The following is a 63,418-nucleotide window of genomic DNA, read 5'->3' as shown; positions in this document are numbered from 1 at the left end:
GACTCCTTCCAGCTCGCCGACACACATCCAGACTCGGAATACAAAGAGCAAAGTCAACAGATGAATCATGGAGAGTACATTCAACATTTAATCACACAAAACCTCCGAACAAAGAAAAAAGTCGTACGAGTGAGAGGTTGACTGTTTCATGCAGGTCGTGTTCAGCTGCACGAAAAGCTGCAATGTTCAGCATCAGTTACTGAAAATGAACAGCGAGCAGTGTGAACGTACGGCTCCTTTCATCCGAACCAGACGCTCGTCATCCAGAAAGGAACCTGGATCTCTGCTGGATCTGTATAAAGTGCAAAAACCAGCCGTAGCTCGATGAAACTGGTCAGACTGGGGTAAAAACGAAGTCCAGTCAGGCTTAACATGAGGTTTATATGAGCTCCCTTCAAGAGACGCTGTGCTAACTGGTGTGTTAGCATGCTAGCATTAGCAATGCAAGGATGGGCTAATCTCTGCAAGTTGCACAGCTAATGCTAGCATGCTAACTGGTGTGTTAGCATGCTAGATTAGCAATGCAAGGACAGGCTAATCTCTGCAAGTTGCACAGCTAACGCTGGCATGCTAACTGGTGTGTTAGCATTGTAGATTAGCAATGCAAGGACGGGCTAATCTCTGCATGTTGCACAGCTAATGCTGGCATGCTAACTGGTGTGTTAGCATGCTAGATTAGCAATGCAAGGACAGGCTAATCTCTGCAAGTTGCACAGCTAACGCTGGCATGCTAACTGGTGTGTTAGCATGCTAGATTAGCAATGCAAGGACAGGCTAATCTCTGCATGTTGCACAGCTAATGCTGGCATGCTAACTGGTGTGTTAGCATGCTAGATTAGCAATGCAAGGACAGGCTAATCTCTGCAAGTTGCACAGCTAACGCTGGCATGCTAACTGGTGTGTTAGCATGCTAGATTAGTAATGCAAGGACGGGCTAATCTCTGCAAGTTGCACAGCTAACGCTGGCATGCTAACTGGTGTGTTAGCATGCTAGATTAGCAATGCAAGGACAGGCTAATCTCTGAAAGTTGCACAGCTAATGCTAGCGGCGTTTCTGACACATCGACGGAGCAATAAACGCATCTTGCTACGAGCCAACAGTTCAAGAAAAGCCTTGTTTTTACAGATACGTTTTAAAAATTCAAGCAGCTTAAAGTCTGTTTGTGCTCTTAAATATGTACGGTGGCATGGCGCTTAGCACCGTGGCGCTTAGCGCCGTGACAGGAAGAAGGTTGCATCTCGCCTGCGACCTGCTGGAACAGACGCCAACTTCCCTGCAACCCTGACGTGGACTAACCGTCACTTGTGAAGACTTTTCCTGTAAACCATCTGTGTGCCGTCACATTGTTAGGCCTCCATGTTGGGAAGCAATGAGCTGCAGAACTAAAAGCTTCTGCTTGGAGGTTTATTCAAGTCTGCTGGCAGAATGGGAATCAGACCTCCAGCTGGAGAAAGTTCCCCAAACAAACTGTTTCCTCTTCATGTCCAAGTAAAAACCAGCAGATGCAGAAAACGTTAAAGTGATGTAGAAATGAGGGACAGTTTTATTTAGGAGTTGTTAGTGTGAGGAAACATTGATAATTTACGGCTGTTTATTAATTTCATTAACACTGAAACCCTCGTCTCCATATCTGCCTTTCCAACATGGTGAAGGTTAAATCTGTCAGATATCCAACCATCTTCATCACGTTTCCACTGAGAGAAACTTCATTTGCTGCTAAACAGCAACAAAGTGCTGCTATTATAGGCTATTTCTCATGCAGAAACACATTTATCCCATCGTTCAGGGTCAGCAGGTGATCGAGCCGCTAGCAGCTGGCTAGCTGTAGCAGTCCAGCCGCTAGCAGCTAGCCAGCTGTAGCAGTCCAGCTGCTAGCAGCTAGCCTAGTTAGTTTATGTGAAGGTGGTCAGTGTGCAGGTCATGTGATCAGTGACGAAAGCTGAGAATGTTTTATAAACGTTGCGACAGCATGTTCAGCTCCAGCTTGCGTCGCTTACTGACAGATTTAAGTTGGTCACCAGCTTCTTCTTCTCTCTTTCACACCTTTTATCCTCTCTGCTGTTTAATATCTACTGGACTTAAACTGCTTGAATTATCTGCTCAAATCCTGAATAAGAAATATCTCGTCTGAAAACTGTTCAGCTGTTCTGTGAAGAGGTTTAAGACGAGTTGAACGACAGGAGCAGCAGCGGCTGAAAGGAGCGTTTAACGTTTTTCAGGTTCCTGTTAAACCGATCGGCGTGATGCAGAAGCTGTGGAACTGCCACGACGACACAGCGAGCTTTAATAAGTTACGTGACATCGGCAGCAGCATAAATTCAGCTCAGGCCAGCAGAAGCTAACTCTTCTCCTCCTGAAGATAATCTGCTGTGCTTGCCGAGGTCGGAGCGAGTCGTGCGGCGAGCAACCGGCTTACACTTCCTGTCTTCATTCCAAGACGAGTCCATCCGAGCGGCTGCTGGAAAAACGCTCCTCAAATCCCCAAAATAATCCAGCTGTCTTCTCATGACGGCTGTAGCCTCCAAAAAGAAGCTTCCAGAATCAATCTGTGGCCCAACATCAGATTAAGTCTCCAGCTTTCAGCCACTGAGGAGGAAGATGAAGATGATGATGGACTTACTGAGCACAGCATGGAGGAGGAAACATAGATCCAGGATGGCGGATTAATACGCCGACACGTGTTGGGAGGAGCAAGTCTTCCACCGGCATCTGGCAGTCTTTAATACTCCCTGTTCTGATCCTGGTTCTGGTTCTGGTTCTGGTCATGGTACTGGGAGAGGGGCAGCAGACGCGCCACGTGGCCGATGCCTTTGGTGACCCCCTCCCTGAACAGCAGCTTGGCACCCACACGCAGGTACTCGGGGTGTTTAATGAAGCAGAAGCGGACAACAGCCCGCTCCCCAGTGCGCAGCTCGTCCTTTCCCTGAAGGCACTCCACGGTGGCCGTCTGCCGCACGTTTCCCACGTGCACGGTGACCTGCGACCCCCGCCGGAAAGTCTTGGCGTGGAAGAGAAGGACGATGGCGGCTTCAAACTGACAGCAGATGGTCGGGTTCATCTTGGGACTGACCATCACCATGCCCTGCAGAGGAGAGGCCAGCAGTTACCTAGGTTACCACGTTCCACAGTTACCAAGGTTACCACGTCCCCAAAGTTACCTAGGTTACCACGTCCCCAAAGTTACCAAGGTTACCACGTCCCCAAAGTTACCTAGGTTACCACGTCCCACATTTACCTAGGTTACCACGTCCCCAAAGTTACCTAGGTTACCACGTCCCCAAAGTTACCTTGGTTACCATGTCCCCAAAGTTACCTAGGTTACCATGTCCCCAAAGTTACCTAGGTTACCACATCCCACAGTTACCTAGGTTACCATGTCCCCAAAGTTACCTAGGTTACCATGTCCCCAAAGTTACCTAGGTTACCATGTCCCCAAAGTTACCTAAGTTACCATGTCCCACAGTTACCAAGGTTACCATGTAAACTTAGAGTTAGGGTTAACCTACAGTCTGGTCTGGTTTTTCCTCCTGGACTCGGTCCACATGTGAAATAAAAGAAAGTTTGCAGCAACAAAAAGATTTAATAAAAACAAATAAAATATTGAAGATGTTTCAGTGAGAAACGACCGACCAGCCGAGCTACACTTTGTTCCAGATGCTTCTGTAGTTTATGAACTGTTTGGCTCGTTACCATGGAAACGGGAGTGCTGCTTTAACACACACTCGGCCCTGATTAAAGGATGGATGGTGTCTCCACCAGCTTGCAGTCACCGCCAACATGAACGTCCTCAGGTGAACCCTGACCTTACGCAGCAGCGACCGGTCGAAGTTTCCCAGAGCCAGCGTGGCGGCCTGTCCGGCCCTCAGAACCCTGCAGGCGGAGCGGTTCCTCTGGATGCTCCCCACCTTCAGACGCAGGAACCGCCCCTCATCTGTCGGACCCACCACCAGCCGCTCGCCCTCCCTGCACACCCCACTGAAACACACACACACACACACACACACACACACAAACACAGCAGCGTAGCTTCAGCACTGAGCTGGTATTTTAGAAACCCCCCCCCCCCCCCCAACTCAATACAATCAGTTTTCTCACCTGTACAGAGTTCCTCCCACCACCGTCCCAACATCAGGAACTGAATAGATCTCGTCCACCTGAGGACACAAAGTTACGACATCAGCATCCGAGTGGTGCGGTGCAGCCCCCCCCAGACGGCTTCCTGTTGCAGGTAGCAGTAGTGAAAGACGCACCCCCCCCCCCCCATCTAGAGGTGGAGTAACTTTACACACCTGGAACTCGGTGAGCTGCTGCATCAGCTCCTCCTGCTCCTTGCCGTTGCTCAGAGGAGGGAGGATGTTGAGGAAAACCTTCAGGAGGTCCAGACTCTCTCCAGACACACTGGACAGGGTGAAGATGGGTGTGACGCTGCACACACACACACACACACACACACACACACACAGTTATTAGACCAAGCTGCTGTCTCCTCCAGCCGGCAGGCGGCAGATCTGCATCAGAGCAGCGGTTCTGCGGCTGAACGACGGGAACTACTTTACGTCTCCGGGAACCTGTAGGTCTGAGCGAGGTTCCACAAGGCTCCATGTTGGCACCACCACTGTTCTACGCCAACACGCTCAAATAACAAGGAACAACAAAATGTGTTTCCATGGTAACGCTGATGATACACAGGTCTACATCACCTGGAGACTCTGATCAGATGCTTTGATTGCATGAAAAACCGGACGCAGACCTGCAGTCCTCAGACCTTCTACATGCTGCTTGTTTCTAGAACTGGTTTAGAACCAGCATTCATTCAGGTTCCACTGGTTTCTTCTAAACCAGATCCCTCGGGTCATCAGGGTCAGATCTACTTCCTGGAACCAGAGTCAGCGTTTCCTCACGCTGTCAGAATAAAGCGAATAAATATTTCTCTGGGTCTACTGAACACGACCAGGTATTCCGCTGCAACACGACCAGGTGTTCCACTGCAACACGACCAGGTGTTCCACTGCAACACGACCAGGTGTTCCACTGCAACACGACCAGATGTTCTACTGCAACACGACCAGATGTTCTACTGCAACACGACCAGGTGTTCCACTGCAACACGACCAGATGTTCTACTGCAACACGACCAGGTGTTCCACTGCAACACGACCAGGTGTTCCACTGCAACACGACCAGATGTTCTACTGCAACACGACCAGATGTTCCACTGCAACACGACCAGATGTTCTACTGCAACACGACCAGGTGTTCCACTGCAACACGACCAGATGTTCTACTGCAACACGACCAGGTGTTCCACTGCAACACGACCAGGTGTTCCACTGCAACACGACCAGATGTTCCACTGCAACACGACCAGATGTTCTACTGCAACACGACCAGGCGTTCCACTGCAACACGACCAGGTGTTTTACTGCAACACGACCAGGTGTTCCACTGCAACACGACCAGGTGTTCCACTGCAACACGACCAGATGTTCTACTGCAACACGACCAGGTGTTCCACTGCAACACGACCAGGTGTTTTACTGCAACACGACCAGGTGTTCCACTGCAACACGACCAGGTGTTCCACTGCAACACGACCAGATGTTCTACTGCAACACGACCAGGTGTTCCACTGCAACACGACCAGATGTTCTACTGCAACACGACCAGATGTTCTACTGCAACACGACCAGATGTTCCACTGCAACACGACCAGGTGTTTTACTGCAACACGACCAGATGTTCTACTGCAACACGACCAGATGTTCTACTGCAACACGACCAGATGTTCCACTGCAACACGACCAGGTGTTTTACTGCAACACGACCAGGTGTTCCACTGCAACACGACCAGATGTTCTACTGGAACACGACCAGATGTTCTACTGCAACACGACCAGGCGTTCCACTGCAACACGACCAGGTGTTCCACTGCAACACGACCAGATGTTCCACTGCAACACGACCAGATGTTCCACTGCAACACGACCAGGCGTTCCACTGCAACACGACCAGATGTTCTACTGCAACACGACCAGATGTTCTACTGCAACACGACCAGGCGTTCCACTGCAACACGACCAGATGTTCTACTGCAACACGACCAGGCGTTCCACTGCAACACGACCAGGCGTTCCACTGCAACACGACCAGGTGTTCCACTGCAACACGACCAGGCGTTCCACTGCAACACGACCAGATGTTCCACTGCAACACGACCAGGTGTTCCACTGCAACACGACCAGGTGTTCCACTGCAACACGACCAGGTGTTCCACTGCAACACGACCAGATGTTCCACTGCAACACGAGCAGGTGTTCCACTGCAACACGACCAGGTGTTCCACTGCAACACGAGCAGGTGTTCCACTGCAACACGAGCAGGTGTTCCACTGCAACACGAGCAGGTGTTTTACTGCAACACGACCAGGTGTTCCACTGCAACACGACCAGGTGTTCCACTGCAACACGACCAGGTGTTCCACTGCAACACGACCAGGTGTTCCACTGCAACACGACCAGGCGTTCCACTGCAACACGACCAGGCGTTCCACTGCAACACGACCAGGTGTTCCACTGCAACACGACCAGGTGTTTTACTGCAACACGACCAGGTGTTTTACTGCAACACGACCAGGTGTTCCACTGCAACACGACCAGGTGTTCCACTGCAACACGACCAGGTGTTTTACTGCAACACGACCAGGTGTTCCACTGCAACACGACCAGATGTTCCACTGCAACACGACCAGATGTTCCACTGCAACACGACCAGGTGTTCCACTGCAACACGACCAGGTGTTTTACTGCAACACGACCAGGTGTTCCACTGCAACACGACCAGATGTTCCACTGCAACACGACCAGATGTTCCACTGCAACACGACCAGGTGTTCCACTGCAACACGACCAGGTGTTCCACTGCAACACGACCAGATGTTCCACTGCAACACGACCAGATGTTCCACTGCAACACGACCAGGCGTTCCACTGCAACACGACCAGATGTTCTACTGCAACACGACCAGATGTTCTACTGCAACACGACCAGGCGTTCCACTGCAACACGACCAGATGTTCTACTGCAACACGACCAGGCGTTCCACTGCAACACGACCAGATGTTCCACTGCAACACGACCAGGCGTTCCACTGCAACACGACCAGGCGTTCCACTGCAACACGACCAGATGTTCCACTGCAACACGACCAGGTGTTCCACTGCAACACGACCAGGTGTTCCACTGCAACACGACCAGGTGTTCCACTGCAACACGACCAGATGTTCCACTGCAACACGACCAGGTGTTCCACTGCAACACGAGCAGGTGTTCCACTGCAACACGAGCAGGTGTTCCACTGCAACACGAGCAGGTGTTCCACTGCAACACGAGCAGGTGTTTTACTGCAACACGACCAGATGTTCCACTGCAACACGACCAGGTGTTCCACTGCAACACGACCAGGTGTTCCACTGCAACACGACCAGGCGTTCCACTGCAACACGACCAGGCGTTCCACTGCAACACGACCAGGTGTTCCACTGCAACACGACCAGGTGTTCCACTGCAATACGAGCAGGTGTTTTACTGCAACACGACCAGGTGTTTTACTGCAACACGACCAGGTGTTCCACTGCAACACGACCAGGTGTTCCACTGCAACACGACCAGGTGTTTTACTGCAACACGACCAGGTGTTCCACTGCAACACGACCAGATGTTCCACTGCAACACGACCAGATGTTCCACTGCAACACGACCAGGTGTTCCACTGCAACACGACCAGGTGTTCCACTGCAACACGACCAGGTGTTCCACTGCAACACGAGCAGGTGTTCCACTGCAACACGAGCAGGTGTTCCACTGCAACACGAGCAGGTGTTTTACTGCAACACGACCAGGTGTTCCACTGCAACACGACCAGATGTTCCACTGCAACACGACCAGGTGTTCCACTGCAACACGACCAGGTGTTTTACTGCAACACGACCAGGTGTTCCACTGCAACACGACCAGGTGTTTTACTGCAACACGACCAGGTGTTCCACTGCAACACGACCAGGTGTTTTACTGCAACACGAGCAGGAGTTCCACTGCAACACGACCAGGTGTTTTACTGCAACACGACCAGATGTTCTACTGCAACACGACCAGGTGTTCCACTGCAACACGACCAGGTGTTCCACTGCAACACGACCAGATGTTCCACTGCAACACGAGCAGGTGTTCCACTGCAACACGACCAGGTGTTTTACTGCAACACGACCAGGTGTTCCACTGCAACACGACCAGGTGTTCCACTGCAACACGAGCAGGTGTTCCACTGCAACACGAGCAGGTGTTCCACTGCAACACGACCAGGTGTTTTACTGCAACACGACCAGGTGTTCCACTGCAACACGACCAGGTGTTTTACTGCAACACGACCAGATGTTCCACTGCAACACGACCAGGTGTTCCACTGCAACACGACCAGGTGTTTTACTGCAACACGACCAGATGTTCCACTGCAACACGACCAGGTGTTCCACTGCAACACGACCAGGTGTTCCACTGCAACACGACCAGGTGTTTTACTGCAACACGAGCAGGTGTTCCACTGCAACACGAGCAGGTGTTCAACTGCAACACGACCAGGTGTTCAACTGCAACACGACCAGGTGTTCCACTGCAACACGACCAGGTGTTCCACTGCAACACGACCAGGTGTTCCACTGCAACACGACCAGGTGTTTTACTGCAACACGACCAGATGTTCTACTGCAACACGACCAGGCGTTCCACTGCAACACGACCAGATGTTCCACTGCAACACGACCAGATGTTCTACTGCAACACGACCAGGCGTTCCACTGCAACACGACCAGGTGTTTTACTGCAACACGACCAGGTGTTCCACTGCAACACGACCAGATGTTCTACTGCAACACGACCAGATGTTCTACTGCAACACGACCAGATGTTCCACTGCAACACGACCAGGTGTTTTACTGCAACACGACCAGATGTTCTACTGCAACACGACCAGATGTTCCACTGCAACACGACCAGGTGTTTTACTGCAACACGACCAGGTGTTCCACTGCAACACGACCAGATGTTCTACTGCAACACGACCAGATGTTCTACTGCAACACGACCAGGCGTTCCACTGCAACACGACCAGGTGTTCCACTGCAACACGACCAGATGTTCCACTGCAACACGACCAGATGTTCCACTGCAACACGACCAGGCGTTCCACTGCAACACGACCAGATGTTCTACTGCAACACGACCAGGCGTTCCACTGCAACACGACCAGGCGTTCCACTGCAACACGACCAGATGTTCTACTGCAACACGACCAGGCGTTCCACTGCAACACGACCAGATGTTCCACTGCAACACGACCAGGTGTTCCACTGCAACACGACCAGGCGTTCCACTGCAACACGACCAGATGTTCCACTGCAACACGACCAGGTGTTCCACTGCAACACGAGCAGGTGTTTTACTGCAACACGACCAGGTGTTCCACTGCAACACGACCAGATGTTCCACTGCAACACGAGCAGGTGTTTTACTGCAACACGACCAGGTGTTCCACTGCAACACGACCAGATGTTCCACTGCAACACGACCAGGTGTTCCACTGCAACACGACCAGGTGTTTTACTGCAACACGACCAGGTGTTCCACTGCAACACGACCAGGTGTTTTACTGCAACACGACCAGGTGTTCCACTGCAACACGACCAGGTGTTTTACTGCAACACGAGCAGGTGTTCCACTGCAACACGACCAGGTGTTTTACTGCAACACGACCAGATGTTCTACTGCAACACGACCAGGTGTTCCACTGCAACACGACCAGGTGTTCCACTGCAACACGACCAGATGTTCCACTGCAACACGAGCAGGTGTTCCACTGCAACACGACCAGGTGTTCCACTGCAACACGACCAGATGTTCTACTGCAACACGACCAGGCGTTCCACTGCAACACGACCAGGTGTTTTACTGCAACACGACCAGGTGTTCCACTGCAACACGACCAGATGTTCTACTGCAACACGACCAGATGTTCTACTGCAACACGACCAGATGTTCCACTGCAACACGACCAGGTGTTTTACTGCAACACGACCAGATGTTCTACTGCAACACGACCAGATGTTCCACTGCAACACGACCAGGTGTTTTACTGCAACACGACCAGGTGTTCCACTGCAACACGACCAGATGTTCTACTGCAACACGACCAGATGTTCTACTGCAACACGACCAGGCGTTCCACTGCAACACGACCAGGTGTTCCACTGCAACACGACCAGATGTTCCACTGCAACACGACCAGATGTTCCACTGCAACACGACCAGGCGTTCCACTGCAACACGACCAGATGTTCTACTGCAACACGACCAGGCGTTCCACTGCAACACGACCAGGTGTTTTACTGCAACACGACCAGGTGTTCCACTGCAACACGACCAGGTGTTTTACTGCAACACGAGCAGGTGTTCCACTGCAACACGACCAGGTGTTTTACTGCAACACGACCAGATGTTCTACTGCAACACGACCAGGTGTTCCACTGCAACACGACCAGGTGTTCCACTGCAACACGACCAGATGTTCCACTGCAACACGAGCAGGTGTTCCACTGCAACACGACCAGGTGTTTTACTGCAACACGACCAGGTGTTCCACTGCAACACGACCAGGTGTTCCACTGCAACACGAGCAGGTGTTCCACTGCAACACGAGCAGGTGTTTTACTGCAACACGACCAGGTGTTCCACTGCAACACGACCAGGTGTTTTACTGCAACACGACCAGATGTTCCACTGCAACACGACCAGGTGTTCCACTGCAACATGACCAGGTGTTTTACTGCAACACGACCAGATGTTCCACTGCAACACGACCAGGTGTTCCACTGCAACACGACCAGGTGTTCCACTGCAACACGACCAGGTGTTTTACTGCAACACGACCAGGTGTTCCACTGCAACACGACCAGGTGTTCTACTGCAACACGAGCAGGTGTTCAACTGCAACACGACCAGGTGTTCAACTGCAACACGACCAGGTGTTCCACTGCAACACGAGCAGGTGTTCCACTGCAACACGACCAGGTGTTTTACTGCAACACGACCAGATGTTCTACTGCAACACGACCAGGTGTTTTACTGCAACACGACCAGGTGTTCCACTGCAACACGACCAGGTGTTCCACTGCAACACGACCAGGTGTTCCACTGCAACACGACCAGATGTTCCACTGCAACACGAGCAGGTGTTCCACTGCAACACGACCAGGTGTTCCACTGCAACACGACCAGATGTTCTACTGCAACACGACCAGGCGTTCCACTGCAACACGACCAGGTGTTTTACTGCAACACGACCAGGTGTTCCACTGCAACACGACCAGATGTTCTACTGCAACACGACCAGATGTTCTACTGCAACACGACCAGATGTTCCACTGCAACACGACCAGGTGTTTTACTGCAACACGACCAGATGTTCTACTGCAACACGACCAGATGTTCCACTGCAACACGACCAGGTGTTTTACTGCAACACGACCAGGTGTTCCACTGCAACACGACCAGATGTTCTACTGCAACACGACCAGATGTTCTACTGCAACACGACCAGGCGTTCCACTGCAACACGACCAGGTGTTCCACTGCAACACGACCAGATGTTCCACTGCAACACGACCAGATGTTCCACTGCAACACGACCAGGCGTTCCACTGCAACACGACCAGATGTTCTACTGCAACACGACCAGGCGTTCCACTGCAACACGACCAGGCGTTCCACTGCAACACGACCAGATGTTCTACTGCAACACGACCAGGCGTTCCACTGCAACACGACCAGATGTTCCACTGCAACACGACCAGGTGTTCCACTGCAACACGACCAGGCGTTCCACTGCAACACGACCAGATGTTCCACTGCAACACGACCAGGTGTTCCACTGCAACACGAGCAGGTGTTTTACTGCAACACGACCAGGTGTTCCACTGCAACACGACCAGATGTTCCACTGCAACACGAGCAGGTGTTTTACTGCAACACGACCAGGTGTTCCACTGCAACACGACCAGATGTTCCACTGCAACACGACCAGGTGTTCCACTGCAACACGACCAGGTGTTTTACTGCAACACGACCAGGTGTTCCACTGCAACACGACCAGGTGTTTTACTGCAACACGACCAGGTGTTCCACTGCAACACGACCAGGTGTTTTACTGCAACACGAGCAGGTGTTCCACTGCAACACGACCAGGTGTTTTACTGCAACACGACCAGATGTTCTACTGCAACACGACCAGGTGTTCCACTGCAACACGACCAGGTGTTCCACTGCAACACGACCAGATGTTCCACTGCAACACGAGCAGGTGTTCCACTGCAACACGACCAGGTGTTTTACTGCAACACGACCAGGTGTTCCACTGCAACACGACCAGGTGTTCCACTGCAACACGACCAGATGTTCTACTGCAACACGACCAGATGTTCTACTGCAACACGACCAGGCGTTCCACTGCAACACGACCAGGTGTTCCACTGCAACACGACCAGATGTTCCACTGCAACACGACCAGATGTTCCACTGCAACACGACCAGGCGTTCCACTGCAACACGACCAGATGTTCTACTGCAACACGACCAGGCGTTCCACTGCAACACGACCAGGCGTTCCACTGCAACACGACCAGATGTTCTACTGCAACACGACCAGGCGTTCCACTGCAACACGACCAGATGTTCCACTGCAACACGACCAGGTGTTCCACTGCAACACGACCAGGCGTTCCACTGCAACACGACCAGATGTTCCACTGCAACACGAGCAGGTGTTCCACTGCAACACGACCAGGTGTTTTACTGCAACACGACCAGGTGTTCCACTGCAACACGACCAGGTGTTCCACTGCAACACGAGCAGGTGTTCCACTGCAACACGAGCAGGTGTTTTACTGCAACACGACCAGGTGTTCCACTGCAACACGACCAGGTGTTTTACTGCAACACGACCAGATGTTCCACTGCAACACGACCAGGCGTTCCACTGCAACACGACCAGGCGTTCCACTGCAACACGACCAGATGTTCCACTGCAACACGACCAGGTGTTTTACTGCAACACGACCAGATGTTCCACTGCAACACGACCAGGTGTTCCACTGCAACACGACCAGGTGTTTTACTGCAACACGACCAGGTGTTCCACTGCAACACGACCAGGTGTTTTACTGCAACACGACCAGGTGTTCCACTGCAACACGACCAGGTGTTTTACTGCAACACGAGCAGGTGTTCCACTGCAACACGACCAGGTGTTTTACTGCAACACGACCAGATGTTCTACTGCAACACGACCAGGTGTTCCACTGCAACACGACCAGGTGTTCCACTGCAACACGACCAGATGTTCCACTGCAACACGAGCAGGTGTTCCACTGCAACACGACCAGGTGTTTTACTGCAACACGACCAGGTGTTCCACTGCAACACGACCAGGTGTTCCACTGCAACACGAGCAGGTGTTCCACTGCAACACGAGCAGGTGTTTTACTGCAACACGACCAGGTGTTCCACTGCAACACGACCAGGTGTTTTACTGCAACACGACCAGATGTTCCACTGCAACACGACCAGGTGTTCCACTGCAACATGACCAGGTGTTTTACTGCAACACGACCAGATGTTCCACTGCAACACGACCAGGTGTTCCACTGCAACACGACCAGGTGTTCCACTGCAACACGACCAGGTGTTTTACTGCAACACGACCAGGTGTTCCACTGCAACACGACCAGGTGTTCTACTGCAACACGAGCAGGTGTTCAACTGCAACACGACCAGGTGTTCAACTGCAACACGACCAGGTGTTCCACTGCAACACGAGCAGGTGTTCCACTGCAACACGACCAGGTGTTTTACTGCAACACGACCAGATGTTCTACTGCAACACGACCAGGTGTTTTACTGCAACACGACCAGGTGTTCCACTGCAACACGACCAGGTGTTCCACTGCAACACGACCAGGCGTTCCACTGCAACACGACCAGGCGTTCCACTGCAACACGACCAGGCGTTCCACTGCAACACGACCAGGCGTTCCACTGCAACACGACCAGGCGTTCCACTGCAACACGACCAGATGTTCCACTGCAACACGACCAGGCGTTCCACTGCAACACGACCAGGCGTTCCACTGCAACACGACCAGGCGTTCCACTGCAACACGACCAGATGTTCCACTGCAACACGACCAGGTGTTTTACTGCAACACGACCAGATGTTCCACTGCAACACGACCAGGTGTTCCACTGCAACACGACCAGGCGTTTTACTGCAACACGACCAGGTGTTCCACTGCAACACGACCAGGCGTTTTACTGCAACACGACCAGGTGTTCCACTGCAACACGACCAGGCGTTCCACTGCAACACGACCAGGCGTTCCACTGCAACACGACCAGGCGTTCCACTGCAACACGACCAGATGTTCCACTGCAACACGACCAGGTGTTTTACTGCAACACGACCAGATGTTCCACTGCAACACGACCAGGTGTTCCACTGCAACACGACCAGGTGTTCCACTGCAACACGACCAGGTGTTCCACTGCAACACAACCAGATGTTTTACTGCAACACGACCAGGTGTTCCACTGACCAGGTGGACTGGGTGAATTGCTGCGCCGCCGTCACGGCGTCGTCGGGGCTGAACACCGCCATCGGCACCTTGTTGCAGCCCGGCTGCTTCAGGACCCGCTCCAGCTGCCGCACTGTTCGCTCCACGGTGCCGCGGGAACATAGGTCCACTTTACTGACCACGATGAAGATGGGAACTTTCAGCGCCATGGCCAGGCCCAGGTGCTCCCGGGTCGTTCCAGCTGGAGGGAGAAGAAGAAGCGTTTTCATCCATCCATTTATTCATCTATCAATCCATCATCCATACATCCATACATCCATCCATACATCTTTACATCCATCCATCCGTCCGTCCATCCATCAATCATCCATCCATCCATCCATTTACCCATCAATCTATCCATCCATCAATCCATTCACCCATCAATCTATCCATCCATCCGTCCATCCATCCATCATCCATCCGTCTGTCCGTCTATTCCATCCGTCCTTCCATTCATCCATCATCCATACACCCTTCCATCCATCCATCCATCCATCTGTCCATCCATCCATCATCCATCCATCCATCATCCATCCACCCTTCCATCCATCCATCATCTACTGTTAGCTCACCTATACCAGTGTTGGCGCTGACCACCAGCATGGCGAAGTCTGGACAGTAGCTGGTGAGCCCGAAGATGGTGGTCTTCAGGTACTTGTGGTGTCCTGCCAGGTCGATGAAGGTGATCATCTTGGACGAGGTTTCGCATATCTCCTCGGCGGTCCGAGACTCGCTGTAGTTCACAACCTGCACAGGATGAAGAACCATCAGGACACAAGCCAGTGTGTCCCGGCTGCAGCTTGTAGGACGTGTGCATGCGACTACCTCTCCTTTGCTGTTGAAACCCAGGATCTCAAAGCTGATGCTGGACGTGCGTCCGGTCTGGATCTCGTGCAGATGCCTGAAAAGGTTGAGACGTGCTCGGCCTCGCCCGTTGTCCAGCTCGCCCTGCGTCAGTACGCCCAACAGGGTTGACTTGCCCGAGTCCACATTCCCAAGCACCGCCACCCGCAGGTCCAGGAACTATCAGGAAGCAAAGACAGTGTTGCTGGTGGCAGTCATATTGTTGACTAGTTTTACCCTTAAAACTCCATCAAACCTCTTTCAAGTCCACCACTGCATGGAAACATCACGTCTGCATGGAAACGTCACATCTCCATGGAAACTTCATGTCTGCATGGAAACATCAAGTCTCCATGGAAACATCACATCTGCATGGAAACCTCCCGTCTGCATGGAAACGTCCCGTCTGCATGGAAACCTCCCGTCTGCATGGAAACATCCCGTCTGCATGGAAACATCACGTCTGCATGGAAATATCCCGTCTGCATGGAAACGTCAAGTCTCCATGGAAACATCACGTCTGCATGGAAACATCAAGTCTCCGTGGAAACATCACGTCTGCACGGAAACATCATGTCTCCATGGCAACGTCGTGTTACCAGGCTGACTGGGAGGAAAAATCAGGCCAACTCATTAAAATGGAGAAAATGTCTGTCCATCCAGGCTTTGACCTCATTTGGACAGTTTAAAGGTTTTTGTGGGGAAGACGAGTCCTGACGTGGGAGGGGGACATAAACCTGTCATCAGCATAGAGATAGAAGCACAGCTGAGCTTCCTGATGACCCGAGGGGGAAGGAGGTGAAGCAAAATGTGGGACCCTGTAGGACAGAGGAGCACTGTAAATGGCCCAGTTTAACAGAAAAATTCCTCTTAGACAGGTGGAACCTGAACCATTCCAGGCAGCACTACGAACACCAACACCATGCTCCAGATGTGAAAATGTTGTGATCTACTGTATGGAACTGCTACCGGGTCCAGTAAAACCAGGATCACATGATCTGTGGACCATTAAAAACCCTGAGCCAAGCCGACTCGGTGCCGTGAGGACCTAAAGTCAGACTGAAACGTTGTTCACCTGTAAGACCTCTGGTATCTGTATAGAAACAATCCTCTGTGAGGGTCTGAAAGGAAAGGAGGGTTGAAACTGGGTGGGAATGAGCGGCTCGGCTGTCTGAGCAGTGGTTGGACTTTGTCATGTTTATAACCTTTAGGAGCCAGACCCGAGGCCAGAAGCGATGGTTTTCATGGTTAAAGCCTGCTGATCCTGTGTGTTCCTTCTGGCAGCATGTCATCTGCTGCTTCGCATCACTTACCTGCTGATCATCTGGAACCTTTCGGACGAGGACCTCTGCAATCTTCCGCGTGTTTCTGTCCAGGTCGTAGTCCACCTCCCTCTCGCGGAGGAGCGTGATGTCGGCGCCGACCCTAAAGACAACAAGCCGGATCAGAAATGTTGGTATTCCTCATGTTAGAACGTGTGTTTATCCACTTTGTAATGAAGCAGAACGTTAGCTGAACCTTAGCTGGACATTAGCATAGTAGGTTGAAAAAAATGGCAACAATACTTGATGTAAACACACCCCCCCTATTTTTTGTTTTTCTTATAATTGTGAACTGTTCTTATAACCATTGCAATGTTCTCACGGTGTTTATACAATGCCAGTTCAGCAAATGGCGCCCTTGTACCATAGTGGGCTTTACAGAGAGGCTTTAGCTACGTACTTGCACATGTGCAGCTCAGAATATAATGAGCTCTGGCCTGAACAACACGCTAAACCAGTCTCCTCTCTGTAATCCACAGGTACGACAAAATAAACTTTTAATGTGTTATATTTGATTAGAATTGTCATCCGAACACATTTTTATTAGTTTTGTGGTGTTTAGAAAGTTATGAGATGTGTGTAATTCACGTGGTTATTCCGTTTAACTCCGGTTTATGGGGTGCGGTATGTAATCTGCTTTCAGTATGTCAGATACACAGTGATTAAGTGTAATCAAATGACAAATAATCTCGGCTATTGTAAATGTAAGTTTTTTTTAATAAGCTGTTGAAACTTTAACCAGCCGTCAGAATGTTCTGTGTTTGTGTAAGGGCATTGAAATGTTTTATATGTCTGTTTTTGCGCCCACCGCTATTTTGTTCGTCATTGCTGTTTAGTCTAAGATGACTACTGCACTGAAAAGACCGCAAAAGGGGGTCTGGTTCCTGTATATTGGGTAATCACCACAGTGATTTATCTTTGTTAGTAAATGTGAAATTGTTGGGTCCTTCGTCATTTTAATTTAAGGATAATTGATATTTATTTCCTTTTGCAAATTTCTTTGTTGTTTTATTTAATTTATAAAGATCTATTATTTTGTCCTTATTTTATCAGTAAAAATTTTAGTTTCCTTTGTCTTGAGTCACAAACTCTTGAGAGAAACAAATGTATTCACTTGTATTCATGTGCAGCTCAGAATAAAATGAGCTCTGGCCTGGGCAACACACTAAACCAGTCTCCTCTCTGTAATCCACAGTACACCTGGCTACACAGTGCTCACTAGCCTGTGTGCCGCTTGCTGCCGGTCCAGATTCCCCTAGGTCTGGCGCCTGTAACAATTGGGGGCTCGTCCGGGATATACTGGACAGTGGGCGGGGCTGAAATTTTGCAATGTCCTCCTGAGAAGAAGGCATTACGCTCAGAGGAAGGTCCATCAGGACCTGCATGCCATCTCCAGGTCCCATGTGGGACACATGGTTGAAGTTGGTCGGGTTAGAAATCATCTTGGACCTGAGCTCAGGATCCCTCAACATCTCCCTCCTTTGCTGCAGTCTTTCCTCTTCAGGAACCTTGAACAGGAACCTCCTTTTGCTGCAAGTTCGGACCATCAACTTTCGGCTGTGGTCCGACGTCTCGGGGATTGTGAGGTCGCCCTCTGATGAGGAGTTGCTAAAGTAAATCAGATGAGGTGGTTTTGAACTCAGGTTAAATCAGGTTTAGTGTCCCTTCAACATTCAGAGGTCGAATCTTGCACAGGGAGATGGTCTAGACCCACTATGTGGTGTGAATATCGAAAACGTCCACCCCATAATCACTGTAGACCATCAAGTGGGAGGAGTTAGAGCAGCATGCGAGCGGTGTGGCGGGCCACATCAGCTCCTGGGTCCGGCACCGGCGGCCCTGTCCGTCCACGTAGACACCAAGCTGGCTGAAGCACAGCAGCATCTCGTTGGACCCGACCTCCAGGGCGTCCAGAGGCTGCTGAGCCAAGAAGGCCAGGGACGGGTCGGCCAGGTTCACTAAGCTGATGGGGGAAGACTCCCCCTGCAGGGCCAGCAGGGCGAACCTGGATGGATACGCTACGCAGAGTCGTCTCGGAGCATCCCCAATCACTGCACCACCCCAGGAGCCTGCACCTCCCACAACTTCTTATGGTGAGGCTTTTCCTCGGTTCCAACCACAGAGAAGAGACAATCTTTTCCTTCTGGGTCATATCAATCTGACAAACCTTCTTACTGTCGGCGGCCCGAACAATAACGTCTCTGGTGACCTCGACCACAAACAGCCCGTCTTCTGTTCCCAAAGCGATCCTCTCCCGATTGAGAACGGCGGCAGAGAGCCTGGTCTTGATGATGGGCAGCGAAGCATTGTAGGCCTCGTTTAGAACTTGCACTTGCTGGCTCTTTAGCTGGTTCTTGGTCAGGATGCTCTGCAGACCCTCCAGGATCCGGACCCACTTCTTTTTCTCCGCTTCACTCTCTGCCAGGACCAGCAGGAACACAGAGGACAGCTGCAAAATCAGCTGTGAGGACGTCACCCTGAAGATGCAGGGGACGTCCTTCCTGGTGGCATGGATCACATTTTATGCCAACACAGAACTGACGGCAAAGTCCTCGTCTCTGAGGTCCAGAACCAGACTGGCAACCACAACCGGCTGGGTGGACTTCCCCTCTGGGATGTCATAGAGGAAGAGTTTGCAGTCAGAAACCACGGTGAATGCTCACTGCCAGCCTTTCTTCACACTGCTGGGTTTGGGGACCCTGACGTAACCTTTGTAGGCTGTTCCAATGCCCCTCTGCATGTCGAAGCCCTGCGGCCTCTTGGCTTGCTCTGCTGTGATCGGACACACCAGGGGGGCGTGGTCTTTGCAGGTCACATGACTGATGAAGGAGCACACCTCGCAGGCGTACCCCTGCCGGCTGAGGCCCACCATCAGGGAGTGCAGTGGGTCCACTGGGTCGGAGTGGAGAAGGTCTTGATGCTCAGCTGGTGGGCTTTGGTGTGGTCATTGCTGAGCTCTGGAAAGTGGGGGAGGAGCTTCAGGAAATGATGCTGCTTTTCCGTCCTCATGTTCAGAGGTGGAGGAAGGTGAAGGGGTTGTGGTCTCTGATTTCAGAGGAACGGAGTCGATGTCCGCGGTTCCGAATGTGAGGTCCGGAGCCAGAGGAGACGTGTTAAAGTATTTGAAGATGGAGTCCTGGAAATCCGGAAGCTTCAGACCTTTGTTGGAGCGGGAGCGGCTCTCTTCCACCTCTGTCTTGAGATTCTCCATCTGCTCCCCCGGTGGACACACGTCGTACTGCGGTCATTCTGACATCGCCGTCACACGGATGCTACATACATTCTATTTACTGCTTTTACTAGTTTTATATTTAGTTCAAACGCAAAAGCTCCTCAGTTTGCCTTTGTTGCAAACGAGTCGATGGTTTGATTTTGATTTAACGTTCAGCTAACGTCCGTTAGCTGGACGTTAGCTGGACGTTAGCTAGACGTTAGCTGAAGGTTAGCTGGATGTTAGCTGGACGTTAGCTGGACCTTAGCTGGACGTTAGCTGAAGGTTAGCTGGACATTAGCTGGACGTTAGCTGAAGGTTAGCTGGATGTTAGTTGAACGTTAGCTGGATGTTAGCTGGACGTTAGCTGGACGTTAGCTGGACATTAGCTGACATTAGCTGGACGTTAGCTGAACGTTAGCTGGATGTTAGCTGGACGTTAGCTGAAGGTTAGCTGGACATTAGCTGGACGTTAGCTGGACATTAGCTGGACGTTAGCTGGAGGTTAGCTGAACGTTAGCTGGATGTTAGCTGAACGTTAGCTGGACGTTAGCTGAACGTTAGCTGGACGTTAGCTGGACATTAGCTGGACGTTAGCTGGAGGTTAGCTGAACGTTAGCTGGATGTTAGCTGAACGTTAGCTGGACGTTAGCTGAACGTTAGCTGGACCTTAGCTGAAGGTTAGCTGGACATTAGCTGGACGTTAGCTGGAGGTTAGCTGAACGTTAGCTGGATGTTAGCTGAACGTTAGCTGGACGTTAGCTGAACGTTAGCTGGACCTTAGCTGGACGTTAGCTGAAGGTTAGCTGGACAGTAGCTGGACATTAGCTGAGCCACAGATTCATAATAAAATCTCAGACTCTACGGAGTCCAGGATGAAAGCCGAGCCTAAAGCTACGCACTTCTCTGCCATCCTCTTCAGGGTCTTGAGCGAAGCCTTCATGTCGGCCTCGGTCAGGCCGACCAGCAGGCCGTTGTCTTCCACTCCGATCTGGTAGACGGCTTCGCCGCGGCCCTCCTGCAGACGCCACTTCAGCTGCGTGGCCAGATGCTCGAAGCGGTACTGGGTGGGGTTGACCAGCTTCAGCTGCCGCGGGACAGATAAGACAGCAGGTGTAAATCCACCACAGCTGCGTAACGTGACAAAGTTTCCGATACGGAACAAGAAGCTGTTACCTTATACTCGATGTTTCCTTCTTCAGCCTGAAAACAGGAACAGAAGGAGAGTCAACAGACGTGTGTCACATTAACCCTGACAAGAGTCATCACCGGTCCTTCCATGTCTCCACTGACCTCTACGTAGCTTTAAATTATTGTTTATAAACTGATCTGACCTCACTTGGCTGTCTGGGAGAAACACCCCCCATGTGTGTTGTCTATTGTCTGAATCTGTGCTTATGTTTAGAGGTGTGTTTTTTTTGTTGCATCTCTACACTTCCCCCTTTAAGTGAAGTGGAGAGATACTTCTTTTTTCCAACAGCCACCCATCCTTCCTCATGTCATCTTTTCCTCGTTTATAAGGCGGCGCCAGTAAAACTGGCTGCAGGGCCGAAGCTTCAGGTCGGTTCTGTAAACTTGTCAAATGTAAATGTCTGTATGTCTAACCTTGGACGAACTGGCAGGAACTTTGAATTTCCCCTTGGGGATAAAGAAAGTATCTTTGGTTTGGTTTGATTTGATTTGATTGATTATCAAACCAAAAAATGTATAAAAAGGGTTTTTTCTGACCATTTATTCATAATAAAACTTTTCTCGTTAGATTTAATGCGAGATTATGATAAATAGAGATGTTAGTTTAAATATGTTAATGAGATGCGCGCTGATTGGTCGCTGGACATCCAGCACCGGAAAGGGGGTGTGGCCAGTACATCCGATGCTAAAAGCCGCAGCTAATGATAACTAACGTCTGAATTCAGACATTTCAGTCTGAACCCGACTCTGAGCCTGAGAGAGAAGACAGGAGCTAGTTTACAACAAACCGTCTCTGAATGGAAACGTCGTCATTTTAACGTCTGCTCACCTTGCTGTAAAGTCAGATCGCTCCTGATTGGACGTTACCATCAGTTTAAGCTCTCTGATTGGTGGAAAGTCTGAAAGGAAGTGTCTTCATCATCATGTCCAGGTGAAAATAGAGGTCTCTTAGCAACATGGTAGTGATGGTGATGAAGATGTGATAAATAATGGTGGATTTACCATCTAGAGTCTCTGAATAAACACTACATGTTGTGTCTGGATTGTAAAGAAACGCTGGAAAACCTCCGTAGACCAGCTGGAGGGTCACATGACCAGCTGGAGGGTCACATGACCACCAGTTCCACGCTGCGTTAGCATCCCAGCGGTGATCTAGTACCGTTTAGGGATCAATATAATAAATATTCATCCTTTCACTGAAATATCTCAGTTCATTGAAAGTGTGTTGCATTGTTCCTCAGACTTTGAAGATTCCACCGTCAGCAGAGAATAAAATCAGGCGATTCAGAGAATTCGAAGGAATCTCTGTATGCTCGGGACACGGCTGCACGCTGGCAATCTTCTGCATTAAAAGCGACGCGATTCTCTGTATCTATCTGATATTTGTTAGCAGATCAGTGTCAAGCTTCACATCAGAAACGATATTCTATCCAGTGATTTAGCAGGTTTAATTTGTTCGAACTAAGATGATTTTTTGAAGTATTCATGTCTGACAGATATCATCCAATCCAATGATTCAGTCCAATCAACCAATCAGAGAAGGCTGATGACTGACAGACCACTGGTTGTGTCCATAGACTGTATATAAAAGATGGGCGGTGCCTCTGTGACGTCACCTGTAGGTTTCTGAAGAGCTGAACTGAAGCTGGGTGGGCGGTTCCTACCATCACCATCTTGGCAGGGGCATGTGTGTCGTCTGGCCCGGAAAATATAAATATGGGCAAAGAGGTGGAGCTGAGAGGGGGGCTGTGAGCGTCATGGTGGATGATTGAGTGATCAGGACGGATGTCAGAACGTCAGGTCTGTCCCGACATCCGTCCTGAAGCGGTCGTGGTCCAGCTTCAGATCCTGGATCAAACGACAAAACTCGCCGAGTTCTCCTGTTTTCCGGAACTCGGCGCCTCTTTCTGTCTTTTGTTTTGCAGCATCAACATGTCGTTACGGCTTCACGTGGAATCTATCTTTCTTGTTTGAGAATATTTTCTGTTTATTCACGGTTTGACATCGTAAGATGCGTGCAGAGACAGAAACATTCATAATTCATGTGTAAAGGCCTTAACAGCCAGCTGTCAAGATGTGATGTTTGTGTCGCTTTACTTCAGGTTTCCTGTTTTAGTAGTTTAGCTCCCCTGTGTGTTGTCGCCCATTTTGCTCACCTGCTTTGATTTTCTGATTCCTTTAAGCTGTTTCTCCTTGTTTTCCTGTATTTATGTCCTTATGTATTTATGTTTCCACCCTGTCTTCAGTTCAGTTTAACATCTGGATAAAAACCCGTCCCAGCAGGTCCCCACACCTCCAAGAACCTTAACACCGCTTAGGGTTTAAAGTGCTTTAGAATACACAAATATTGGTACTCTAACTGCAGTAGTTTAGATTATATTAAATAATTTGTAATGTTGGAAAATAAGATCAATTAATCATTCTTTGTGATCCATTTAAAAGGCAATTTCACGTTTGTTTTCCTGTTTGTGACTTGGATCATTTCATGTTTACTTTTCAGATATTTGTCCTGATTTATCTCCACAAAACAGAGATTGTTATTGCCATTAACATGACATGTACCTGAGAGAATATTTTCTCGCCATGTTTTAGGTGTTTTATAATGAAACAAGCTAGTTTTGGATATTAATTTATGTTCGCATCTGGTTTAGTTCAGCATTAGCAGCTAGCTAGCTACCGGTGTTGCACCACAATCTGCGACCCATTAGAATGAGTGACCGCGGGGGTGGGAGTCTGTATTTCTCTGCATTTAGCTCTTAGAAGAATCTTAGAATCTTGAAAACACTCAATAAATATGGGAATAAAATAAGAAAACTGTTATCAGTTCCTTTGTGTGAAACTGAAATCTGACTGAATCGTAATGAAGGAGCAGTTTAGCCACACATCCCGACGTGTCAGGAATCCGCTGGGTTGCGGATTCCGGTGGAACACCTGTTCATCCGGGACTGCGGGGTGCATCATATCTACCTCCGGCGGGAGGAACGGCGGCGGCGTTTTGTTGTTCCGGTTCTTTTTATTTCTCCTCCTTCGGCCTCGCTTTCCTCGTCTGGTTCGCGACTTCTTCGACGTTTTCTTGGAGTTATTGCTGGAAGCGGAGCCCTGTCCGTGTCTGCTCCGTCCGGGCGACACCGCGGCACCGCCGGAAGAATCCACCATGGCTGAAATCAGCGCGCGCTTCTTTAAACCATGAGGTTACAACAGCTGTTATAATAATGTTTAATATCACATTATTACAACACACGGCCTGCCTGAGAGGAAACCTGCTGCGGAGGATGCTCTCTCCTCAGCATCACCATAGCTGTCAATCACATTCAACGGATGTCGTCACACTTCCAGCTGGAGCTTTCCAAATTAAAAGCCCCTTTATTCAAACCGGAAGTGAAGATAAAAATAAATAAAAGCTGAGGCATTTAATATACCAAAACAGTCATTTGAAGCTAAATATAGGTCAAATGACTTAAGATTTTGTGTGTTTTAATGCCTAAAATAACAGTAATAAAAACAAATCTGTTTTTATTGCTGCTGATCTTGTATACAGGCGGCTGAAATGGGTTTCCTCCGCAGGGTGGCCAGGCTCTCCCTTAGAGATAGGGTGAGGAGCTTGGTCAGCCGGGAGGAGAACAGAATAGAGCCGCTGCTCCTCCGCATCGAGAGGAACCAGTTGAGGTGGCTCGGGCATCTGGTCAGGATGCCTCCTGGACCTCCCTGGTGAGGTGTTCCAGGCACGTCCCTCTGGGAGGAGACCCCGGGGAAGACCCAGGACACGCTGGAGGGATTATATCTCTTGGCTGGCCCGGGAACACCTCAGGATCCCCCCCGCAGAGTTGGCAGATGTGGCCGGGGAGAGGGAAGTCTGGGCTTCCCTGCTTAGGCTGCTGCCCCCCCGACCTGACCCCGGATAAGCGGCAGAAGATGGATGGATGTTTTTATTATTATTCTATGTTGTAAAATATACTGGCAACCTGTCCAGGTGTACCTGCCTCTCGCCCAGTGACTGCTGGCGCAGACTCCAGAAAATGACAGACAGACGAATAATTGTTAAAGAAACATGCAACAACAATTTAACTGGATCATCATTCTGCATGTCGTTCACATTAATACGTCTCAGTTTTATTCTGTGTTGGACCATTTTTTAAACTATGAATGTACTCTGTACATCAGGACCTATAATCTCTGAATGTTGAGTTCTGCAGACGACTGAACCATCAGTCGCAGCCGCCATCGGCTGCAGCTGTGTGGCAAAACGGTGATGTGGACCAGGTGTGTTGCAGCAGGAACACCGGCAGGATGGCGTGTGTGAAGCTACGGATCCAGGTGTGCTCACGCTTGGTAGTTTTTGTTGACGACGCTGTAGACAACAGATGCTTCCTCTGCAGCTAGCTGACGTCCCAGTCTGTCAGGAAAAACACACGAAGTAAAATAAAAGCCAGAAACACAACGTGGAGACGAGAGGTCTGCCATGTGACATCCCTCACCATTCCCATCCAATCAGGAGCTGTGATTCCAGGAGTTTCATGCATCTTTTTTCTCCTTCTGCGCCTCCTTTATACTCTTTAAATCACATTTATCTTCACTGTCTTCTATTTATGTGGAAGCAGAAATAAATCCATCATCAGAGAAAATGTGTCAGCACCAGTTAGGAACCAGTTTCTCTAACTGGTCTGAACGGAGCTGCTGTCACACATTTCTAGTTTTACAATTAGATGTTATTTTGACGTTAAACAGCTTCAATCTGCAGGAAGTCTCGTCTGTTCTCATGTCCATAAAAACCAGAATGTTTCCAAACGCTGCTTTCAGGGCCGACGGGGAAATCTCACGCACAGTAGCGTAGCGGCAAGGCTAGCTGCTAGCTTCCTGCTGGCTTCCTGCTAGCCTTCTGCTAGCTTACTGCTAGCTCTGGTTGCCAACTGGACGCTGTAGGGGGACGGGCCTCTGCCCTCCCACCCCAGTGGAGAAGTTTTACACAGAGTAATGGCTTCTTATGCAACAGTATCTGGTGAAAATACAGTGATGCCTCCAGAATGTGGGCATTTCTTTTTCATTATATATACGGAGCTACCGACGGAGCAGCTCTTTGGTGGAGTTCGCTGCAGCTGAAATCAGCCAGAACTGGCAACTCTGACCGGGTCAGTTAGGGCCGTTAGGACAGCAGTTTCTGCAAGCAGCCTGCAGCTCTTGTTTGTGGAGAGAACTGCAGCGTTGAGGATCATTATGACTTGTTTAGATGCATTTTCAGAAAGCCAGCGGCTGCTTCACGAGCCGCAAGGCAAGAATCAGAGAGCCGCATGCGGAACGCTGTCGTAGGGCGTCTCAGCCCCGGGTCTGGGTTCACCACAGGAATCCTCCAGGAGCTGCCAGCTGATCGCTCTGATTGGTTGACGCCCCGCATCAAGCGGCCAAAGTTCATTCTCCATCTCTGGTTTTTGGCGTGCGTTCCGCGCGTAACACGCATCAAACCTAAACAACTATAAATTTTCGGCGCGTGATGCACGTCACGCTGACGCTCCAAACGCTGAAAACGCGTCATGAGAAAGCTCAACGCCTCCTTGCTGCGCCTCCAGAAAGACTTTCCATGGTAACCTGCCGCTCTTGACGCTCAAAACGCGTTTGGTCGTAACACACCGTTACAACTCACCCGGGGGAGCCGACAAGCGAGTACTCCCCTTCCTCGTCCTCCTCGTCTTCATCCTTGTTCCTGCTGGGCTGCGTTGGCATGATGTTGGAGTAGAGCGCTTCCTCCGGGTGCTGGATGAAGCGCACGCTGGCGTAGTGAAGCTCGTCCTGATCATCAAGCTGTTTGAACGCTGCCAGCTGCATGTCGCCTGGAGACGCATCCTGCTGAACATCAGGACACAGTTACTCATCAATCTTCGTCATGATCCCCAAAACAAGCAGAATTCCCTGAAATTCACACATTCCTGGAACAAACTTCTGTCAGGGAAATGGAGGATTATTCAGCAGTTCTGGTTTAGTCCTGAGGCCTCAACCAGGAACTGGATTCTGTCCTGGTGACGTGAACCAGCTTACCGGCGCCCTGCTGTCCGGCTTCTTTCTGGACTCTGAGCCTTGTTTTGGCGACCTCATTCTTCTGACCACAACACTGAAAAAACGTGGAAATGACCGTCAGGTGGCGCCGCTGAGCAGGTGAGAGAAGACAGAAGCTGCTCACCCCAAACCCAAAGCAACGCAGATGAGCAGGATGAGGGCCAGAACCAGAAGGCCGACGGAGGCAGCGACGACGGAATTCGCCGAACCTGGAGAAGATGAGAACAAAAAGTCCTTTGGATTTTCCTGTCTGATCCCACATGGGACTTTTCCAACCCACCACCTTTTGGATGTCGACCCCTGTCCTGGAACCGTCCTCGCTGAGTCGTCCGTCTCTTCTGTCTGATTCCTCCGCCCTGCCTTGTGGCTTTCCACCGCCTTATATCTGGAACCTTTTCAGGGTTCCACAGCGTTTCAGGAACCTTCTACCTCTCTGTCGGGGTGCTCCCTGTTCTCACCTGGACTTCAGTAAACCAGACGTCGTTCAGATCTGTGTGTGGCTGAGTCTCCAGGTCCTCGGGGAAACCTTTCACACCTGGTCTGGTTTCCCTGCAGCAACGCCTGAGTTACGTCATGGGGTCGTAAACAAGCTGTTGCAGGAGGGAAACAACCGATACCTGCAGGACCGGTGTCCTGAACCGCAGCAGGTCAGGATGCCAAGAAGCCGCCATCAGACTGGATCCGGACTAAACACTGCTGCTTTAACTAAACCACCTTGCCTCCTGGACAAGCGACTGCCTGACAAACAGAAGCCGGTTTGTGAGGATGGGGGGTGTGAAGTCCTGCCCTCCACCGCCGCACCCCCCCACAGGAACATGTTGTTCCCTGCTGTCCTCATTCTGACTTCCACCACAGCTCTGATCCGTGTCACATGCAGAAATACACGTATGACCCACCTATCATGTGTCAGAGGAAGCGGGGGGTAAGTTCATAAAAGTGGCTGAAGTGGGACTGTGTTATATTTATAATACATTATAAGTTTCCTTCAGGATGAATAACATCCGCCTGACTCTGTTTTGCCACAATGGAGCGGTTGGGGGCTTAAGGCTCGTGAACTGGACAAGGTCACTGGACAAGGTCACTGGACAAGGTCACTGGACTGGCGGCTGCAGCATGGGACGGCGTCTCGGCGCTCTGCTGCAGCGTTGAGAGAAACGTTATCGCTGACCCTGAAACACCCGAGGCGGGCTGACTGACTGACGTTCCGCTGGGCAGGAGGTTTCAGAAGGAGACTTCCCCTCCACCAGACCAGTCTCTGGCTGGTCTGCAGGCCTGAGAACGCCCCCTGGAGGGGCCCCAGGTCAGGTTCCTACTGCAACAAAGACCTTCTGGCAGCCTCCTCAAGAAGGGTCCATTGCCGGCCAGCCGTGATCCGGTGGAAACGTTATTCTGCACGGCGAACGGACTAAACTAAGAGAAGTAGGGAGGTCCAGCTGTTCGACGTGGACCTGAGGGAGGCATGGATTCACCGTGGCCTTGTGCCACGTTGGCATGACGTTTTGGTCATGTGTGCAAGTGCAGAAGGTTAAGGTAACTTGTCTCGATTAGGATGTTCGGACAACGGACGAGGGACCCAACAGAAAAGTCAGCTGAACCAAACGAGAACCCAGTAAAACCAAGATGGCGGGAGAGAAGCACCATTTACCATCCGCTGGCGGAGAACGGCAGCAACCTGGTAGACCGTACTGGGGGATTAATGGCCACTGATGACCAGAGGGTTGATCAGAAACCGATAATCAGGACAGTATGAGCTTATCGGTCAATGGTTCTCTCAGTGGTTTTGGTTAAGAGTTAGTCTGAATGTGTAACGGTGAGTTTAGGGAAACAAACCCACCAGAACAAGAACTTACCGGAGACCACGATGGAATGTAAGCCAGACTTCTGGGATCCTCTTCCGTTCTGGGCTCTGCAGTAGTAACGTCCACCATCTTCAGGTCTGAGTACAGGGATGGTCAACATCGGTCCTGATGCTGCTGGGGAGGCTTCATGCTCCTTGTACCAGGTGTAGTTAGCTGCTGGGTTAGCATCGCTGCTGCAGGTCAGGTTGACCGAAGCGCCCTCCACGAGCTCACTAGACGGACTCACCGACACCGAAGGAACATCTGGAGCATCTGGAGAAAAAGATGCGTAAAGTTACGTCGATCAACTATCCTGATGAGACGCAGCTAATCTGGGAAAACCCAGTTTTTGCTGTTCAGACTGGTTTTATCTTGACAGGAAGAAAATCCTGCTTCCAGTGGAGATTGGAGAAGACAATGACTGGAAACGTGACGGAGTTTAAAACAAGATCCAAGAGCTAGAGTCCTGGTTCAGGAGAACCCTAAAGGCCATCAAGCCCCGGACCGGTTAGCTGCCCCCGTCCTCTGAGGAGCACTGGAGAAGGAGATTCCGGCATCGCACCGACAACCTGATGACCTCGCTCACAACCTCTGGACCCTGTTGTGGTTGCAGAGAGGACGAACCCACTGCCTCTGCTTCTGTCTGTGGCTGTCAGGAGCCAAACAAGGTGATGACCTGTGAAACCACGCTGACCAGTCAGAAGGCTCTCTGCAAGGTTTTATTCTCAAAGCGGGAAGAAAGTTTGTTTTAGCCTCGTTATTTCATACGGGGTGGGAACCTTGGTCAGAGGTCTGGTGGGGTTCTGTGGGCTGCTGTCGGGGTCTTTTACCGCCACGCCATACTTTCACAGTTCCTCATCATCTTCACCAGATGTTCCTTAAACTTTCTTTCAACCTTGTTGGGTGTTTCCATCAAGAAAAGGGGAAATGAAACTTTCTGCTTCACATGTTTGCAAATGAAAAAAAGATGATTTCCCTTCTGCTGAGGCGGTTGCCTCCGCGGCGGCTTCCTCCGCGGCGTTGCAGCGCCTCCAGTGTTACTCGCTGGTGTGAAAACATGTAAACAGTCATTTCAACACGTTCAGAACCAGCAGAATCCGGCTCCATCGTGGCAAGCCACATGGGACAATCTGACGCAGTGAGCCAAAAACGTGATGAGTTTGAGATTTATTGCAGTAATAAAAGTCAAAGCAGTGTGATGTGCAGCGTATGTGGTGAGGTTGCAGCAGTTCATGTAAAATACTTCTCCATCGTCCAACAAGGGGAAAAAAGCTGCAGCAACAAGCCGTTCTTCAGAAATAAAAGGAAAGCAGGATTTGTGTCTGAAGCAGAAGTCTTGCTTTCAGAGAGTCGATGTGAGGACAAAAGAGAAAGCGCTGGCGTTTAGAAGCAGATACAGTCTCTATTTAACTCTAGGAGATGTGTACGCATGAGGACAGTAAGGTCTTTGGAGCTGTTTTTGGTCTTTAGTTTCCCTGAATGCAGTTTGCAAACTTTCAGTAAAGTTTCTTTGCAATAAAGGACGCTGTCGTCTGCATAAAAATGGAACTTTGCATTTTGGCCATTTTTACCCAAATATTTAGACATATTGTAAATAACAAGGAAGCTAAAACAATAATCAACGTGTCAGAGGAGCATCAATCAGCTTTGGCACGCTGACTTCAGTCACTGGTGAACTAGGACGCAGTCAAGTCCGACCAATCATTATGTCATGATCTGCTGCATCAGGAAAAATCCTGCTTGCAACCAAACGGATACCTCAAACATTTCCCAGCTCATGTCCACTCAGTACCCACACAGCCTAAACCTAACCCTAACGAGGCCCACACAGCCTAAACCTAACCCTAACGAGGCCCACACAGCCTAAACCTAACCCTAATGCCCACACAGCCTAAACCTAACCCTAACGAGGCCCACACAGCCTAAACCTAACCCTAATGCCCACACAGCCTAAACCTAACCCTAACGAGGCCCACACAGCCTAAACCTAACCCTAACGAGGCCCACACAGCCTAAACCTAACCCTAACGAGGCCCACACAGCCTAAACCTAACCCTAACGAGGCCCACACAGCCTAAACCTAACCCTAATGCCCACACAGCCTAAACCTAACCCTAACGAGGCCCACACAGCCTAAACCTAACCCTAATGCCCACACAGCCTAAACCTAACCCTAATGCCCACACAGCCTGAACCTAACCCTAACGAGGCCCACACAGCCTAAACCTAACCCTAATGCCCACACAGCCTAAACCTAACCCTAACGAGGCCCACACAGCCTAAACCTAACCCTAATGCCCACACAGCCTAAACCTAACCCTAACGAGGCCCACACAGCCTAAACCTAACCCTAATGCCCACACAGCCTGAACCTAACCCTAACGAGGCCCACACAGCCTAAACCTAACCCTAACGAGGCCCACACAGCCTAAACCTAACCCTAATACCCACACAGCCTAAACCTAACCCTAATGCCCACACAGCCTGAACCTAACCCTAACGAGGCCCACACAGCCTAAACCTAACCCTAACGAGGCCCACACAGCCTAAACCTAACCCTAATGCCCACACAGCCTAAACCTAACCCGAACAAGGCCCACATGGACCTGCTGGGTGGGAACATGGCCTGACCTGCCAGAGCCAAGTGCCTCTGTCTATAAAACGTTGTCTGCTGAGGTTTTCTCTTTCTACTCACACTGGGCGTAAACGTGGACAGACGGGGAGCTTCCGTGTCCATACTTGTTCTCAGCCGTGCAGCGGTACAGCCCGCTGTCTGCCCGACCGATTGAGGGGAAGAGATAAAGGTCTTCCTTTGCTTGTTGCAGCATCTGGTTGTCCTTGTACCAGGTGTGGTTAGCCGCTGGGTTAGCGTCGCTGACGCAGGTCAGAGTCACTGCAGTGCCTTCCTCTATCCCACCGGAGGGCTTCACCGACACCGAGGGAGACTTTGGAGCATCTGGAAGAGAAAAGATGGGAAATCCAGCTGTCAGGAGTTAGTTTCTGGTCATATAGGCACAGATTGTAACACAGACTGGTTTAGATGGAGCAAAGTCAATCCATAACTATAACTAGTCTTACATTTCACATCAACGAGGGTGTGTCCAGATGTTGTCCTCCCCAGCTCGTTCTTAGCTGCACAGTAATACTCTCCATAGTCAGAGGACTGGATGGAGTGGAAGACCAACCGGGGATCCTTACTGGGAGGCTGAAGGGCCGAAGGGCCGTCCTTCTTGTACCAGGAGTAATTAGCTGCTGGGTTAGCGCTGCTGGTGCAGGTCAGACTGACATCGCTGCCCGCCAGGATGTCACCAGAAGGACCCACCGACACCGAGGGAGGCTTCGGAGCATCTGGAGGAGACAACGATGCATCGTTTAGACCGTTTGTGTAATTTCTACGTGTCATCGCGCATGTTCGTAACTACCAGAAGACTATCTGCATCGTAGCTTCTCCTGCCAGCAAGCCTTCGGCTGAACCAGCCCAGCTGAGAGAAAACTGAGATGCCGCCAAGCAGGGGAGACACTTAAAAGATCTTTCTTTGGTTGTCACTAGTTTTCAGCGTTTTTCAGTTTATTCTTGGATGAATTGGATTTTCCACGACATGATGACGCTAAGATCTACTTTTCTTCACATTCGGATGCAAACTATTTGCTTTTTTTAAAAAACATAATTTCCCATTAATATTTACATCCCATAGGCGAGGCGTGGGCAACTCTGGACCTGGAGCGCCGCAGCCCTGCAGGCGTTCAGAGTTTCCCTGCTGCAACACACCTGGACAGAGCTGGACATCATCAGATTAGCATCAGGTGTGTTGCAGCAGGGAAACTGTTGACTCTGTGTGTGTGTGTCACTGTGGGAAAACTCACACACTGCAGGAGATCTGTGTTGTTGGTTTTTTACTGCACAGGAGATTTGGTCTCCAGGACCAATGACGGCTCGGTAGGAGTTGCCGCCTTCGCTGATTTCCTGCCCGTTCTTCAACCAGATGAAGGGCTTCGCTGGACTGCAGATGCTGTGACACCTCAGCTCTGCAGAGGTCACGTTCTGATTGGCTGACACTCGGATCACCTGCACCTGCAGATCTGCATCAGGACCAAACAGTCAACATCAGTTTGAAGCGCGCGTTGGGTTTCTATCGGCGTGGTTACCTGTGACAGTCAGAGTTACTCCGTGGACGTCATTTCCCCATCCAAATGAATACGTTTTAAATGTGAAGCGATATTCAGCCGAATCGTTCTCCGTCAGGTCGTTGATAGTCAGGAACGACTGGCCTGCCCTCTCCGAGACCTGAACCCGATCTGAATACTGATGGTTGTATTGAAGATCTGAAGGTTGCCAATAACCCGACAGGGGACGGCTTCCAGGACGGAACCAGAAATTTGATTGAACCATTTGGTTTCTGTAGTAAGTTTTATACACACAGGAGATGATGGCTGATGACCCTTTTACTGCACAGACTCTTCTCTGATTGTAAGTCACCGCGTCGCAGGACTTGCTCCACACACCTGGAAGATAGAAAATTGTTCAGGAATTTCTTGTTTTAAATACGAAGCATGTTTACAAAATGCCTCCATGTTGTTAAAATGACTGATGGAAGTGTGTTGGTGGGAATTGTGGAATGAACTCACAGACAGGAGGTGAAGGAAAATCCTCGTGTCCTTTTACAGCACAGGAAATGCTGTCTCCTCTCTCTAAGGAGCCAACATTTAAAGACGTCTCTCCCCTCATTGTTACTCCGTTTCTGTACCAGACGTAAGTCAGATGACCAGATGAGAGACACCTGTTGTCACACTGGTATTTGTGATATTGCTTGACGCTCACGTGTTGATCCAGCTCTGTGAGGAAGGAACATGCATGTTTTTGACGTGTTCAGACACATTTCTGTCAGGATTTTTGTAAAGATTTGGGAACTAATGATGAAGAACAACCTGACACCGTTAAAACTACTCCTGGAGTGCCAGTAAAACTTCCGCCTGGTTGGTTTGTGATGAACCTGAACTTGTACTCGCCCGAGTCGCTCTCTCTCAGGTCCGAGATGGTCAAGTTGCAGCTAGTTTTATAAATGTTGTAAATAACCCGACCTGTATACTTTTCCTGCGACCTCAGATCCACAGGTTCATTACCAGAGTGAAGGAACCAGAAGCTTTCGATGACGGTGGTCTGCAGGTGGTTTATTCTGGTTGGATATTTGTATGTGCATTTTATTTCTACTGTTGCTCCTTTAAAGGCACAGATCTCGGTGGACTCGTACTTCACCTCCCAGATTAGACTCTGCACCACTGCAACACAGAGAACATCAGGAAACCTCATTACCTCCACATAATTACATACATTAATACTCGACTGGAGTCCAGTCGCAGAGGCAGCAGCCTGAGCGAAGAGACTTCCCCCTCTCAACTACTCCTTCCAGCTCATCCGGGGGGACCAGACATGTCTCCTCATCTGGCAGGATGCTGTCCAGGACGTATCCTAACCAGATGCCAGATCCACCTCATCAGGCTCTTTTTGATGTGGACTCGGATCTCCACCTGCATGACTGAAAGGGAACTTCGACCTGCCCAGAAAGGTCGGAGTTTTCTCAATGTCAGTCATCCACCCCCATGCTCACAGTTCTCAGTTGACTTTATTTTGTACCCGTCGGTAGATTTGTTGTACAGCAACTTCAGGTTTGGTATGGAAGACAGTAACAGACACCCCCCTCTCAGCTCCACCTCTTTGCCCATATTTGTATTTTCCGGGAGACACGACGCGCATGCCCCTGCCAAGATGGTGATGGTAGGAACCGCCCACCGAGCTTCAATTCAGCTCTTCAGAAACCTACGGGTGACGTCATGGAGGCTCCGCCCATCTTTTATATACAGTCTATGGGGGACACCAGTGAATCATAGAACTTTCTAACTTTATTTTTCATCTTCTTTTTTTTATTCTGATCAGAATAAACCTGTTTGAAATGTTTCTTTTCTGACATTTCTGACATCTGACTTTGTGTCTACAGAAACTTTAAATTCAGGGGTCCTGGAGAGGAGGGTCCGCCGGATAGTCGAATCTCGGATTGAGGAGGAGCAGTGTGGTTTTTGTCCTGGCCGCGGAACAGTGGACCAGCTCTATACCCTCTTTGGGGTCCTGGAGGGGGCATGGGAGTTTGTCCAACCAGTCTACATGTGCTTTGTGGACCTGGAGAAGGCATTCCACCGTGTCCCCCGGGGGCTCCTGTGGCGGGTACTCCGGGAGTATGGGGTACCGGACCCCCTTGTACGAGCTGTCCGGTCCCTGTACGACAGGTGTCAGAGTTTGGTCCGCATTGCCGGTAGTAAGTCGGATTCGTTTCCAGTGAGGGTTGGACTCCGCCAAGGCTGCCCTTTATCACCGATTCTGTTCATAACTTATATGGACAGAATTTCTAGGCGCAGCCGAGGTGTTGAGGGGATCCGGCTTGGTGGCCTCAGGATTGGGTCCCTGCTTTTTGCCGATGACGTGGTCCTGTTGGCTTCATCTGGTGGTGATCTCCAGCTCTCGCTTGAGCGATTCGCGGCCGAGTGTGAAGCGGCTGGGATGAGAATCAGCACCTCCAAATCTGAGACCATGGTCCTCAGCCGGAATAGGGTGGATTGCCCTCTCCGGGTCGGGAGTCAGGTCCTGCCTCAAGTGGAGGAGTTTAAATATCTCGGGGTCTTGTTCACGAGTGAGGGAAGGATGGAGCGCGAGATCGACAGACGGATCGGTGCGGCGTCTGCAGTAATGCGGACTCTGCGCCGGTCTGTCGTGGTGAAGAAGGAGCTGAGCCAGAAGGCGAAGCTCTCGATTTACCAGTCGATCTACGTTCCTACCCTCACCTATGGTCATGAGCTGTGGGTCGTGACCGAAAGGAGATCTCGTATACAGGCGGCTGAAATGAGTTTCCTCCGCAGGGTGGCCGGGCTCTCCCTTAGAGATAGGGTGAGGAGCTCGCTCATCCGGGAGGAGATCAGAGTAGAGCCGCTGCTGCTCCGCATCGAGAGGAACCAGTTGAGGTGGCTCGGGCATCTGGTCAGGATGCCTCCTGGACCTCCCTGGTGAGGTGTTCCAGGCACGTCCCTCTGGGAGGAGACCCCGGGGAAGACCCAGGACACGCTGGAGGGATTATATCTCTGCCGCCCAATGCAGCGCCTAACTGATTCAGCGTCCTGCTTCTAGCATCATTATCATCAGATCTGATGATGTAAAACCACACAGAAACACAAAAATAACGTCAGAGAACAAAATTTTCATCGTGTAGAGTTAAAAACAGTGAAAATATTATGAACATATTAAAAGATTTTTCTTGATTTCCTGCTGTTTTTGTTGTGTTTCGGAGCCAGAATATCCTGCAGACAGATCGACAGAGCACCTTCAGTAATTTGGACTCTTAATCTGATTGGAATTTATTGGAATATAGACGCATTCGTAGGAAAGCCTGCGAATCGTTTATGAGAGCAGCCTGTCGTTTCAGGTGAAGATGGCCCTGTGTGTACAGACGACAGGGGAGACGGAAATGATTCAAGAGAAAAATCTAAGGAGACAAGGAGGAATGACGGAGAAGGCTTGGAAAAGCCACCTGGATCCACGCCAGCCTGGCAAAAGCTGCAACTTCCGGTACATCTCATTCCACCGACGGGGTTTTGCAAGAACTGCAGCTCGTGTGCATTTTAATGGAAACACGTGCCAGTCTCAGTTATGGTTTGTTTTTACACATGATGCTTTTATTTAGTGAAAAACCGGGATGGAAACACAGCTACTGACAAACATTGTTACCCAGATGAACATGACATCAGACGGCCTCATTCTTTCCTGAAAATGAAGTGAATCAGTGTTCCAGCAGCTTGTGGACGCTGCAGCAGGGTTTACTGCTAACAGTCTCTTGTGGTCGTGGAGGACTTCTTCCTTGATCTACGTTCCTACCCTCACCTATGGTCGTGAGCTGTGGGTCGTGACCGAAAGAACCAGATCTCGTCTACAGGCGGCTGAAATGGGTTTCCTCTGCAGGGTGGCCGGGCTCTCCCTTAGAGATAGGGTGAGGAGCTCGGTCATCCGGGAGGAGATCAGAGTAGAGCCGCTGCTCCTCTGCATCGAGAGGAACCAGTTGAGGTGGCTCGGGCATCTGGTCAGGATGCCTCCTGGACCTCCCTGGTGAGGTGTTCCAGGCACGTCCCTCGGGGAGGAGACCCCGGGGAAGACCCAGGACACGCTGGAGGGATTACATCTCTCGGCTGGCCTGGGAACGCCTCGGGATCCCCCCCGCAGAGTTGGCAAATGTGGCTGGGGAGAGGGAAGTCTGGGCTTCCCTGCTTAGGCTGCTGCCCCCGCGACCCGACCCCGGATAAGCGGCAGAAGATGGATGGATGGAAGACAGATGTGAAGTCAGACTAAGGAACATCTGGAGGAGTAAAGGACTGACTCAGCAAGGTTTCTGCATTCTGCAATAAATATTTCTACCAAAGATTCTGATTGTTCATTTTAAAGACAAGTAATGAACGTCTCCATAACTTTTCCATCATTTCTGAGTTTATACATGGAAGATTTGTTGGTCTGTTTAAAATTACTATTATAATTACTAATATTATTATTGATCATTATTGATTAGGTTCTTCTTAGTTCCTTTTCTCTACAATGTTTTTTCTGTCCTTTTATTTGTTTTCTTTTACATTTTAAATTGACATGAAGTTATAGTTTTTTCTCGCAGTTTTTCATGATTCCAGGAGTTGTGCAATCTGCTCAGACACAACAGATAAAAACTATTGGCCTTTTGGATAAATTTTCTTATCTTTTGTTTTTATATGCTTCCTTCCTGTCAAATAAAATTCTGTTACATTAAAATAATTGAAAAACTGAACTGAAAGAAAAGCGTTTCATGTTTTTCTTTTACTGCAGTAAATTACAGGGTTAAAGTCTAGTTTACGTTTCCGTTTCGGGTCAGGAAACAAGAATTATGAATTATGAAATTTCTACTTTCGAAACACAAAAGACTTGATATAAAGATGAAAAAACAGCAGGAAAAGTAAAAATCAATCTTTCATTTTATGTTGAGTTTATAAAATATTCAACTTCTGGAAACATTCTGATGTGTTTTTATCCATCTTTTACAGCAAATCTGATGTTTAAATTCAATGTGCTGTGAAACAGAAACCACTTTAGTCTGGAGGTGATACAACATCACACAACTTTTACTTGTAATAAAACACAGAAAAACTTTATCACCTGCTGCACAGAACAGGAAGATAAATCCGCTCTCTGCTGCACTGAAGCCCATCGCTGCTCCTCAGCTGTCGCATCTGCATGTGATGCCAGGAAACTACATGAACATGTACACACCACAAAGACGAGACTCTGCGAGAGTAGTTCCTGCAAGGTTTGAAGAAAGAAAGAATAACTTGCAGAAAGCTGCCTTCCTTCCACCTCAGACTGTCAAGCATGAAGGAAAACCCCCAAAACCGAGAGGAAGAACTGATTCTGACTGATACTTTGCATATAACACTTGTGAAAGTTTTGTGTGTGGAAACTGTGTTAAGAGGGGAAAAAAAGAAAGTTTTTCCTTTTTAACCTTCAGAACAGATGTAAACAGGTGGCGGTGCACCCAGCACTGCGCATTATTGATGTTGGCCACTGATTCCTCCTGATTCAGGGATTCTGGGTGATGATGTTGGATCAGATGAGGGAAAAGTTGGCACCGGAAGCCACCAGCAAGTATTTTACAGTGTTTCTGCTCAGAGTTCTCTACTTAGGTGGTATCAGCCTGCATCTGTGCGCAATATGCTGATCTCCAGTTCATCTGGAACTTCTAAAGCTCAAAAACTGGTTAACTTCACAGCAGGAGAGCCCACGTCTGGTCCTGGAGACAGACAATACTGCAGCGTGTCCAGGACACCTGGATCAGATGAACATCTGGTTTACAGGTGCGGGAGATACGAGTTTGAATCCCGCAGGTTAAAAAGTTATGGAGACGTTCATTACTTGTCTTTAAAATGAACAATCAGAATCTTTGGTAGAAATATTTATTGCAGAATATTTATTGCAGGTCATGTTGCGACATCGCTCCTCAGGAACACAGTAGTATATCTTCCAGTTGGGTCCTTAGGCAAGACCCTTTGTGCCACTGCCTATTCACCTCATGATGAGTGATAAAGAACAGAGAGTAATACTGGCTCAAACGTCGCCCGGTCAAATAAGGTCTCCGTCATGTACTGAGGGATCAGCCTACAGTGACAACAAATGGGCTACTGGAATACAAACTAGATGGCACTGGACTCAAGATGTGAACAAGGCATTGTTGGATTGCTACTATGCAAGTAACCCTAGTAAGCGGGACTATATGAAGGGATTGCTTCACATATGGATACTTAGACACCCACAGTCTACACTGACATCAAAACAACTAGTAGCTCAGTGTATCGATATCCGCAAACATCAGCTGCTATCACAGTTGGAGAATGAGGAGATACAACACATTAATGCTGTGACAAGGGGGAGCCAGAATGCCGAGGCAGATGGGACTGCTAACATCACGTAACTGACCTGAAAGATAAGATCATGGCTAAGATGAGAGCCTGCCAACCCCGACACCCAGATAATTAGCGATGTACCACCAGAAAGTCTGCTAGCTGATGTGAAAGCAGCAATAAGTATGATCCCAACTGCAACTGTTGCTGAGCTGATATACAGTCCAGCAACAGTTATTCTGGAGATGCTCAGCAGACGTAACATCTATATGAAGGGCAAGAAGGAGGCACAGTGGAAGAGAAGGTTGGAAGGCAAAATAAAGGCTGTTTGAAGGGAAGTTAGCCATCTGTCAGAACTCCAGAAGGGTAAAACTATGAAAGGGATAACCCAGAGGTACAGCCAGACCTACATACCTGAGGCTCCGGAAACTGCCAAACAAAGACTCCAAGCATTGGCTCCACGACTGAGGAGATACACAAGAGAAATAGAGGCCAGGCAAATAAACCAGCTATTCTTGACAAACCCAGCTAAAGTGTTCTCCCAGTTCCAGTGTAATACTACACAAGCTAACCCACCAAGACTGGAGACAGAACAACACTGGAAAGACACATGGGAGAAGGAGGCAACACATAACAGTGAAGCATAGTGGTTAAAGAACCTCAGAGCAGACCACAGTTCCCTCCCTGTACAAGGTCTAGTTACCATCACAGTAGCAGATATCCAGCATAGAATATCGGTTACTGGTCAGCACCTGGCCCTGACATGATCTATGTCAGCTGGTTAAAGAAGCTAACAGCACTCCATGAACGCCTGGCAGCACAAATGAACCAACTCCTGAGGGATGGGACTCACCCTGAATGGCTGACCATGGGTCGAACAGTCCTGATACTGAAAGACCCCCACAAGGGATCAGTCCCATCCAACTATCAGCTAATAATCTGCCTCTCAACAACATGGAAGCTCCTGTCAGGCCTCATAGTGGCTAAGGTAAGTGGGCACATGGATCAATACATGGCGGAGACACAGAAAGGCATTGGCAGAGTAACCAGAGGAGCCAAACATCAGCTACTGGTTGACAGAACAGTCGCTCGAGACTGCAAAACCAGAGAGACAAACCTGTGCACCGCCTGGATTGACTACCAGAAGGCCTACGACTCTATGCCACAGTATATATGCCAAGATCAATGGCAACATGGGGACCTTTGTTGCAAACTCAATGAGGCTGTGGCAGACCACCCTGGAGGCCAACTTCAAGCCAACAGTGCATGTCTCCATCAAATGTGGCATATACCAAAGAGATACCCTATCCCAGCTGCTGCTCTGTAGAGGTCTGAACCCCCTCAGCCAACTAATCAACAAGCCTGGCTATGGATACCGACTCAGGAATGGAGCCACCATCAGCCACCTCCTGTACATGGATGACATCAAGCTGTACGCTAAGAGTGAGCGGGACATCCACTCACTGATCCACACCACCAGGATCTACAGCAGGGACATCGACTCACTGATCCACTTCAAACTTTATTTCTTGAGCACTTTTCATGCCACGGGCAACACAAAGTGCTTTACAAGATAAAATCAAGTCATAAGGATTAAAAAAACAGTGGCTAAAAAGGCATTTAAAAATAATAGACACAAGCTCTTTCCACACACACATACAAGGACATAGAGCAAAGAACCCACCCACATTCCCCGAAAAACATCATTCCCTGAATACTGTCTCTTTAACTGAATTCTGGTTAATAAAACAACTAAAAACATTCAGTAAGTGATAAAAATTCTGACTTGGTGCTGATGTGAGGAGACAATACCTCGGGATCCATCCACACCAGGCGCCAGTCCCCCGCATGCTCATAGGAGCCGTTGCCACAGCAACTGCACAACTCCCAGGCAGCAACGGGGCCACCCCGCAGCCATGAAGCTGCAGTGCTGGACCCCGCGCCACCCAAACAGCAGCGGTCGCCATGACAACAGCCCCCAGACCAAACAGGCAGGGCCCGCAAAGTAAAATAAAATTCAGTTAAATGCTAAAATAAAAAGGTCTTGAGCCTCTTCTTAAAAACATCAACAGTCTCCGCGGCCCTGAGGCTCTCTGGCAGGCTGGTCCACAGTCCAGGACCATAACAATGGAAAGAGGTCTCACCGTATGTCTTAGTTCTGATTTTAGGAACCACTAAAAGGCCGGTACCAGAGGACCTCAGGGTCCGCGAAGGCTCATAATTAAAAAGAAGGTCGGATAAATAAGAAGGCCCAAGACCATTAAGGCATTTATAAACAAGTAAAATAATCTTAAAATCAATCCTGAAGCGCACAGGAAGCCAATGCAGCGATTTTAAAACTGGTGTAATGTGCTCCCGTCCCCTGGTCCTCGTCAGAACTCATTCATTCATTCATTCATTTTCCGAACCGCTTATTCCAATTCAGGGTCGCGGGGAAGCTGGAGCCTATCCCAGCTGGCTTTGGGCGACAGGCAGGGTACACCCTGGACAGCTCGCCAGTCCATCGCAGGGCTCGTCAGAACTCGTGCCGCTGAATTCTGTAGTAATTGTAGGCTGGAAAGAGACTTTTTAGGAAGACCAGAGAGCAGGGCGTTACAGTAATCTAATCTACTGGAAATAAAAGCATTCATCAGCACCTCTGTGCTGGCAAGAGAGAGAAATGGGCGACTCTGGCAATATTTTTTAGATGATAAAAACCTGTTTTTGTTACATTTTTTATGTGTGGAATAAAATCCAGCTCAGAGTCAAGAAGAACACCCAAATTTCTCACACACTGGGAGGGATTAAAATGTAATTTTGATAAAAGGATCTCTCTCTTGCCTTCAGGACCGATAATTAAAACTTCAGTTTTGTCCTGGTTGAGCTGTAAAAACTTTGCTGCCATCCATGACTTTATATCTGAAATACAGTTTAAAAGAACATTTAGTGGCTCTAAGTCATCAGGGGACACGGCGATGTAAAGCTGTGTATCATCGGCATGGCTGTGAAAATCAACGCCGTGTCTCCTGATGACGTCCCCAAGTGGTAACATATACAGGTTAAAAAGTAACGGGCCTAAAATTGATCCTTGGGGAACCAAGTTCTGGGTTTTCCTGATAGTTAATGGTTTCGTCCTCCCGCAGGGGAACATGACTCCAGTGCGTATTGGTGTATGGATGTGTGTATATATAAGTGGGTGTGTATGTGTGCTTATATATACGCAAATGTATGTAGGTTGTTCTCTTTTTCAATCTTTCTCCCCCCCCCTCTCTCTCTATGTTATTATGAGACCAGTACAATTTTTTTTTCTGTCCCAACTGTCCCAATAATGTTGATATTCTGTCCTCTCCACGGAGTGCAGATGGCTGTTTTGCCTGGTTCTGGTTCTTCTTGAGGTTCTGGTTCTGCAGGAGGTTTTCCCTCCTGCAGCTCAGGATGGGAAATTGAATCAAACAGCAAATTTCATGCAAGCTATTGATTTAATTAGCTCAATATTAATTTTCTTTTATTCTTTAATTTTTGTAATTGAAATGATATGAACGTGATTATTATGAAGTGGATGATGGATATCTGTAATATTTGTTAGATTATAAACGGACACAGGTAAATGTGAGAGATGACTCGTTACATCAGCTTCTGACCGAGTGCAGACTTCATCTTAGTCCAGCAGATGGCAACATAGTAAATCCTAATATCCGGACACCCGCAAACTTAACAACGAAGAAGAAAAGCATGGCTCCCATTGGCCAACAGCTCGGACGTCGTTACGTAACTTCCTGTGTTCGCTGCTGCTATCCTTGTCGCTGCGACATTTGGCTGAATTTTAGGTTTTTCAAGGTAATAAAACCTGACTTTTCTAAGAGATTTTGCTCCACATGAAATATTATAATAACTATTTAGTTACTAATCAGAGTGAAAATGAGTCTGAATCAATCCCGCGCGACCTTTATTGAAACGTCCTTGACAAAGCGGCTGTTACTGTGTGTTAGCTTAGCACCGCTGTTAGCATTATAATCATACATGTTTAACTCTGTAAACATGTTCACCTCTCTGTAAACATGTTTAACTCTCTGTAAAGGTGTTTACGTCTCTGTAAACGCGTTTAACTAACTGGCTGGAAACGTGATTAACTGGCTTTAAACATGGTATGTTGGCGACTTAAACAGGAGTTGTTGAACCCTAACAGAGATGGTGACTTGTCGATTAAATTTACCATTTATGATTAATTATTTCTGATAACCAGGACATGACAGATCAAAGTCTCTGATTATATTGAACACTTTTAACCTGGACATGTTCTATTTGAGCTGTCCATTATGGGATTTTGCACAAATCTGAGGTTTGTCTTTTCTGTTTTGTTTCTAAAATGGTGAAATTGTACAGTTTAATCTCTTTATAATGTGAGCTAAAGCATCATGTTTATCATCTATTAACATATCTAAGATGTGTAAATATAAAGGTGTTCATAGTCTGAATAAATTGATTTCATTGAGTCATCCTATTTTCATCCATGAACGAGCTCGTTTCCACATCAGAATATCTTACTGGGTAAAACTGGTTATAATGTGTCTTTTTTTTCCCAAGTTGCACACTTGAATAATGAGTCCGTGTGTGGTCTTTGCGGGTTTCATTATGATCGGCTGTTAGAAACAGAAATGAAGGGACAGCAAGTATAATGATCCACCATTTTCAACAGCCGACACCACTGAATACTGTGGCGCGCGCTCAGAGTGCTCATTGTATGAGACACTCCCTCTTGTGGCCAATTGGAGCAATTACACACTGTTTAAAGTCTATGAGAACAAAATAAAATAAATAACCCCATAACCAATAACCAAGGTGGGGGTTAGCTTGTGTCAGTCCCCTATATTCCCACATAAACCGTATTTACTACTAATGCAGCAAGTTTAATAAGCTATTAAACGTGTTTAGTAGCTTATTAAACGTGTTTAGTTGCTTATTAAACGTGTTTAGTTGCTTATTAAACGCGTTTAGTTGCTTATTAAACGTGTTTAGTTGCTTATTAAACGCGTTTAGTAGCTTATTAAACGCGTTTAGTAGCTTATTAAACGCGTTTAGTAGCTTATTAAACGCGTTTAGTAGCTTATTAAACGCGTTTAGTAGCTTATTAAACGCGTTTAGTAGCTTATTAAATGCGTTTAGTAGCTTATTAAACGCGTTTAGTAGCTTATTGAACGCGTTTAGTAGCTTATTGAACGCGTTTAGTAGCTTATTGAACGCGTTTAGTAGCTTATTGAACGCGTTTAGTAGCTTATTGAACGCGTTTAGTAGCTTATTGAACGCGTTTAGTAGCTTATTGAACGCGTTTAGTAGCTTATTAAACGCGTTTAGTAGCTTATTAAACGCGTTTAGTAGCTTATTAAACGCGTTTAGTAGCTTATTAAACGCGTTTAGTAGCTTATTAAACGCGTTTAGTAGCTTATTAAACGCGTTTAGTAGCTTATTAAACGCGTTTAGTAGCTTATTAAACGCGTTTAGTAGCTTATTAAACGCGTTTAGTAGCTTATTAAACGCGTTTAGTAGCTTATTAAACGCGTTTAGTAGCTTATTAAACGCGTTTAGTAGCTTATTAAACGCGTTTAGTTGCTTATTAAACGCGTTTAGTAGCTTATTAAACGCGTTTAGTAGCTTATTAAACGCGTTTAGTAGCTTATTAAACGCGTTTAGTAGCTTATTAAACGCGTTTAGTAGCTTATTAAACGCGTTTAGTAGCTTATTAAACGCGTTTAGTAGCTTATTAAACGCGTTTAGTAGCTTATTAAACGCGTTTAGTAGCTTATTGAACGCGTTTAGTAGCTTATTGAACGCGTTTAGTAGCTTATTAAACGCGTTTAGTAGCTTATTAAACGCGTTTAGTAGCTTATTAAACATGCTGCATTAGTAGTGGGTGGAATTCACGCGGCTGGGGGTTTGTGCAGCTTCATCCAGGCAGGAATCTGTTTGCCACCTGGACACCTGGTGATGAAGGTAAAGTGTCTCTGCTTCTGGTTTCAGGTCTGAAGTCCCGATGGCGGCAACCTTCCGTCTACTGTTGTCCGCGTGGAGGCCCGGTAAGATACCTGCTTTGTTCTGATGAAGCTGCTTTCCGGTGGGTCTCGACGGGCTTTCAGAGTGTCTCGGTGCAGAGCGACCCTCCGGCTGAACCACCAGCTGACTCGGATCAGACATGAAAACATTCCAGCTCAGTTTAATCGTCTGAGACGTCTCAGTCTGGAGGAAAGCAAAGCCGAAGTCGGATCACTTTGCTTTCACCCGTTCTGATTCTTACTGTCCGATACGATACCTGGCTTCAGGGATCTGCTGATATCACACTGGACTTCTGGCTTTGTCTTGTGAATTAAGCTTTTAAAAGATATTTGTTTGTTGTTGCTGCAGTTGGTTGTGTTTTTCCTTAGAGGCAGCAAACGTCTCCTTGGTTAATTTGATTAGAAGCAGGAAATCGGCCAAGTGGAGCGTCATGCTGAGAACATCTGTTAGATTTTAGATTTAACATGTATTTCATCAATTCTGTTTGTCTTCAGGCAGTGTGGTGGCCAGGCAGAACACAGTCAGGTCCTTCAGTGTGTCACTGCAGAGGAACGGATTCAGTAAGTAGTCCTCCATCACATGACTGCTGGCGGACCCACATCTCCATCAGGAGACTGTAGAAACCACCAGATTTCCTGCATCAGATGGTGAAACGGTGGATAAAGCAGTAATTCAGTTCATAAACTGGCCTTTAAGGGTTAAATTCCTGAAAATCATTTGTTTTTAAATAGGATGGAAAATGTTTCAGCGATTTTTTTTTTTTTTTTTTTTTTAAAAAGAAAAATCTGATTAAAAACTCGACAAATGATGATTTTAGAGCAGAGCACGGCCACTAGAGGGCAGCACCCTCGTGGACCGGGAGCAAAAGTCTGTGTGGCGATCGGGTGACCGGCGGGTGACCGGCGGGTGACCGGGTGTTCATGTTGTGTCTTCAGAGTACGTGAACGCCCAGGAGATCCCTTCAGATATGAAGTCCATCACAGACCGAGCTGCACAGACCCTGCTGTGGACCGAGCTCTTCAGAGGTTTGACCCGCTCCGTGGTTCTGGAGCCAACCTGGAAGTCTGAGAAGATGATGATTGATGATTGATGACTGATGATTGATGATTGATGATTATTGACGTGAGACTGACGGTGGAATGTCTGCGTGACGTCCTCCCTCGCTGTGTCAGGTCTGGGCATGACCATGAGCTACCTGTTCAGAGAGCCGGCCACCATCAACTACCCGTTTGAGAAGGGACCGCTGTCGCCGCGCTTCAGAGGAGAGCACGCGCTGCGGAGGTGAGGAAGATGATGATGAAGCATCACAGCATGTTGGGTAAAACTAACCGCAGGACCGGCGTCGCCGTGCCAACCTGCAAATGGCATCTCGGTATAAATCCATCTGTAATGTTGATGCTTGAGGTTGATATGGTGGTGATGGTGGTGATGATGATGATGGTGGTGATGGTGGTGATGATGATGGTGGTGATGGTGGTGATGAAGATGATGATGACGACGATGATGGTGATGGTGATGATGATGACGATGGTGATGATGATGATGATGTAGATGATGGTGATGATGATGACGATGATGATGACGATGGTGATGATGATGACGATGGTGATGATGGTGATGATGATCGTGATGGTGATGATGATGACGATGATGATGACGATGATGATGACGATGATGATGATGACGATGATGATGACGATGATGATGGTGATGATGGTGATGATGATGATGGTGATGATGGTGATGATGATGACGATGATGATGACGATGGTGATGATGGTGACGATGATGATGACGATGATGATGGTGATGATGACGATGATGATGGTGGTGATGATGATGATGATGACGATGGTGATGATGGTGATGATGATGACGATGGTGACGATGGTGATGATGATGACGATGATGATGACGATGATGGTGATGATGGTGACGATGATGATGACGATGATGATGACGATGATGATGGTGATGGTGATGGTGGTGGTGATGATGATGATGACGATGGTGATGATGGTGATGATGATGACGATGATGATGACGATGGTGACGATGGTGATGATGATGACGATGATGATGGTGATGATGGTGATGGTGGTGGTGATGATGATGGTGACGATGATGATGACGATGATGATGACGATGATGGTGATGATGACGATGATGATGACGGTGATGATGGTGGTGATGATGATGGTGATGATGATGATGATGATGATGGTGATGATGATGGTGATGATGACGACGATGATGTGATGATGATGGTGATGGAGATGGAGATGACGATGATGGTGGTGATGATGATGATGATGATGATCATGGTGATGAGTTCAGTTCTTAACTAATCCTCTCTGATGATGACAGATATCCTTCAGGAGAGGAACGCTGCATCGCCTGCAAACTGTGTGAAGCCATCTGTCCAGCCCAGGTACACACACACACACACACACACACACACACACACACACACACACACACACACACACACATGGATTCAGGTCCTGGTGGGTTCGGGGTCCCGGTGCGGTCGGGGTCCCGGTGCGGTCGGGCTCCCGGTGCGGTCGGGCTCCCGGTGCGGTCGGGGTCCCGGTGGGTTCGGGGTCCCGGTGGGTTCGGGCTCCCGGTGCGGTCGGGCTCCCGGTGCGGTCGGGGTCCCGGTGGGTTCGGGGTCCCGGTGGGTTCGGGCTCCCGGTGGGTTCGGGCTCCCGGTGCGGTCGGGCTCCCGGTGCGGTCGGGCTCCCGGTGCGGTCGGGGTCCCGGTGGGTTCGGGGTCCCGGTGGGTTCGGGCTCCCGGTGGGTTCGGGCTCCCGGTGCGGTCGGGCTCCCGGTGGGTTCGGGGTCCCGGTGGGTTCGGGCTCCCGGTGGGTTCGGGGTCCCGGTGCGGTCGGGGTCCCGGTGGGTTCGGGGTCCCGGTGCGGTCGGGGTCCCGGTGCGGTCGGGCTCCCGGTGCGGTCGGGGTCCCGGTGGGTTCGGGCTCCCGGTGGGTTCGGGCTCCCGGTGCGGTCGGGGTCCCGGTGGGTTCGGGGTCCCGGTGGGTTCGGGCTCCCGGTGCGGTCGGGGACCAGCCTGGTGTGTGAGGACGCTCTGAGTGACGAAGCAACTTCTTCTTCCCACCGTATTCCAGGCCATCACCATCGAAGCGGAGCCCCGAGCCGATGGCGGCAGGAGGACGACTCGGTACGATATCGACATGACCAAATGTATTTACTGCGGTTTCTGCCAGGAGGCGTGTCCTGTCGACGCCATCGTAGAGGTAAGGAGGTCTGCACTGATCAACCAATCACGTCACAGATCTCCAACCCTCAGTCCAGATGTTCTGTCCCGTCTTCACACACACCTGTCCCGTCTTCACACACACCTGTCCCGTCTTCACACACACCTGTCCCGTCTTCACACACACCTGTCCCGTCTTCACACACACCTGTCCCGTCTTCACACACACCTGTCCTCTTCTCTTCAGGGTCCTAACTTTGAGTTTTCCACGGAGAGCCACGAGGAGCTGCTCTACAACAAGGAGAAGCTGCTGAACAACGGAGACAAGTGGGAAGCAGAGATAGCTGCCAACATACAAGCTGATTACCTGTACCGATAAACACACACACACACACACACACACGTGTTGATTCTGTACATACTGAAGTAGAAAAGCTGCGTTTGAACTTGTTCAGGGTTGGATTTGTTTAATTCAGAAGCCTTTATTTAAAACAAATCTGCTCCTTCTTCATGTTTCTGGGTGTGAAGTGAACCAGGAAGTGTCTGCTGGGATGTGTTTAATGTTCCATCCTACTTCCTGTCAAACAGCCTTTCACATTAAAATCAGGTAACGGATGTTCTGAAAGCATGTTTCTGGTTTATCTTCCGTCATGCTGGCGAGTGAAGCGACGTGTAAATGTGGTTAGAGACGTCCAATCAGCTGAACAGGTGTCACATGGTCTGTTTGTTTCCATCCTGATGCAAATCTAATAAAATATAGACATAAAAATAAAAACTCTTAATATGTTGAATGTGAAACTTTTTTCCGCCGGTGTTTTTAAACTTCAGGAGAACTGAGTCTTTACCAGATTTATGTTTCATCCACATCAGCAAGCCATTCGGTTGCTGATGTCCGTCTCCATGCCAGATGTCTGCGTTACGACCACAGACCGTAGATGGAAGATGGGCGGAGCCTCCGGCGGTTAAAAGTGAAGCCGATGCAGAAGTACATAAACCTGCCGTTCCCCCTTCATCCACTAGGGGCTGCAAAACAAGACCCAATTCTCTGATCTCTTGTCTGAGTTAGTGCTGACTACTGATAAGGTCATTGTACTAGGTGATTTTAATATTCATGTTGACCATGAAAATGATAGTTTAAACATTTCCTTTAGCTCTATTCTAAACTCAGTTGGGTTTTCACAAAATGTCCATGGAGCCACTCACTCTCATGGTCATACTCTTGATCGGGTTCTAACATCTGGTATTGAGACTGATAAGCTCAAAGTATTTCCTCAAAACCCTGTCTTGTCCGATCACTTCTTATTAACCTTTGAATTCACTTTATTTGATTACTCACTGACCAAAAATAAATTCTACTATAGTAGATGTTTATCAGACAATAATATTACAAAATTTAAACAATCAATTGAATCAATTTTTTCACATCTACCATGTGTTAGCATGACAGAGAGTCCCCCTTTAAGCCTTACTCCTGCTCAGATTGATCAACATGCTGATACTATAACAGCTTCAATGTGTACAACCTTGGATAATGTTGCTCCCCTAAAGAAGAAGAAATTAGGTAAGATTATGAAGGCTCCCTGGTTTAATTCCCAGCTTCGAGCTCTAAAACAGGCATCAAGGCGTTTGGAAAACAGATGGCGTTCATCAGGACTAGAGGAGTCTCACTTAACCTGGAAAGAAAGTTTAATTGTATACAAAAAAGCCTTACGTACGGCAAGAACAGCTTATTATTCATCATTGATAGAGGAAAACAAAAACAACCCTCGGTTTCTTTTCAGCACTGTAGCCAGGCTTACTAGGAGCCGGAGCGCTGTGGAGCCATGTATTCCTTTCTCACTTAGCTGTGATGATTTCATGTATTTTTTCAGGAATAAAATTGACACTATTAGAGATCAAATTCACAATATTCTTCCTTCTACCTATAATGTTGAGCCTGTTGTGGTCTCCGAAGCATCCTTAGAACCAGGATCTGACTTGTGTCTAAATAGTTTCTGTCCTGTCCAACCCTCTGAATTAACTAAAATAATAGCTTCATCTAAACCATCCACCTGTATCTTAGACCCTCTCCCAACGAGCCTCTTTAAGGACATTTTCCCTTTAATTAATACATCACTACTAAATCTTATCAATATGTCTTTAGTGACAGGATATGTACCACAATCATTTAAAACTGCTGTAATCAAGCCTTTACTTAAAAAGCAATCTCTGGATCCAGAGGTGATAGCAAATTATAGACCTATATCTAACCTCCCGTTTATGTCCAAAATTCTGGAGAAAATAGTTTCCACTCAGCTACATGCCCACCTGAGCAGAAATAATTTATGCGAGGAGTTTCAGTCAGGATTTAGAGCTCATCATAGCACTGAGACGGCATTGGTGAAAGTTACTAATGACCTTCTTATTTGACCCTGACCTGTCCTTTGGTCCACATATTAAGCAGGTTACTAAAACAGCCTTCTTTCATTTACGTAATATAGCCAAAATTAGGGACATTCTGTCTCAGAGTGATGCAGAAAAACTGGTTCAGGCTTTTGTTACTTCGAGACTAGATTACTGTAACTCTATTACTGGGCTGTCCTAAATATGCCCTGAAAAGCCTTCAGCTGATCCAGAATTCTGCAGCCAGAGTCCTGACCAGAACCAGCATGAGAGATCATATTTCTCCAGTTTTAGCCTCTCTTCATTGGCTGCCTGTTGAATCTAGAATAGAATTTAAAATCCTTCTCCTTACATATAAAGCCCTCCACAACCAGGCACCACTATATATCAAAGACCTCATAGTTCCTTATATACCAAGCAGAGTACTTCGTTCGCAGACTGCAGGCTTACTTGTGGTTCCTAGAGTCTCAAAGAGCCGAGCAGGAGGCAGAGCCTTTGGTTATCAGGCCCCTCTCTTATGGAATAAGCTCCCAGTTAGTGTTAGGGAAGCAGACACCCTCCCCACCTTTAAGACTAGGCTGAAGACTTATCTTTTTGATAAGTCCTATAGCTAGGGATGGTTAGCATCCCTTAGTTATGCTGCTATAGGTTTAGACTGCTGAGGGACATTTCCTGATACACTGAGCTTCTTTCTTTTTATCTCTCTCTTTTAGTCCCGTCCCGTCCCCCCCCCACCAATAACAGTGTTGCATCATTAACAGGTACCCGATCTCCGGCTTCAAGTCAGAAGAACGTAGAACAACCGCGGTTTTTAGCCGGTTAACAACGTGACTTAGCTTTAGCCCGCTTACCTCCGTTAGCTGGTTAGAGATTCCCCCAGAATACCCAAATCTGCTCACAATATCCTGCTTGTTAGATGCTTAAAGAGGCAAGTTCTTTCCAGTCTGTCACTAATAAACATTCAGTGAAGTGATGATGGAGACTGGACCAAAGTGGAGGTTCATGACCCATTCCAGACTGGTCAGACTGGGACGAGGTTTCCAAAACAACATTTTTCCCTTTGCGTTTTTAATAAACCAACGATCACATCTCCAGAACAGTTGATGACCGCTGCAGCCTGCAGTCATCCTGAGGAAACCTCTGTCTGAGGTGGACTCAAGGCCTCTGACTGGTACCCGTCCAGCGGAGGACATGAGCTGGTCTCTGAGGTGGAAGGAAGACCTGATTCCTGGATGTTTCACCACATCGGCAAGAGTCTGCTCTGATCAGAGACAAACCAGCAGCTAAAAGGGAATCCAGTTTACGTTTGTCCGAAAACATCTGGAAGGCCTTTCTGTCGGACGCTGAGGCTCCTGCAGCCGCTTATGCCACACTGAGGGGGGGCGGAGAGTCTCCCCCTCACACGTGGCATCACATGGCCAAGAATCTGCTGCTCCATCTGTTCCTCCGCCCGGAGGGATTGTCAGCTCTTATTCACAGGAGGATGAGCAGGTAGAACACAAAGACGGCGAGCAGCCAGCGAGCGATCAATCAGCAGCTGATCACATCCATCTGGACTCTTCCACTTTTATTGGCTTACTTTAATAAACACGATGGAGCGAATAAAAGATTCATGCAAGTAAGAAGGATTCCAGAGTTCTCTCCTCGATTCGAGACCTTTAGTTTGTGGCGTATTTTTAATCAATCAAGACTTCTTGCTCCTTTAAAGAACGTCATAAATCACAGCGTGCGTTCACATCTTTGATCCAGGAAAAGATGGAAAATAAATAAAACTCAAGAACAGAAATACTGGACGGGAATTATTCATCTTAATGAACAAATTAGAATAAAATCAAATTATTTAAAAATGATAAAATATTGAAATTATCCATCCATCCATCCATTCATCTTGTTATCCGGGGTCGGGTCTCGGGGGCAGCAGCCTAAGCAGGGAAGCCCAGATTTCCCTCTCCCCGGCCACATCTGCCAACTCTGCGGGGGGGGGGGGGGGGGGGGGATCCCGAGGCGTTCCCAGGCCAGCCGAGAGATATAATCCCTCCAGCGTGTCCTGGGTCTTTCCCGGGGTCTCCTCCCAGAGGGACGTGCCTGAAACACCTCACCAGGGAGGTCCAGGAGGCATCCTGACCAGATGTCCGAGCCACCTCAACTGGTTCCTCTCGATGCGGAGGAGCAGCGGCTCTACTCTGATCTCCTCCCGGATGACCGAGCTCCTCACCCTGAGACCGGGTAAATCCAGGGCGAGTATCGCCGATACAGACTGAAACTGTACAATCAGTTCCTTTATTGATCGTGACTAAAATTAAAAGTTACAAAGATTTTTGTCACATCAAACTTTTTTTTAATGAATTGGACAACAGAACCGAGACTCAAGTTCCAGCTTTTTGTTTGTAAAGAAACAAAATAAAAGTTTTATCCTTAGCTGTTGGTTGAATCTCATTCACATTCTTCAGCCTTTTATCCCCAAAAACTGTCAGAAATTCTTCGATCTCATCTTGCTGGAATCAATCAGGTATTGATACTATGGATATGGATCGATCTGCCTGACCCTGGTTTTGAATATTTTTAGAAAGTTGCAGACAAACAGGTCCTTCTTGGCAGAGCAGAAAAGTTTTATCGTTGTGGTGAAAACAGAGATGCAGAGAGAATCTAAATAAACAACAAACAATTTAACGTGTTTATTTCACATCGTGAAGGATGGAAACTTTTCTGTTTATTCACAAATAAAGAAAAACTCACAATCGATGCTTTTTCCTCTTAATTACTGAAGAACCTGAAGAGATGACGACGACGAGGAGCAGACGGGATGAAATGCTTCCCGAATGATTCCACAACTATCTAAAAATTATTCCTGGATAATTCCGGATTTATTCCAGGATGATTCTAGAATGATTCCAGAACAATTCCAGGATGATTCTAGAATTCTTTCTAAATGCTTCCAGAAGGATTATTCCAGAATGATTCCAGGATTATTCCAGGATGTTTCTAAAATAATTCCAGGATGTTTATAGGATGATTCCTAAACAATTCCAGGATTATTCCTAAGTATTTCCAGAATAATTCCATGATAATTCTAGAATCATCCCAGGATTATTCCAGGAATCTTCCAGTGTTGCCAGAATGATTCCATGATCATTCTAGAATAATTCAAGGACGATTTAGGGATGCTTCTAAAATGATTCCAGAAAGCTTACAGGATGATTCTAGAATTATTCCAAAACAATTCCAGGATTTTTCCAAAATGATTCCAGAATTATTCCATGATGATTTCAGAATGATTCCAAGATTATTCCAGAATGATTCAAGGATTATTCCAGGATGCTTCCAGAATGATTCCAGGATGATTTTATAATATGTCAAAACAATCGCAGGATTATTCCAGAATAATTCCAAAGTGTTTCCAGAATGATTCCATGATGATTGTAGAATTATTCAAGGATGATTCCAGGATTCTTATAAAATTATTCCAGAATGCTTCCAGGATAATCCCAGATTTCTTCCCTCTGTCTGTAGTTCTGTCAGGAACTTTCCTGCTGTCATTCATGGACATCCTCCATGTTTAATTTATTCATGGGAATCCTCCAATCAGAGTGAAGATGAGGATGCAGGTCAAAGAAGAACAAATTCATGTTTTCTCTTTGCAAACTGTTCAGGAAGAAAGCGCGCGCGTGCGTGCGCAGGGTGTGCGCGGCTGTTTCTGTAGTAGAGCTCATTAGTGAAGTAAAGTCAGAGCGTGCACGCGACATGAGGCGGCTCAGCGCGAGCTGCACGGAGGAAGTTGAGCAGTGCAGACGGGACAGCAGCGCGAGCGGACGGGACGACCAGTCCGACCAGTCCGACTACAGCAGCTGATTACTGGGATGCAGGATTCTCCATCATCATCCTCCATCTTCATCATCATCATCCTCCCCGTCAAGGTAAGAAGCTGCGTCGTTTGTGTCTGTACCCCCCCCCCCCCCCCCCCAGGACGACCTGAGTCTGCAGAACGCTGCGCGCGACTTCGTACAGCTCCCTGCAATGTGTGTGTGTGTGTGCGTGTGACTTTAACAGGCGAGCTGTGTCATTGCATCGTGTCGGTGTAACCGAGCGCCGCAGTACACACACACATTACACACACACACTGTCCGCTGCCCCCCCCCCCCCCCCCCCGTCCCACGAACGTTTCTTCCTGAATGATTCGGCTCGTAAATTATCTTCAGCAGGACAGCAGCAGACTGCAGGATGGTGTGTGTGTGTGTGTGTGTGTGTGAACTACTCGGCATTTTGGTCTCAGTATTGATATTATTGATTAATTTCCGGATAATGAGAAAAACATCAACATCTCAAGTGGCAAAATGAAAAACCACAAAGACATCCTGGTCCCCAGTCCGGTCCCTCAGTCCCCAGTCCGGTCCCTCGTCGTGCTGGTCCCCAGTCCGGTCCCTCAGTCCCCAGTCCGGTCCCTCAGTCCCCAGTCCGGTCCCTCGTCGTGCTGGTCCCCAGTCCGGTCCCTCAGTCCCCAGTCCGGTCCCTCGTCGTGCTGGTCCCCAGTCCGGTCCCTCAGTCCCCAGTCTGGTCCCTCGTCGTGCTGGTCCCCAGTCCGGTCCCTCGGTCCCCAGTCCGGTCCCTCGTCGTGCTGGTCCCCAGTCCGGTCCCTCGGTCCCCAGTCCGGTCCCTCGTCGTGCTGGTCCCCAGTCCGGTCCTTCGGTCCCCAGTCCGGTCCTTCGTCGTGCTGGTCCCCAGTCCGGTCCCTCAGTCCCCAGTCCGGTCCCTCGTCGTGCTGGTCCCCAGTCCGGTCCCTCAGTCCCCAGTCCGGTCCTTCGTCGTGCTGGTCCCCAGTCCGGTCCCTCAGTCCCCAGTCCGGTCCCTCAGTCCCCAGTCCGGTCCTTCGTCGTGCTGGTCCCCAGTCCGGTCCCTCAGTCCCCAGTCTGGTCCTTCGTCATGCTGGTCCCCAGTCCGGTCCTTCGTCGCGCTGGTCCCCAGTCCGGTCCCTCATCGGACTGGTTCCCAGTCCGGTCCCTCAGTCCCCAGTCCGGTCCCTCGTCGTGCTGGTCCCCAGTCCGGTCCCTCGGTCCCCAGTCCGGTCCCTCAGTCCCCAGTCCGGTTCGTCATCGCGCTGGTCCCCAGTCCGGTTCCTCATCGCGCTGGTCCCCAGTCCGGTCCCTCAGTCCCCAGTCCGGTCCCTCGGTCCCCAGTCCGGTTCCTCATCGCGCTGGTCCCCAGTCCGGTCCCTCGGTCCCCAGTCCGGTTCCTCATCGCGCTGGTCCCCAGTCCGGTCCCTCGGTCCCCAGTCCGGTTCCTCATCGCGCTGGTCCCCAGTCCGGTCCCTCGGTCCCCAGTCCGGTTCCTCATCGCGCTGGTCCCCAGTCCGGTCCCTCGGTCCCCAGTCCGGTTCCTCATCGCGCTGGTCCCCAGTCCGATTCTTCCCAGGTGATCTGGGTCTGGGTGGTACCCAACAGAGAGGTCTACTGTAATCCAGACGAAGTCCAGCAGCAGAAGGGTCGGAGCAGGACGTCTGGCTGTGGTGGTCCAGGTCCAGATCAGCTGCAGGACCAGCAGGCAGGTCCGAGCTGGGAATGGGGGAAGTCCTGATCCGGATCTGATAGAAAACCGGTAGATCCTGAAGCAGCACGAAGGCGACTTCAGTGAGAAGAAGAGAAACTGGTAGAACCTGTCGAGAACCCGCAGAAAATCAGCTCTCGAAGAGATTTATGAAAATAAGAAAAAAATATAAACAACTGATGGTTTTACTTCGTTTTTCTGAGCGGCCATTTTGTCCACGATGGCAACAAGAAAATTTGTCTGCATGAGGCGGTTTGAAGGGAACCGGATCGAAAGCATGAGATCTGTTTCTTCTGACGGGATGCTGAAGACGATCTATCTTCTTTCATGTTTGTTACCGAGGCAACAAAGGCAGTTTGATGGCCTGTTTGTTACCGAGGAAATGAAGGCGGCTTGACGGCTTGTTTGTTACCAAGGCAACAAAGGCGGCCTGACGGCCTGTTTGTTACCGAGGCAACGAAGGCGGCTTGATGGCTTGTTTGTTACCAAGGAAACGAAGGCAGCCTGACGGCTTGTTTGTTACCGAGGCAACGAAGGCGGCTTGACGGCTTGTTTGTTACCAAGGCAACAAAGGCGGCTTGACGGCTTGTTTGTTACCAAGGCAACGAAGGCGGCTTGACGGCTTGACGGCTTGACGGCTTGTTTGTTACCAAGGCAACGAAGGCGGCTTGACGGCTTGTTTGTTACCAAGGAAACGAAGGCGGCTTGACGGCTTGTTTGTTACCAAGGCAACGAAGGTGGCTTGACGGCTTGTTTGTTACCAAGGCAACGAAGGCGGCTTGACGGCTTGTTTGTTACCAAGGCAACGAAGGCGGCTTGACGGCTTGTTTGTTACCAAGGCAACGAAGGCGGCTTGACGGCTTGTTTGTTACCAAGGCAACGAAGGCGGCTTGATGGCTTGTTTGTTACCAAGGAAACGAAGGCCGTTTGACGGCTTGTTTGTTACCAAGGCAACGAAGGCGGCTTGACGGCTTGTTTGTTACCAAGGAAACGAAGGCCGTTTGACGGCCTGTTTGTTACCAAGGAAACGAAGGCCGTTTGATGGCCTGTTTGTTACCGAGAAAACAATGGCGGTGTTCGGAGGCACTAGTTTCTGAAGTTTTGAGGCGCCTCTCATGTTTATACACAAACATTCTGTTTATGTTTATACTTTCAGTAATGTCATCATTCCTCTCTAAAATGTCTCGTCTGAGACGACTTCATGGACAGGACCTCGCTAACCCTGACCCAGGGCGGCTGCAGAGTCAGTGGGCGGGTCTTGTTGGATAATTGATTGGAGGTGATCAGGACGATGAAAATGAACACTGAGAAGTGTATAAATGTTAATATGAACTGTGTGAATTATCAGTTTATGTGCTGGATTATTCAACGTGAGACGTTTTCAATATAATCTTGTTTTATGAATATTTCTGTTGATTGATTATTTTCAGGAATCTGTGGTGATCGGCTTATTGAACTGGGACGGTGGTGCCTCGCAGGCTGGTTGGTCTGCTCAGGGGGAACTTGGTGGTTCTGAGGTGTTTTACGTAAAAACAAATGGAAAAATTGGTTTTCTACCCACGGCTGCAAAAATGCTCTTCTTCTTCCTTCCTGATCCGTCGTCTCGCCACAGGCGGCGTGACGGTGTTTACAGACGTAGACGTAAATTCTCCTCTGTGAAACATTGGTACAGTATCTGTTCAGACTCGGTAACTCTCGTCAGGCGTGCACGCAGGCATTAAACATTACAGGCAGAGACTTCATCGCTGTAATTACACAGTTATATAATCTGTCCAGCAGTATCTGGATGAGTCAGGTCAGCGGTCTCACAGCCCGGCGCTCCTGAGGTGATGCCTGCACACTGAGACCACATCTGAGTCGGAGTAGATCTCGTGGCTCCGTTAAGTCCTGGAGGAGCATTTTCTTGGTTCTTCTCGTCCCTTCAGAGGAAAAGGACAAAATGTTTGAGAGAGATCACCTTGTTTCTGTTTTATAACACATGACAGAAAGATGTGATGGAGCTAAAAGCTGCTGAGGAGGGAGGGATTCCTGCTGAATCTGGGTGTGAAGTGGTCTGTGAAGCTGGGATTTCGTCTCTTTCAGGCACCATGGCTGCTGGACTGAGGTGGCTCATTTTGCTGCTGTTGCTCCTCGGTTGTTGGCAACCTGCTGGAGCCAAAGAAGGAAAATCCACGAAGAAGGGAAAGAAAGGAAAACAAGTCGTCTGTCCATCGTGAGTCATTCTGATGCTGGGATAAAGTGAAGATGTGTGTTGATGTAATGATTTTTGTTCTTTTTTATTTGATTTGATAGAAATTAGTTTCAAGACAAAAGAAAAACAATAAAGCGTAAAGCCTCGAATGTCTAAAAGAAAAACAGAAAAACTGTCAAAGTTCGTAGCTTAAATTTCTCATCATCAAACTGAATGTGAAACACACATAACCATCATTTAGCACATGACATGCAGGAGTTTAGTTGTCAACATGACAATGCAGAGAAATCTGAAATTAGCATCTTCAATTTATAACAGCAAAGTAAACATGTCGTAAAAACATCATCTGCAGCACCAGCTGACAAAAATCCACATTATCCAGCCTTTTCCCAACATCCACACCAGCCCACTACTTCAGTCTTAGTTTCTGATTATTTTACACGTTGCAGCAACAAAAGAAATAAACAGCCTATTAAATGCTGAATGACAGCAGGTAAACGGCAGGTAAACGGCAGGTAAACGGCGGGTAAATGGCAGGTAAACGGCGGGTAAACGGCGGGTAAACGGCGGGTAAACGGCAGGTAAACGGCAGGTAAACGGCAGGTAAACGGCAGGTAAACGGCAGGTAAACGGCGGGTAAATGGCAGGTAAACGGCGGGTAAACGGCAGGTAAACGGCAGGTAAACGGCGGGTAAACGGCAGGTAAACGGCGGGTAAATGGCAGGTAAACGGCGGGTAAACGGCAGGTAAACGGCAGGTAAACGGCAGGTAAACGGCGGGTAAACGGCAGGTAAACGGCGGGTAAATGGCAGGTAAACGGCAGGTAAACGGCAGGTAAACGGCGGGTAAACGGCAGGTAAACGGCGGGTAAATGGCAGGTAAACGGCAGGTAAACGGCAGGTAAACGGCGGGTAAATGGCAGGTAAACGGCAGGTAAACGGCAGGTAAACGGCATGTAAATGGCGGGTAAACGGCATGTACACGGCGGGTAAACGGCAGGTAAACGGCAGGTAAACGGCATGTAAATGGCGGGTAAATGGCATGTAAATGGCATGTAAATGGCGGGTAAACGGCATGTAAACGGCAGGTAAACGGTATGTAAACGGCAGGTAAATGGCAGGTAAATGGCATGTAAACGGCATGTAAACGGCATGTAAACGGCATGTAAATGGCATGTAAATGGCGGGTAAACGGCATGTAAACGGCATGTAAACGGCAGGTAAATGGCATGTAAATGGCATGTACACGACGGGTAAACGGCATGTAAACGGCAGGTAAACGGCATGTAAACGGCAGGTAAATGGCATGTAAACGGCAGGTAAACGGCATGTACACGGCGGGTAAACGGCGGGTAAACGGCAGGTAAACGGCAGGTAAACGGCATGTAAATGGCAGGTAAACGGCAGGTAAACGGCAGGTAAACGGCATGTAAACGGCATGTAAATGGCAGGTAAACGGCAGGTAAACGGCAGGTAAACGGCAGGTAAACGACGGGTAAACGGCAGGTAAACGGCGGGTAAACGGCGGGTAAACGGCGGGTAAACGGCAGGTAAACGGCAGGTAAACGGCAGGTAAACGGCATGTAAACGGCGGGTAAACGGCAGGTAAACGGCGGGTAAACGGCAGGTAAACGGCATGTAAATGGCGGGTAAACGGCATGTACACGGCGGGTAAACGGCATGTACACGGCGGGTAAACGGCAGGTAAACGGCAGGTAAACGGCAGGTAAACGGCATGTAAATGGCGGGTAAACGGCATGTACACGGCGGGTAAACGGCAGGTGAACGGCAGGTGAACGGCATGTAAACGGCATGTAAACGGCGGGTAAATGGCATGTAAATGGCGGGTAAACGGCATGTACACGGCGGGTAAACGGCATGTAAACGGCAGGTAAACGGCATGTAAACGGCAGGTAAATGGCAGGTAAATGGCATGTAAACGGCATGTAAACGGCATGTAAACGGCATGTAAACGGCAGGTAAATGGCATGTAAATGGCATGTAAATGGCGGGTAAACGGCATGTAAACGGCAGGTAAATGGCATGTAAATGGCATGTACACGGCGGGTAAACGGCATGTAAACGGCAGGTAAACGGCATGTAAACGGCAGGTAAATGGCATGTAAACGGCAGGTAAACGGCATGTACACGGCGGGTAAATGGCGGGTAAACGGCATGTACACGGCGGGTAAACGGCAGGTAAACGGCATGTACACGGCAGGTAAACGGCAGGTAAACGGCAGGTAAACGGCATGTAAACGGCATGTAAACGGCAGGTAAACGGCATGTAAACGGCATGTAAACGGCAGGTAAACGGCATGTAAACGGCATGTAAACGGCGGGTAAACGGCATGTGCACGGCGGGTAAACGGCAGGTAAACGGCATGTAAACGGCAGGTAAACGGCAGGTAAACGGCATGTAAACGGCATGTAAACGGCATGTAAACGGCAGGTAAACGGCAGGTAAACGGCATGTAAACGGCATGTAAACGGCATGTAAATGGCATGTAAACGGCATGTAAACGGCAGGTAAACGGCATGTAAACGGCATGTAAACGGCGGGTAAACGGCATGTGCACGGCGGGTAAACGGCATGTAAACGGCAGGTAAACGGCAGGTAAACGGCATGTAAACGGCATGTAAACGGCGGGTAAACGGCATGTGCACGGCAGGTAAACGGCAGGTAAACGGCATGTAAACGGCAGGTAAATGGCAGGTAAACGGCGGGTAAACGGCATGTACACGGCGGGTAAACGGCATGTAAATGGCAGGTAAACGGCAGGTAAACGACATGTAAACGGCATGTAAACGGCATGTACACGGCGGGTAAACGGCATGTAAACGGCGGGTAAACGGCATGTACACAGCGGGTAAACGGCAGGTAAACGGCATGTAAACGGCAGGTAAACGGCGGGTAAACGGCATGTACACGGCAGGTAAACGGCATGTAAACGGCATGTAAATGGCAGGTAAACGACAGGTAAACGGCATGTAAACGGCATGTAAATGGCAGGTAAACGGCAGGTAAATGGCATGTAAACGGCATGTAAACGACAGGTAAACGGCATGTAAACGGCATGTAAACGGCGGGTAAACGGCAGGTAAACGGCAGGTAAATGGCAGGTAAATGGCATGTAAACGGCAGGTAAATGGCATGTAAATGGCATGTAAATGGCGGGTAAACGGCATGTACACGGCGGGTAAACGGCATGTAAGCGGCAGGTAAACGGCATGTAAACGGCATGTAAACGGCAGGTAAATGGCATGTAAATGGCATGTAAATGGCGGGTAAACGGCATGTACACGGCGGGTAAACGGCATGTAAGCGGCAGGTAAACGGCATGTACACGGCAGGTAAACGGCATGTAAACGGCATGTAAACGGCATGTACACGGCGGGTAAACGGCATGTACACGGCGGGTAAACGGCAGGTAAATGGCAGGTAAATGGCATGTAAACGGCATGTAAACGGCATGTAAACGGCATGTAAACGGCAGGTAAATGGCATGTAAACGGCAGGTAAATGGCATGTAAATGGCATGTAAATGGCGGGTAAACGGCATGTACACGGCGGGTAAACGGCATGTAAGCGGCAGGTAAACGGCATGTAAACGGCATGTAAACGGCAGGTAAATGGCATGTAAATGGCATGTAAATGGCGGGTAAACGGCATGTACACGGCGGGTAAACGGCATGTACACGGCAGGTAAACGGCAGGTAAACGGCATGTAAACGGCATGTACACGGCGGGTAAACGGCATGTAAATGGCAGGTAAACGGCATGTAAATGGCATGTAAACGGCATGTAAACGGCAGGTAAACGGCATGTAAACGGCATGTAAACAGCAGGTAAACGGCATGTAAACGGCATGTAAACGACGGGTAAACGGCATGTACACGGCGGGTAAACGGCAGGTAAACGGCAGGTAAACGGCATGTAAACGGCAGGTAAACGTCAGGTAAACGGCGGGTAAACGGCATGTACACGGCGGGTAAACGGCAGGTAAACGGCAGGTAAACGGCATGTAAACGGCAGGTAAACGGCAGGTAAACGGCATGTAAACGGCATGTAAACGGCAGGTAAACGGCAGGTAAACGGCATGTAAACGGCAGGTAACCGGCAGGTAAACGCCAAGTAAACGGCGGGTAAACGGAAGGTAAACGGCAGGTAAACGGCAGGTAAACGGAAGGTAAACAGCGGGTAAATGGAAGGTAAACGGCAGGTAAATGGAAGGTAAACGGCAGGTAAATGGAGGGTAAACGGCAGGTAAACATCAAGTAAACGGCGGGTAAACGGAAGGTAAACTTCCTGTAAACGCCAAGTAAACGGCAGGTAAACATCAGGTAAACAGCAAGTAAACATCAGGTAAACGGCAGGTAAACGCCAAGTAAACGGCAGGTAAACATCAGGTAAACAGCAAGTAAACATCAGGTAAACGGCAGGTAAA

General features: G+C 48.9%; 3 protein-coding genes across 3 annotated transcripts in view; 2 read left to right on the top strand and 1 right to left on the bottom strand.

Moving 5' to 3' along the window:
- Window positions 1–2,720: 2,720 nt before the first annotated feature.
- On the bottom strand, window positions 2,721–24,441 carry gtpbp2b (GTP binding protein 2b; the record flags this gene model as incomplete). The annotated part of the gene is made up of 11 exons (XM_079264263.1): window positions 2,721–3,083; window positions 3,805–3,976; window positions 4,097–4,155; window positions 4,291–4,426; window positions 14,698–14,917; window positions 15,291–15,465; window positions 15,544–15,741; window positions 16,875–16,986; window positions 20,997–21,181; window positions 21,271–21,297; window positions 24,253–24,441. The coding sequence occupies 11 exons, from the start codon at window positions 24,439–24,441 to the stop codon at window positions 2,721–2,723; spliced, it is 1,836 nt and encodes a 611-aa protein (XP_079120389.1).
- Window positions 24,442–43,340: 18,899 nt separating this feature from the next.
- Window positions 43,341–49,639, top strand: LOC306774956 (NADH dehydrogenase [ubiquinone] iron-sulfur protein 8, mitochondrial-like). The gene is made up of 8 exons (XM_079265150.1): window positions 43,341–43,433; window positions 45,612–45,667; window positions 46,139–46,204; window positions 46,580–46,669; window positions 46,817–46,925; window positions 48,012–48,075; window positions 48,772–48,900; window positions 49,108–49,639. The coding sequence occupies exons 2-8, from the start codon at window positions 45,625–45,627 to the stop codon at window positions 49,237–49,239; spliced, it is 633 nt and encodes a 210-aa protein (XP_079121276.1). The 5' UTR covers window positions 43,341–43,433; window positions 45,612–45,624; the 3' UTR covers window positions 49,240–49,639.
- Window positions 49,640–58,867: 9,228 nt separating this feature from the next.
- The window catches only part of LOC306774327 (glycine receptor subunit beta-like), a gene marked incomplete at both ends in the record, with an annotated part of 114,376 nt that continues 109,825 nt past the window's right edge, over window positions 58,868–63,418 (top strand). The window contains one exon of the mRNA XM_079264340.1: window positions 58,868–58,992. Coding sequence (XP_079120466.1) covers window positions 58,868–58,992 — 125 coding nt within the window. The remainder of the gene's footprint in view (window positions 58,993–63,418) is intronic.

Source organism: Telmatherina bonti (assembly GCF_933228915.1).
Source record: "Telmatherina bonti genome assembly, chromosome: 3".
In the NCBI taxonomy this organism is placed as follows: Eukaryota; Metazoa; Chordata; class Actinopteri; order Atheriniformes; family Telmatherinidae; genus Telmatherina; species Telmatherina bonti.
Note: the sequence above shows the minus strand (reverse complement) of the source record. Positions and strands in the feature narration are given on the sequence as shown.

Excerpts from the sequence above, each read along its gene's own strand:
- LOC306774956 (XM_079265150.1), top strand. The coding sequence starts at position 45,625 with ATGGCGGCAACCTTCCGTCTACTGTTGTCCGCGTGGAGGCCCG. Across the intron at positions 46,205-46,579 it reads ACTGCAGAGGAACGGATTCA|AGTACGTGAACGCCCAGGAG; the intron begins GTAAGTAGTCCT and ends TTGTGTCTTCAG. Across the intron at positions 48,901-49,107 it reads CTGTCGACGCCATCGTAGAG|GGTCCTAACTTTGAGTTTTC; the intron begins GTAAGGAGGTCT and ends TCTTCTCTTCAG.